The sequence below is a fragment of the Eschscholzia californica genome, unplaced genomic scaffold, assembly GCF_041429995.1.
Source record: "Eschscholzia californica isolate CP2 unplaced genomic scaffold, dmEscCali1.0.p SCAF_3, whole genome shotgun sequence".
In the NCBI taxonomy this organism is placed as follows: Eukaryota; Viridiplantae; Streptophyta; class Magnoliopsida; order Ranunculales; family Papaveraceae; genus Eschscholzia; species Eschscholzia californica.
The window spans coordinates 31,512,281-31,583,310 of record NW_028238420.1 but is presented as its reverse complement, the minus strand read 5'-3'; the positions used below and the strand labels follow the sequence as shown (position 1 = coordinate 31,583,310).

General features: G+C 37.0%; 6 protein-coding genes across 9 annotated transcripts in view; 3 read left to right on the top strand and 3 right to left on the bottom strand.

The window, feature by feature from the left end:
* LOC147549528 (phytepsin-like) overlaps positions 1-4,034 on the bottom strand; it is a 5,202-nt gene extending 1,168 nt beyond the window's left edge. Inside the window, exons 1-10 of one of the 2 annotated variants that reach the window (XM_086664973.1) lie at positions 3,433-4,034; positions 2,402-2,783; positions 2,246-2,306; positions 2,059-2,153; positions 1,878-1,990; positions 1,483-1,651; positions 1,340-1,379; positions 1,171-1,235; positions 663-776; positions 455-519 (exon numbers count right to left, since the gene is read on the bottom strand). In XM_086664973.1, the coding sequence (XP_086521099.1) occupies positions 455-519; positions 663-776; positions 1,171-1,235; positions 1,340-1,379; positions 1,483-1,651; positions 1,878-1,990; positions 2,059-2,153; positions 2,246-2,306; positions 2,402-2,773 (1,094 nt within the window). In that variant the 5' untranslated portion in view covers positions 2,774-2,783; positions 3,433-4,034. Of the gene's footprint in view, positions 1-454; positions 520-662; positions 777-1,170; positions 1,236-1,339; positions 1,380-1,482; positions 1,652-1,877; positions 1,991-2,058; positions 2,154-2,245; positions 2,307-2,401; positions 2,784-3,293 lie in introns of both variants that reach the window. The other variant, XM_086664974.1, reaches the window with a different exon arrangement.
* A 1,380-nt stretch (positions 4,035-5,414) lies between these two features.
* On the top strand, positions 5,415-6,332 carry LOC147549527 (uncharacterized). Its single transcript, XM_086668318.1, has one exon. It carries the CDS (start codon positions 5,415-5,417, stop codon positions 6,330-6,332), a length of 918 nt encoding a protein of 305 aa, XP_086524444.1.
* A 19,619-nt stretch (positions 6,333-25,951) lies between these two features.
* LOC147549526 (uncharacterized) lies at positions 25,952-29,240 on the top strand. Its single transcript, XM_086671799.1, has 2 exons — positions 25,952-26,442; positions 28,641-29,240. The coding sequence occupies exons 1-2, from the start codon at positions 26,181-26,183 to the stop codon at positions 28,952-28,954; spliced, it is 576 nt and encodes a 191-aa protein (XP_086527925.1). The 5' UTR covers positions 25,952-26,180; the 3' UTR covers positions 28,955-29,240.
* Positions 29,241-35,840: 6,600 nt separating this feature from the next.
* On the top strand, positions 35,841-37,721 carry LOC147549525 (peroxidase 29-like). The gene is made up of 3 exons (XM_086670068.1): positions 35,841-36,232; positions 36,646-37,006; positions 37,178-37,721. The coding sequence occupies exons 1-3, from the start codon at positions 35,900-35,902 to the stop codon at positions 37,588-37,590; spliced, it is 1,107 nt and encodes a 368-aa protein (XP_086526194.1). The 5' UTR covers positions 35,841-35,899; the 3' UTR covers positions 37,591-37,721.
* A 325-nt stretch (positions 37,722-38,046) lies between these two features.
* LOC147549524 (condensin complex subunit 2-like) lies at positions 38,047-46,294 on the bottom strand. Of its 2 annotated transcripts, none has more exons than XM_086666738.1 (13): positions 45,748-46,294; positions 45,563-45,664; positions 45,361-45,478; positions 44,306-44,388; positions 44,174-44,234; positions 43,886-44,086; positions 43,472-43,767; positions 43,196-43,340; positions 42,851-43,107; positions 42,267-42,297; positions 41,141-41,277; positions 40,423-40,530; positions 38,047-38,414 (listed from the first exon to the last, which is right to left on the bottom strand). In XM_086666738.1, the coding sequence occupies exons 1-13, from the start codon at positions 46,015-46,017 to the stop codon at positions 38,220-38,222; spliced, it is 2,004 nt and encodes a 667-aa protein (XP_086522864.1). In that variant the 5' UTR covers positions 46,018-46,294; the 3' UTR covers positions 38,047-38,219. The 2 variants fall into 2 exon arrangements, with proteins under 2 accessions (XP_086522864.1, XP_086522865.1); XM_086666739.1 differs by having other exon boundaries at positions 43,196-43,337; positions 45,748-46,206.
* A 3,467-nt stretch (positions 46,295-49,761) lies between these two features.
* LOC147549523 (glycosyltransferase BC10-like) lies at positions 49,762-57,136 on the bottom strand. 2 transcript variants are annotated; one of them, XM_086666741.1, is made up of 11 exons: positions 56,917-57,136; positions 56,572-56,839; positions 56,374-56,490; positions 56,110-56,210; positions 55,431-55,502; positions 55,204-55,285; positions 53,212-53,292; positions 52,908-52,949; positions 51,260-51,319; positions 50,894-51,028; positions 49,762-50,387 (listed from the first exon to the last, which is right to left on the bottom strand). In XM_086666741.1, exons 2-11 carry the CDS (start codon positions 56,821-56,823, stop codon positions 50,208-50,210), a joined length of 1,122 nt encoding a protein of 373 aa, XP_086522867.1. In that variant the 5' UTR covers positions 56,824-56,839; positions 56,917-57,136; the 3' UTR covers positions 49,762-50,207. The 2 variants fall into 2 exon arrangements, with proteins under 2 accessions (XP_086522867.1, XP_086522866.1); XM_086666740.1 differs by having other exon boundaries at positions 56,572-56,850; positions 56,917-57,113.
* Between the last annotated feature and the right edge of the window lie 13,894 nt (positions 57,137-71,030).

Sequence of the window (71,030 nt, the reverse complement as noted above, 5' to 3'; positions counted from 1 at the left end):
AAAGAGTCATTAGTTCTTGTTTTAAGTACAAGTTAGACGACTCCAAACAAATTTAGCGTTAAGTTTCTGGACATCCAACTCAACTAATTGACAATGAGTATTGAGACCCTGAATGTTACAATCTTGGTTATGAGAGTACCCTTTATCCATGTGAGATTATTCTCACAGGCCCCCTCATTTGTGGTATTATTTGAGCCTAAGATGTGTCATTTTGTTGGGTAATGTAGAATTGTAGATCCCACGTGGTTTAGCCCTGTCACGTGTGAACTAGCTTTGAATCATATTAAGTTTGTGGATATCCAATTCAAATCCAATTGGCAATGAATGGCGACGTCCTAGTTTTATGTTGTTGGTTATGAGACTTCCCTAGGTCCATGTGGGACTACTCTCACACTGACAACCGCCCTCAACATTCTAGTGTCAATATTATATCAACAAGATGGTCGATCCTAACCTGACTCCTCGTGTTCCATCAAAGGTACAGACCCCAATTGTTGAGCATATTTTCTTTGGTTGAGCCTGCAATTGGAAAACACAGAAATCATTTCTTTTACGGAGGCTCATTCACCCCATTTAGCCAAAATCGAGTACAAAACACAAGCTTTTCCAACAGGAAAGAAGGTAGATAGTATGTTGTCTGACTAAAGGGGTATAAAATTTACCTGTCCTATTAACATTTCCAACATCATTTCACCGTATTGTGAAACTATAGTTTTGCATTCCTGGCTAACAACCCCGGCAGCTCCAATTGCCTTATTGATTTCGGTAATGATGGCCTACAAATATACAATAGTTGAAGAATATCAATCAATGATACGCACTTGACCAAAACATTATGAAGGAACAAAACACTTACAACCATATTTAAAATAATGAGTAACCCATGGTATGTGTAAATAACACCTAATTGAGGTTGGTTTACTTGCAAAACAATCATAATACGTTGTCGGATCAACAACCATGGAATATGACAATTATCGACAAAAATATTATAACCTAAACAAAAAAATTGGTCTAAAAGCATTTAGGAAATATAAATTGCTGTACCACAAGTCCAATCACATGAGTTCCCCATTTCCAAAAGAACCATAAGAGATTCTTGAAGGAACGACAAAATAATACTAAAGATCCATAATTTTTTGGTAAATTTGATATCCTAATAATACATACCGTTGGACCCGCCAAAAGAGAAGTTCCTGAATCGGCAATTGCTGCACAACCATTAGCACAGAACCCTGAAACCACCAATACGCTAATCTCAGAACACAATAATGAGGACAGCTCCAGGATAGATCACAACAATGATAGGAACATATAGTTTCGATAACGCATAACTCACCAGTTGTCTTGCCACCGACAAGTACATCTCCCATATTGAACTGATGACAAGAAATTCATGTGCGGGATTAGAAAATGGCAATAAACATAAAACTGTTAGCATTTCCAACGTTATAGGAAGATCAGCATTTCAGGACAACCCACCTGCCAATAGCCTTTCTGAGTAACAGGAACATAGGTGTGTTGACCTTTGTAATGTTTAGGATCCATTCCTCCGAAAACAATTTCACCCCCTTCTTCTTCTCCTACTTTCCGGTTGAACCAAAATGAAAAGACAGGGTCCTTCACAAGTCCTTGCTTTACCATGTTATACCTGTCACAATTTTGAGTGTATTTTAGTTCATTTCCAATCAAAACTATATAATTGGAGTCACCGAAGAAATTTCAACAAATAGTACGCACTGGCAGCACATGATGAAAATAGATTTCAGATATAAGTGCATTTCCGATTTCTTTTATCTAATTTTGTTCTTTTGTTCATTCTTTCTTGGTTCGATAAGTATATAATTTTTCCAATCAACCAGTAACGAAGACCTTACCAGAGAGGAACAGCATTGCCAACCGAGATCTCTTGGAATCCAAGTCCAAGTATGCCATCAAACTTAGCCATCAGAAACGTAACACCAGGTTCTTTAGTTGCTTCAATAAACTCCTGAGAAGGTCGTCAGTATTAGTGACTTTCACCGCACACGATTTACTTAGTTAAGTCACGTAAATTACCTGATCTTTCACAACAAGGTCCCCAACTTTGACATTGTCCTCACTAAAGAAACCAGAAATTGCTCCGGTTCCATACTGAATAGCTGCAGATTTACCTGCAAGTATAATGTATTGACAAAGTTACTACTATTTATCTTATTGAAGAACAATAGGAATTCATATAACAGAATTAGGAATAGAAACAAACCGTTTTTCTTATAAGTAGTTGAATCGCTCGACTTATACTTTGAGTGGACATAGCAAGCAACCTGTATTCACATATAAACCTCATCTTATTCTCCGATTCAATGAAATAAAGTAAAATTTGAATGACCCATAAAGTTTTTTGTGTCAAGAGACTTACCGATAAATGACATTTTGAAGAAGGTACCCATAAGTTAGAACTGCCAGTGTCAAATATCACAGTGAACTTCTGAGGGGGAGTACCAATTGCAATCTCACCAAAATACTGAGCGTCCATGTAATTCTTCAAAGCAACTATATCTGCAGTGGCCGGATCTTCAAGGTTACCTTGAAGACTATACGTGCGAAGAGACTCAGGCAATTTCTCCCCTTCCCTTAATTCAATTTGGGCAGCAAGTCGGCTGCTTCTATCCAGAGTTCTCTTCTTCAATCCAATTCTTAGAAACCCATCACTTGAACTAGAAAAAACGGGCGAGAACAGAAGGAAAGAGAGGAAAATCGAGAGCACGAGAGCTTTGCATTTTGTTTCCATGTTTATCTTTCTGTTCATAACAAAGATATCTAAACAATTAGCTTAAACAGCAATCATGGTATACAGGTTTCATTTTGATTTCCTGTTTGTTAGAAACCCAAATTTTATCTTTAATTCAAACATTTAGGTAGTGTCTGTTATTTTCTAAGTCAGATCTGAAATCTCACTCGAGTTCTGAATCGACACGAGTCAATGTCTATCTAAGTATCTAATGATGTCTGACTGGTCAGAATGCTTTATTTTGGGCTGATCGTAGTCAATTCAAGTCAGATAAAACATATGAGTCAGGTGAGTCAGATTCAGATTTTTAGAAGAAAAAAGTACACCTTAGAGTAGACCAGTGAAGCATGTTATCGAAAACCTAGCTATAAGACACAAAAGCTTAATCATCTAAACTGAATCACATAAAACTTTTTCTTATAATTTAGAAATAATCACTAACTATATAGCACTCTAAAATGATACAAGCACATTATAGTAAAAAACAGAGTACAGATTGAAGAAAAATTTAAGGAAAAACCGGATCGAATTTCGCTGCGAATGAAATAGGATATTCCAATAAAATGAAGATCAAACACAAAAAAAGAGACAGAAATGTAAGCCCTGAACTCTATAGAACAATGTCTAAACAAGAGAGAGAAAGATCAAAGAAGACTTACAGATTTAATGAACTACTTGAATAAGTTTGAGAAGAAATGGAAGAGATTATATAGATGAAGAAACAAATTGAGAGAGAGAATATGAAAAGAAAAGGAAGAGAGAAAGAAGGAAGAAATGAAAATGAAAATGTAACTTCCAAGCTTCAACTTCACAAGTCATAACCTCAACTATCTCACATTTAGGTCAATTTTCTTGCTTAGTTGGCAACAACTTCTAACCTAAGCCATTAATTCCTATGACATGCTTAAATCTTAACCCTTTAACTATAACCGTCATAGTGGATAACATGTCACACTCTTTTATATGTCTCTCTCACGAGATTCTTATTTAGGTAAGCTAAGCCGCTTAAGTAAGAAGAAAAAACATTTCTAGTGTCCCTTGATTCCACACTTCGTCAAATATTATTGGAATAGTAGAGAGATATTGATGAACGACGTCTCAAATGTCTGCTAATTCGAAAGTTTTTAGATGGAGATATCTATGGACGAAACTATGTGGAGACCATCGGGAGATATAGCCTGAGCTGATCTCCTGTAATTTCACAGAACAAATACTAAACACATATAAATCACTCGAAGGCTATTGAATATATGAAAAATTCACTCTTGACTTATAGTATAGGAGTATTCATAGGGGTGGGAAAAAGATCCGGAAGACCGCTATCCGACCCATTCGACCGAGATAAAAAGTGTCCATGGACACCCGATGGTCATAACGGTCAGTGTCCGACCGGCCCGAAAGAATTGGCGGACGGTCACGGTCAAAATTCTATGTCGAAGGACCGACCGACCAATATAGACCGTCTAAATAACTGACCGGTACGAGTGACCGAATAGGTTGACCGACTAAACTGCCCTCATTTTTAGAAGTTGACCGTTGAATTTTATAGACAGATGAAAATATGATGGTCGTTGGCTATAGTCATACAGTCCTCTAGAAGACCAAACATTAGTACATGGCTTAATTATATCTAGTCAAATGATGATCAGCTGTGTTTTTTTCTTTTTTGTATATTTATTTTTGATTTCTTGGTTAAACATCTTCATTTGTAAGTAATTTTGTTTGTGGTAATAAAAATAAAGTTCTGAATTTAAGCAAATTTTATTGGAAAACCCGGACCGAGACCATCCGGTGTCCGACTGGCCCGGTAAAATAAACGGTCTTGGACGGTCAATGGACAAAGAATTCTTGAGAGTGACCGTTCGAATCCGCCCGATTAAATAGGCGGTCACCAACAGTTTATGTCTGAGTCGACCGGTTCGATGAAGTTAGAGTCCGATACCGACCTGTCCGGACCGATTCCCACCCCTAAGTATTCATGTGTAGTAAGTAGACATGTAATTCGTGGTCACTTTAGTCCGCCCTCTCCAAGTGAAAATCCATGTTTCCCCACTAAGGACATCCATTCGTCCTTTAACATACGAGGCATAAGATGTGGATATTGCATATTTTCTCAGATGTATGGGGTAAGAGATGTGGATTCTTCAATCTTAAAGGCATTGTACGAGGACATAATGTCTGGAGACACTTTTTTTAATTTAGTAGATATTTTGTTACCTTTCAATGTTTTTTAGCGTAACCTAGAGATAATGTTTTTCTAAAAATAAAGTCATTTATGGACATTTTAAGAGGAAGATAATAAGTCAACACTTCGTTGTTCAACATATATACTCTAAAAGTCCTGGGAGGTCTCGTGTTCGATCCCCAAAAAAGATGAAATATCTGAATTATTGAATTTGAGATTATTAGGGCATAAATAATATAGATGGGCTTTAGGCCATTAGTTAATTGGGCTTAAGGCCGTAGTTTAGTTGAGCTTTAGAGCAGTTCATGTTTGCTTTGGTAGTTACCGTATTTACCACATCTTTGATGTATCAACACCGTAATTTCTCGATGAGATGGACGCTGACAAAAACAGGTAATTTCTCGATACGATCAATGTACCATTTTATACGACAAAAAAAACCAAAACGACCAGGATATGGAGATGATAAAATGGAATTTCATCTGGGACCTTCAAACTATACCCAGAATTAAATTATTCTTATGGAAATGCTGCACAAATAGCTTACCGGTAAGAGATAGAATTGGGAAATATATAGGCAACATCACTACATGTACCTACTGTGATGAGGTAGAAACGTTAACTCACATTCTACTGAAGTGTGACTATGCTAGACAAATATGGGGCCAATTCCATGTTCACTCCGATAAGATTGACAACTTAGATGAATGGATAATACAATGGAAAGAATTAGAAGAAGAACAAATTATACTATTTGCGAAAATTATCTACTTTATCTGGAAGGCAAGATGCGAGAAAATTTTTGCAGGAAGGGACCAATCCCCATTACAGGTTGTAGCAGTGATAAAAAACACAGTAGCAATGATGAAGCCACTTCCAAACACAAAGTACAAGGTCATAGATCAGACAGAGACAGAACCGGAAGGTAATTATATGACAGTCAAAGTAGATGCATCTTTCACTACGACCCAGGAACCAGCAGGTTATGGGTGCGTATTGACCGAGGAATGTTCTAACTTAGTGATGGCTTTAGCGGACCATATTCGAGGACAGAATTCTGAGGAATGTGAATGCCTGGCCATACTCAAAGCAATTCAATGGACAGTACATCTTCGAGTAAAAAGGATTCTCATACAAAATGACAACCAGAACCTAATCAACATTCTTAATAGCAAACAAGCGACGATTCACTGGCAGTCTGAGAAGTATCTCGATGAAATTGGTAAGCTCAAAAATAATTTCGACTTCATAGCCTTCCGACACATCTCGAGAGACAATAACAAGGAGGCAGATAAGCTCGCAAAATGGGGTCGAAGGAAAATGGAAAGAACATCATGGTCGTCGATTACTTTGATGGAGCTGGCTCGGTTGTAATTTCGTTTTTTCCGTTTCTTTCTTGTTTTTCTCAACAAAAAAAAAAAAAAAACACCGTTGTAATGACTATCGTATATCGAAGTCAATTTAAAACATGTATCAAAAAGAAAAGGAAGATAATAACAAATTACAATAATAATAAATTATAATTTATTTATTTTATATATTGGCCGTTTTTATAGTTATTTATATGCAGAATATAAATATAAGTTGTCAGTGCTGGGAAGACAGTTAGAATTGATCACGGGTGGGATGTGGAAGAAGCTAAACATGAAAATGGTGTGTTTGGCCCCAGTTTGCGGAATGCTTGCACGCTACTTACCTTAGCTTCTGTTGGTGGTTAAAGCTCTGTTTGGAAGTTTTAAATTGAGTGGGCATTAACAAAACGTACAAGTCTTGGTAATTGGCATGATGGGCCACTAATGGCCTGTACTACCAAACAACTTTTATTTTTTTACATCTTTTTTAATTGTACCTATATAATATTAATGTTTGTTATTTCTAATAAACTTCTCAAACGAAACAAAAAGGATATAGTAAATTAATTAGAAGTTTAGAACTAAAGATTTTCTTTAGAGTTCCAGTTTCAAATAGACATTTTGATTCACGGTATAATGGTAATGCTATGTGCCAACCATCCGCTTGACCAGTTGGTTGTACATTCATTTCGAAAATCTTACATGTTCAATTTACGGTGGAGGTGGAATTCGTAATTTATTGGTTTGTGTTAAGGAGTATAATAAGTAACGGTAAGAATGGACTTTCACGCTCCTAAGATCAATGTCGCCTTAGCCCAAACCGAGCAAAGCCTTGCTTTCAACCACTAATTTTAGAGGCTACCCAACTTACATTTTATTTTGAGAACACATTTAAACGCACCATTTACTCAAGCCAATGAGCCACCAACCCAATTGTTGACGTCAAAATTTGTCAATCTAGTTTCAGTCAGAATAACTAATCCCTGATGTTGGATTCCCTTACGATTGATGAGACTGTTACGTTGAATCGCGCTACGATCAATCGTGTTCCCGTTCCTGCTCCTTTGAACTTGAGAAGAAAACCTGCTAGGAGCTTGCAAACCTCTCCGAAGCTAAAGACAAACAGATTACCCATGCAGTTAAAGAATTGAGTATTTAGTGAACTGTGGAGTTTGTACGTTGTTCAAGGTGATATGATGACCTTTTATAGGTTGCTTTGACCGACTGTTGTTAGGCGGCGGGATTGAAGCAGTTGAGATCCACCATGTTGGATTGAAACTACTATTTCGTAGTTTAGAAGACATTAGGTTTTCCCTTTAAGGTTATCTCGTATCTTGATATTTAAGAGTTCCTCCGTTTTACGATCCTTGATAGATATGTTTCCGAGTTGATAGATCTTCTAGGAGATGTTTTTTTTCCCTCGAAGACTCTTGAAGCCCAAGTTAGTTAAATACTTAAGATCTTCACCGACTGAGATCTTTGATTAGATTCACGATTAAGTCGGTAAGCCCGAGGCACCCTTTACCTCCCCATGTTTCGGGATTAAATTAGTATTGACCCTGCTTACGTGGACCCCATAGCCTTCTCGTAAATCATAGGGCAAACCTTGTAATATTTGAGTCAGAGCAGGCTTAAGGCGCTCAAGACAATTGTACCGACCCCCCAGTTCTGGGTTTGAGTGACAAACCTCCTTCGGATTCGGTCTCACTCTTGACTTGATGTGGCTTAACCCACAAGCTTTCGGTCTTAATTTTCTACTTTTTCAAATTAATTAGATCTTTGTTTTTAACTTTCTTACCTCTTCTTCCGTCAACTTCAAGATTCAAGAAGCCATTAGTTTTTTCTCAACAAACCCTAAAATAATTTTTTGATATTTTTCAAACCTTGTATCTTTTTAATATCTAAATCACTAGAACCGAACTCACTTTTCCCACTCAACATTCAACAAGCAATCAAGTAAGCAACATTTCTAAAAATCTTTTTTCTCATTCGACATTCAAAAATTAATTATTCAACATTATAAGATGTAATTAATAAGTACTCTCTTTGGGAGTTTGTCGTTTGGACCCCATTTCGTATAATTGACTTCTTGTTCGGACTCTTTTTTTCAAGTGTTGGACTTTGGACTATTTTTTTTCTAAAAAGTTAAATATAATAGTTATAAAATAGCAAGGACTATTTCACCCTTCTTCTTCATGGTGTTAGAGAGAGAAAGAGTTGTAGAGGAGTTTATGTTGGTGTTTATCATGGGCAATCAATTAAGACGATTATGGTATTGGTCACTTGGTCAGTTAGATGATGGTGATGAATCAGAGCCCATCTCTCTCTATTTGGTTAAAGAAGAAGGATCTAGTTGAAGGATATAGTCCTTCGGTCTGAAGGAGATGTCCTTCTGAAGGAGTGTCCTTCGACCAAGGTGGCAATGCGTACAATTTATCAGTTAGGATGATGATGACTTTATCCGAAAGATCATCTAGTCCGGTCCAATTAGGGATCGTAATACTTAGCTAGAAGTCGTTTACGATCGTCGGATCACTTCGGTAATCCGCGGCTAACATAGACCGGATCCTACAACGGGTTACACCAAAGAGTGGCTTGATAGGAGAGAGTTGACTCATGGGAGCTTGCCTATAGATGGATATGATCCAGTCTGATAGTGCTTAAAAGATAGAAAAGAATCGGGCTCGAAAGAGAAGTCCGAAAAGGCGAAAAGCATACTTTATGGGCCGGGAAGGGAATCCCTTTAAGCTGTTATGGCCGGCCACACTAAGGGGGAACCCTAATTAGGGTTTTTCCCTAATTAGGGAATCCTAGAGGAATTAAACTCCTTTTGTGCTTATCTTTTCTGAGAGACATTTTAGGATTCCTTATTTTAGTAGGACTCTACTAAGGTAATGCATATATAAGGACCAGTTCTAAGTTCAGAAAAGGTGTGGATTTTTCTGAAGAGAAAACATCATCTCTCTCACAATATACAGCTAGTGGAGAGAGAGGGTTTTAAAGAAAAAACTCCAAATCTATCTATGGAGTCAAAAGAAAAATAGTTCTTCTTCTCAACTTTCAATGGAGTTCTAGCAGACAACAAATAAGGGAGATCAAGTTATTAACTCGGGTGTCTCAAGTAGAGGAGCGACAATTGGAGCTCTCATCTTCTTCCGGATAAAGTTAAAGGAATCTAGTTCGTGGGAAAGCGAATTCAGTTTTTCTTCTTTCAGTTTCTAGTTCATTATTAGTTCATGCATAAGATCCTGGTTAATTAGTGTTAAACATATGATGTTTGAGATTCCGCTTGCAACACTAGTTATATGATTAGTATGTATTAGATACGTACCAAACCCAACACTAGTTCCCCACGTACTGGATTTGAAGATGAAGACAATGATCATATGAGTTTCTATGCTGTGGACTTTGTGATTGATCAAATAGATGGTGATGAAGATGATGATGATGATGACCATATTAATAACTATCAAGATCTTATCATCACAGAATCGCTGCCTTTCATCAGGGGCATAGGCACTACTATCTTTAACTCATCTGGATAGTTTTCTTAAACAAACTCTAAAGAACATCTTTCTTCTTTCACTACATCATAGGTTCATACTAGATGTAGATAGAGAATCATTTTTGAACAAAAGTAAGAACAAATTGATGATTTATTTTAGTAACTTAGGTAACTAATCTTACTCTAAAACTGAGTATAAGAGATTTAAAGAAGAAAGTTGAAGTAATCACTTTACTGTTCTTGAAGCTTCGAAGTCTCTTCGAGGTTTGAACTGAAACAAATGTATCGACAAATAGAGAAAGGCGATCCACTATTACTTTTCATTGAAAATCAGGTCGAGAAACAGGATCTGTACTACGAAATCAAAACTGAATTCATAAAACCTGATTCTGAGAAAGTTATATCATGATCATGAGATTAGACCTTTTAGAGATAGAGTAGAGAGAGATTATGTTTGGTTTTTGGTGAGGTTTTGGTCTAGTGAAAGCATTTGTTGTCGTTTTAGAAGAAGGGCCCAAATTGCAATATTATATAAGGGTAAACTGAGAATTATTTAAAGTATAACAATAGAGATGGAACATTCGTGGACAATTCCGTCAAAAGGGAGTCCAAAGTGCAACACTGAAAGAAGGGAGTCCAACCAACAAGTCAATTATATAAAAGGGGGTCCAAACGGCAAATCTCCCCACTCTGTTTCTATCTCCCCCTATCTTTATATCTATATAACAAAACACAATGTTTTGTGTTGACTATGACAAGTCGAAACACAAATCCGGCCGTTGGTTGTGATTTTGATAAGATCCACACCTTTTGATCTATTACCCACCCTAAAAATAAGAAATTTAATCACCCACTCATTGGAAGGTAAGAAAAGGATGAATCTGGACCGTCTAATCTGCTCTATCCTTCTTCTATTACTATATCCAGCCAACCATCGTACTTACGTTACCATATCTAAGCAGTCATCCTCCTGCCATTATCGTCTCTACGTCGATGCAGCTCGCTTTCCTGAACACCTAACGTCTTCTCAAATTTTCTTCAGTTTTAGAGTTTTAAAATCCTAAACCCAGACGTCTCCTTCTTAAATCTTCTTCGGTTACTATGTTCCGTTTCAGTGAACATTTATGTCCTCTTTCAACTGGAGAGACATGACTTTAAACTTTTCTCACTTTATTCCGGTCGACGAAATCAGATCTGGCCGAATCAAGCACACTCTACTGAAAATCAAAAAAGAAGGCAATGATCAAACTTCCTTAAAAGTAAGAGTTTTCGACATTCTTCTGTTTCTCTAGATTTTTTTTGTTTACGAGAAATTTTCATACTCATTATTGTTATTGTTTTTGAGTTATTCAGAACGGTGATTTCAATCAGATGCCTTCAATTGAAAAATCAAATTAATTCTTTTACTAACATTATTCGTACTGCTCCTTAGCGAGTAATTGATGATGAAATTTGGGGTTTGATGTTTATAGAATCACCTAAATTGTCTGATCAAATTGTATTAGAGAAAAGGTTCTCAAAAGTTCGTCTAGAGGTAAAACTTTCAGTAAATCACCAATGTCATCGCTGAATCAGGTATATCCCTCTTAATCTTACTTTTCAGATTACACTTAATGTTCAATCTCATTTTCAGATCTTTCTTTCTATAAGTTATAGATATGGTTTTGGTAAAGGTCCCCCTTTGGTCTCCCTCAATGCATTTGGGGTTTTTTCTGCTCGATTTCTAATATTTACCTCCAAATCACTTGAATCAGGTGTGTCCCTCTTAATCTCACTTTTATGGATGTAATTAATGTTTAATCTCATTTTTGGATAGTATTATCTGTAATTTGAAGATTTATTTTTGAAAAATTTATTTGAACCAGGTAATCTATTAATCTCTCTCCACCATAGGCTTCGGCTTTGAATTTTCTCATTTTTCTTTCAAAATTTGCTTGTATTTTGCACAGTTTCTCATATCTATATGCGGCTTTCTTTTCATATCAAAGCTAAAAATGTTGAAACCAGTTGCCTTTCGTAAAAGCAATGATAGTGAAAATGCCACCATCCATTTTACCTTTTATCCAACGAGATGTTGATTAATTTTAAATTTCAATAACATGCATCGTTATCAGTATAGGAGACCTTTTATGTAAAACTCAGATAAGTTGAAATGTTGTCTTTATTTCTTATGGTCCAACTACTGTAATAGAAATGGCACTGGTCTTAAAATTGAATTTCATGGTTCGCACGTCGATGCCCTTGGTGTCACAACTGCACTAAATATGTTGGGAGAAAAGTATCAGCGACGTTCATGTGCCAGACATGGATGAATTTAAACTTCTTGAGGTTGTAGGTTTCTTGTTATAGGTAAGTGTAACAATTCTTTTTCTTTGGTATTGAACCTTGTAATTATCAACTTCCTATCAAAACTTAATTTGGGTATTCTTTAATCTTGACCTGGTTCTTTGTTTGGTGTAAAATTCAGTTGTATTTGTCGTTTCAGGGTTCCCAAGTAATTATCTTCAGTTTCCAAGTAATATTTCAAGCTGTGCTTTATTGAAATGAAAATTTTTCTACATTCAAATCAGTTACGGCAGCTTGGTTAGTCTAGGTATTATGGTAGATTGAAGTACTAAATGGAAAATTGGATTCGAGTTTCAGTTAGAACTTTCACCTTAGTTTATGTTGTTATTCTTTTGCTTCTTCTTTTTTGTCGGGGTTTCCATGTACCTGAACCGCACGTATGTTGTTCGAGGAAATGTCCATAAATGTCTCAAGCCTTAAAAAAATATGTTGGGATTGTCACCTTTCTCTCTCACTTTTGAATGTTTGCACCATATCCTCTCTTGCACTTTTTTTTGAAGATTGATTTTCGTTGTTCATATTCAAGTTTTCTCATGTGCTTCTTTTGGTCATTTGATACCAAACCTTCTACAAGTAGTTAGTTCAGGGTATTTAAAAATCCTCACAACAAGTTTGGGACTTTTACATTGTTCATAAGCTCACTTTATTTTGATCTTTCATTGTAATTACTTTATTGTTTTCATTTAATTTGCAATACTCATTGTTACTCTCTTGGCCTTCATCAGGGGAATACGAAAATTGAAAGAGGCTGAGAATGAAGTATTCACTATGTATGTTGCTAAAGCTCCATGAATGAATCAACAAGTAGTGACAGTCTGCCTTTGAAGATCATTTCTAGAAAGGACACACAACCATGGATAAATGTCATGTTATGGATTGCGGCTCTTTAGAAGTTACCAACATTAGGGAACCTATACATAAGGTAAATTTATTAACCATTTGCTTACTACAAGCAACAACCCATGTGAGGTTTGGTTTACTTCCATAACTCGACCTGGCATTATGGCGTATCACAAAAATGATAACTTATATAATGACTCAGTGGAAAATGGTGATAGTACTGCCGACTAGAGCAAAAGCTTCGGAACCCTCAAGTTGCCTGACCTATTTGGAAGTTGAGAAATAATCATGTTTAAGGAAAAGAAAGTGGACAGGAGAGATTATTTTTCTCAGGGAAACTTATCTTTATAGTATGTCAAGAAGAACACCTTAGGTTGCAAATATTTTAGTTGATTGCATGTATGGTTGGGATGTGCCATTATGGCATTTGTGTAATGACAACATCTCAAATCATGTTGCAGGAGGCCAAGATAGCATTTTGTTTTACCAATTTTAATTTAGGTTTTATGTAAACCCACTTGGTCATTTGAATAAAACATTTATTTCCAGTCTTGAAAAACAAAATAAACATCTATTAGAGTTGCAACAACGCTAAGAATGGTTAATGTTATGACGCATCATTTGGTGCAAGTACTTATGTTTATGATCTCCAAAATTGGTTAAGCAACTCTACTCTTTGAGATGGTAATTGTTTAGGTCATAGACCTAAGTTCCACACTAGACTTCAAATATGCTAAGCGAAGTTATTCCGAGAAAATTTAGAAATGTCTTAAATTAGCCATTCATAATCCTCATATTTTAATTCACATATGTAAATATGTAATTAAAATGAAGATAAATGTTAGTACCTCTCTTAATTGATCATTTTTGGAGTAGCTACATGAAGTAACAAAGTTCGTTAGTATGAGTGAAAATAACTATTTTCTTTTGAAGGAAAAACTCCAAGACCTAAAGGCAAGGGAGAAGCTACAAGAAACTCGTTGCAAATAATGAATGCGCAAGACTTTCACACATTATAACTAAATAATGAGTTTAGCGAGTTTTGTCTGCCCAAGGCACAAGACTGGATCACTTTCACTTTAGCCTGGAACAGTTGCATCCTATGCACAACTTTATATATACGATCAGTTATTGTCTTTAAGTTTTCATACCCATATAAATGAGGATTTGGATGACTCAATTCTCCATGTTTCAGTTCACCGTGATAAAACACAATGCGTTTAATCCGAAATTATGATGAAAAGACCAAAATTTATGTGTCAATTTGGATTTTGAAGTGTCACTTTATTTAATGACTGTTTAAATTGCAAATTGCGCTGGATCAGACTCCACATAAATATATATCTTCGGGTCGTATTGGATTGAAAAACATGAATTTCATAGCATTGTATTCTTATCGTGTTCATTGAATTGTGTCGTGACGGAGGCACGGGCTATACCTAGTATATATATATATATATATATGTTTGATGTTTATAATAAATTACATATTGATGTATAATAAAGATTAACGAATCATACATAATATATATACATATGTAGACGGTCAAAAGTCTGACAGTCAACGGGTCAAAAGTCAGAAGTCTTCACGGGTCGGGTGAAATGTTGTAGGCACCGGTTACATGTCGAAAGGACTTTCAGACAAAATGAGATAGAAGATCGTGAAGTCACTGGTCACCGGGATGGTGCCAGCCTACGGGGCTTCGATAAGTCAGATACTTGGTAAAATAAGATAAAGAATGTCAAATTAAGCGATAAAGAGGCAACCATTATCAGACTACTTAAGTTTTTCGGCTCGTAGAGTTGTCAGAACAGATTCTTACAAAAATAATGTACTTACTGTATATTAGGGAGTGATAGAGGTGAGGAAGCTGATGATAATGATAATGTGTGATAACCTTCTGGTCCTAAGCATGTCTTCCAGCAAGGTTCTGGTCATTCGGAAGATCTCATAATAAGGGTCTGGTCGTAATCAGACCTAGCGATAAGATCCCAGTCGTAAGTAAATCACGCAAATAAAGATCTGGTCGTGAATAGATGATGTTTGTGTCGTCTAGTTCTTTACTGCTAGAAGTGAGATACGATAGATCCTATAAGGAGAAGGTGCGATAAGGTTCTACCCATAAGTAGAATGATCGTCGGGTAACCCTTTATCGACGAATACTGAAGCATCTAGCTTCTTCCAACAGATATCGAATCGTTTAACTCTTATCACCCGACTTCTAAGACGATAAGTCAGAGAGTTTGGAAGAATGAGAAGCTTATAGAGAAATGAATGTCAGAAGAGAGTAGATGAGTGTAGCTAGAATAATATTGTCGAATATTGGATGATTTGTTCGTAACAGTCTTCTTTATTTATAGTGTAAAAGGAAATTACGAATTGATGACGACTAGCTGGTTACTGAGGCCATTACTCTATACTCTATAGCGATAGTTATTAGGAAGTCATCGTGGGATAATGATCGTCGGGTTGATCTGTTTATGTGACATGTCGACCGTGTAAACGAACTAAATGATCGATTTGTAGATACGCGCTAACGTATTTCTGGAGACGGCTAGGATGATACCGCGTGTGTGTGTTAGGCTATTGGCTGGTAATGTAACTCTTTGCCGAGTAAATATGAGACACGTGATTCCTTGGCGGTTGCAGATCATGTGGTAACTTCTTAGTCGTAGGATGTCCCCGTACAGATATGTGGTATAGCATGGTACATGTCGGGCATGTCTTACATCTAGATGGGTATGGACTTAGCGGGTAGAGTTTTGGTGTGTGGGTAGTCACTTGGGCCATTATCGAGCCTTGTTATTGGCATTTCCGCCTATGGATACCCAGCCTATTGGCGTGCCGCGCAAATTTTATCCTTACAAAGCGATTGGACTTTTCTTTTAAGGGCATCTTGTTGGACGAATGTTTACCCATACAACACAAAATACAAATATAATTTCTATTTGGTTTGTATTTTAACTTTAGAAGAAGCGCTCATTATTTATTTGTGTTTCATACTTCAATATTACATAGTTATATATTGTACAATGTGTCTTACAATGTTAATCTGTTATCAATAATCTTAATCATATATTTGATGATTTAGAAAAATCTAATTTGGTTTTTTCCTTTTGTCTCACATCTTTGTTAATAATATATTTAGTTTTTAAACTTCAAAGTTGAAGGTTCAATTTATATATCAAAGAATTGGATTTTTAAGTTTTAACTATTAACAGTCTAACTGGTGTTAGGGTATGTGTACTCTCTATATTTTCGTTGTTTCTTCATTCAATTTTTTTGACATTGTTATATTTAGTGTATTATCGTCATCGCTGTTAGATTTGGGTATTTGATTATGCCTCCAACTAAAGTTAAAAAGCATGTACTCAGGTCGAAAAAAAAGGAAAAAAAACAGAGAAGACGAATTTGTTAAGTCTCAAGCCGGTGCACTTGATAAGTTTATAAATACACTAAAAACAAAATTAATGAAAATATAGAAAAGGATGATAACAACGTGAGTGAGAATGATATGAATGATAATCTCAACCAACCTATGCATAGTAATACACAATGGTGCATCCAGAATTTACATTTAGGAGGTCTAAAAAGTTATACGTCCCTTCCAAAAATTTACAATCACAAAAACATAAGCAAATAATAAATATTTTATTGATATAATTAATAGCCACAAATAATTGAGATTACTAAATTCAAAAATTTAATATTATAGACATATTTCATACTGATTAGGAAAATTCCGCCAATCTACCGACAATCAAGTTGCGTCTATCTAGTACACGGACTAAGGTATGCTATCTGACTTTCAACAAAATTAAGATAAAAGTGTATACAAGAGGACTCGAACTCGCAACCGCAAGGGCGAATACACAACTATTTAACCACTTAGCCAACATCAGCTAATGTTCAAAGTAGCAACATACAACTACTTATATTGTTGATATTTTTTTCATTAAATATCATATATTAAGTTGTGCAAATTGAAGGAGGCTATAGACCCCATACGCTCCACATGGATCTGACACCGGTAATACAAATGATGAAGACATTACTCATTAAGAAAATGAACCACTAAATGTTTTTAAGAAAGTAATTGGGATATCACAAATCAAAATTTGATAGACTTCTTGATTCAAAAAGGTCTCATAAAAATTATTGATTTTAAATTTCTTTGAGATGTACATGATAGGCGTTTCTCTCCCACATATTATAGTCGTACAACTATTTAATGGCGATAAATGTGATAAGGTGTGGCTTGTGTGATCAATGTGTAAAAACGAAGTCTATTACTTTGCTGCAAGTTGTTTAATACTTGTAGAAATAGTGGTAAATTAATGAAAGATTTCAAGATTGGAGAAATTTTACAAGAAAACTTCGAAGTCATGAAGGTAGTAATGACCCACTGTGAAGTTTTACTGATATCACATGAGTTAGAAGTGAGATTTAGAAGAGCTAAAACAATTGACAAACATTTACAAGAACAACTTAATAAATAAATTGAACATTGGAAAGAGGTTATGAAGAGGATAATTAGTCTTACAAAGGCTCTTGGTAGGATAATTTATACCTTTTGAGGAAATTATGAGATGATCGGTCAGAGTATAATTCAAAAGTTTTTTGGCGTAATTGAATAAGTTGTTGAATTTTATGAAGTACTAAAATTGCACCTTCTTCATATCCAACATGGTGAAATTCATCACCATTATCTTAGTCACAAAACTTAAGATGACCACTATTAATTTTGGTTTCTGAGACTAAAAGATTGATTGTAAAAGAAATTAAAGATGCTATGTACTTCTCAGTTATACTGATTTTACTCTAAAATAAGTTACAATGAATAAATGTCACTAGTCATAAAATGTGTGAATGTTGCAATAACTCTCATAAAAGTTGAAGAATATTTTCTTGGGTTCTTAAAATGTGGGAGATACATCGGCGTATGGTTTTTTTAGGTACATAAGAATAATTTGGATCATCTTGATGTAAATATTGAATATGTCAGAGGACAATGATATGACAACGAATCTAATATGAAAAGAAAACCTAAAGGTGTACAAAAAAGATTGTTTGAAAAAAATCCAAAAATATTTTGCACGTCATGTGGTTGTCATAATCTTAATTCTGTACTTTGTGATATGACATATTCTTGTCCTGAAGCGATTACTTTCTTTAGATCTATACAAAGTATTTATGTATTATTTCATCTTTACCTAAGCGTTGACAAATCTTGAAAGATTAAGTATAAGGCTTTGAAGATATCACAATTAAATCACTGTCATAAACTCGATGAGAAAGTCGTACGAAATTTTTTAAAACAATACAATACAAAATTTCGCAAATACGTGAAGCGTTAAAGGAATTGGTAGGAACAAGTAATGATCCAAAAACGGTTAATTATGCCGAAAACATCACAACACAAAACTTTGAAAATTTTGAGTTTTTGCTTAGCATGGTTGTTTGCCATGATATTTTGTTTGCAATAAATTTCGTTAGCAGACACTTCAGACAAAATATATAAATATTAATGTTGTAGTAGAGAAGTTGAAAGGACTTATTTGTTATCTTGAAAATATAGAATAGTGAGATTTCAAGAAGCTATGACTGAAGCTAACTCCTAAAAAGACGTATTATTCATAAAAAGAAACAGTTTGACGAGAACATAACTGAAAATACATCACTATCAGCTGAAGAATCATTTTGAGTTAATCACTTCTTATACATATTCCATCATGCCATTTCTTCTTTCAAGAGTAGGTTTGAACAATTTCTAAAGTACAAAGAGATTTTCGTTTTTTGGGTTTATTTGTATAAGTTAAACTCCAAAGATGATGTCGTTTGAGAGGTTCAAGTGTAAGCCTTGAAAATTTTCTAAGGTACAATGAGTCATGCGGTATAGAAGGATTAAAGTTATTTTCGGATCCGAAATTGTTGAGACGTCTTACACTAGAGGAGATAAGAAGACCAATTGAAGTGTTAATCATTTCAACGATATAAACGGGTGTTAACCGAATGCATGTGTTGCTTACAGAATTTTGTTAAATCATACATGTCACTGTTGCTTCTGCGGAAAAAAGTTTCTTTAAGTTGAAGTTGATTAAGTCTTATATTCAGTTTAATTTGTCATAAGAAAGGTTAATGGGTTGGATATTTTGTCTATTGAGAATGATATAGTCGACACATTTGATCATTCAACAATTATTAATGATTTTGCATCTAAAAAATGTTAGAAGAAAGATTTTCAATTGATCGTAATTATTACCACCTTGATTAAATACTTTATAAAATTAGAACGTATGATCACTTTGGATCATAATTATATGCTTATTAATGGTTGATTTTATTCTTAATGATTAGCATATTAAATAACCCAAACTTTCATGACGTTGTTATACATAATATTCATGTGGACTCGTATCCAACATGTAATTTAGAAAATTCAGCAACTATATACATTGGTAATAGTGAAGTAAATCATTTATTTAGCATGTCTAATGTGTATGACTCCCATAACTAGACCTCTCTTACTAGTTAACATGATTAGTGCATAAAATACCTAATTAGTTGATTAAACTTCAGCAACGTGAAGAGAATTCGATGATATTTTGGTTGCATAATTCATGATTTATTGTCAATATCTATTAAAGTAACAAATCCATTATATGTTATTGTTGAACATGAAAGCTATATTGGCATAGTATGATGATTGATTTGTGTGTAATGCGATGAGTTTGTGAGAAGTTGATGAGTTTAATGGTGGTTCGACCCTCTCTACCAATTATTTATTGTGACGGTCGATGGGTTCGTATGAAGAGGTATACAGATGTACAACCTTGGTATTGAGCATATAGGGTCGTGCTGACACAAGGTTTTCCTTGTGGGCTACACTCTCATGCAACGTGGATTATGGGAGGGTTCGGATGGTGAAATCGAATCGACTTGATAGATCTTCGAACATTTTAGGTTCTTCTTTCGGCTAAGCGTGAGACTGTTTTTGTGTGATGAGTAATTTATTTTTAGTTTCATATTCTTTCTTTCGTCGGATTTATAGACGGAGAAGGAGTTATCGGTAGGGATGTCTTAGTGCTCAAATCTAAGGACGTGATGCAGCGTGACGGGCAAGTCGAGGAGTCTCCACGGATGAAAGAGGATCTGTAGGAATTGTGGGTGCAATTGCCCAAACGCAGAGCAATGCACCTTCTGTTAAAATATGAATGGAGGGACGACTATTAACATTGACGTGGTGGAATTGCAAAGTCCGATTAACATTGTAATGGAGGCTGAAATGTGGAAACATGCTCATACGTAGAATCCAGTACATGAAACAAGAGCAACAACATAAACGCTGCCGCAACTTCCTGGTGAATTCGAAGCCACCAACTGAGATGACACAGATGCAGTATTATCACCATTTCAAAAAGATGAGACCACCAGTATTTGATGAAACTGGAGGGTTGTTAGGAGCATATCGGTGGTTAAAGAAGATGGATAAAGTTTATTTATAACTCTTCGAATGTTCAGAGATCTACAAGTAGAGACTGACAACATATCAGCTGGAAGGAAATGCAGCTTCTTGGTGAGGCACACAAACCTGGCTAGTGGATCCACTAACATTGACATGAGTACAGTTCAAGGAGTTCTTTATGGAAAATTTATTTCCTTATTCAGAATAACATACGATATCAAGAAAGTTTCAAAATTTGAAACGGGAAGAGAGTCAAATAGTTCTAGAGTATGAGCATGAGTTTTACCGGCTTTCATTGTTTGCGAGCCACTTGATCCCTACTGAACGTGATGTAGAGGAATAGGCCGGAAAATACATGGATGAGATCGAAGCGGCCAAATACAAGGGTGACAGACTAAAACGGCCAAAATCGAAGCTACGGGTGTCGGAACTGGACGAAATTTTGAGGGATGGTGCGAAATAGCGTTCCGGTCATTCGTTGTCGCTTTGCCACAACGGGCCCACTTTGAGGGGCAATTTCCATCGTTTAGGGCCTCAAAACGGACTTTTACTAGTTTTTTTCTATTTTTGGTAATTGTTTTCAGTTTAGGATTACTACTATTCTAGTATTTATTTTTTAGGAGTTTCTATTGGAGTTTGACCAAGATTAGGAAACCCTAAGTCTATATAATGAGGGCTTAGAAGTTGTTTCAGTCATTCATTCAATCAATAAAATTCAGTATTTTAGTATTCTTGTTATCAATTTCGGTTCAGTAGTCTTTAGACGGAGTTCTAAGGCTTTTATCAGTTTTTCCGCTGCGCTAGAACGTGATAAGATTGAGAGATTTGTGAATGGATTGCACTCTGCATTGCAAGACACATCATTGGTCAACCTAGCTTTGACACTTATCAGAATGTGGTGACATGTGCTAAGACATATGATGATCATATTCAAGAAATGAAGAAACAGAAGAATCCTAAAGGAGAGACGATGCATGATCAGAAATAGAGTAGTAACAACAACAAGAATGGCGGTAAGAATTGAAGTAATCGTTATCATGGGCAACTTGAAGCAAGAAGCCACGTGTAGATCGAGATGATAGAGCAATGGTAGCAACTGGTAAACAACCAGAACCACTGAATGCTGATTAAGGAGTACATAGATCGTTCTAAGGAAGTTACTATAACTGTCATGAGAAGGTTCGTAAAACATCTGATTGTCTTAAGAAGAATGAGGCTCAGACCAGAACCAAGGACGAGAACATAAACATAATCCCCAAAGAGGTCACAGGGACGTGACCAACAACTGTAACTGAACGTTCAAGTTCCTAGAGACGCTCGTGCACCAACTGACAGGGACAGACCCACCTTGAAGCTCGTGGGGGTACGTGTCCCCACAATCCAAGGTGGATTTCCTTTTATAGTGGTATAATTACCATTGTTCCTTAAAGGCTTCAAACCCAGTTCCTTACTTCTTTGATTACAAGCTCAGTAGACCACAACATGACAAAACCAATTCCAATAAAGTGCAAGTGTTGGACGAAACCTACTTTAGTTCATTGGATGTTCCTCCTTTAAGGAGTCCTTTAAGGAGGTTCAAGTTCCAATACAACTATATATTAGGGTTTATTAAGAAATTTGAAATCTAAACTCTTTTCATCTTCTTTTCGTCTAGGGAGAGTACTAAAGTTTTTTATTCAAGTTTCTTGTTGCATGCAAACAATTGGAGGTAATATACTTGGTTCTTTATTTATTCATTGTCTTTCTTTTCATGATTTTATTATTTCATCTTAACTAATTTGAGTTTAAACTAAACTATTATTTTTATGTATTGCAGTTATTAATATTCTATTTACCAATGGGATAGCCACATTGATTCATCAAACTAAGAACGATCACAAATGGTATGTGATGTAATCTTCAATGTTTTATTTCTTTTAGTTGTTAATTTGTGTCCATTACCCTAACTTTCGATCTTTTTGTGAATTATTATTTCATATTCATATTAAAATCTCATCAAAAAAAAAATATTCATATTAAAAATAAAAGGGTTATTTCCCGAATAGCCCCAACTTTGGACCGGCTTCCTGCCTAGCCCCCTACTTTATCAAAAATACCCAGATGACCCCCTTTTTCAGTTATCGTTATAACACCGTTAACTAGTCATCACCTCTCTCTCATCCAACTCATCGCCTCTCTCTGCCACCTCACCTTCTCGTCACCTCATCGTCATCACCGGCGAAGGTCGCCGGTCGGTCAATTTTCCGGTCGGCGACCTTCAAACATAAAAATAAAAATTTTCCTTATCTCTCCCTCTCTCTCTCTAAAAAACAATTTTTTTTTTAAATCTCTCCTCTCTCTCTCTCTCTAAAACTCCGGCGAAGGGAACCCCCTTCGTCGGAGGTGAGTCTGTTCAACGAACATACCTTCATCACGAACAGATTTGTTCGTGAACAGACCCTCCGTCGAAGGGGTTTCCCTTCGCCAGAGTTTTTAGAGAGAGAGAGGGGAGAGATTTAAAAAAAATTAGAAATAGAGAGGAGAGATAAACAAATATTTCTTTTTTATGTTTGAAGGTCGCCGACCGAAAAATTGATCGGTCAGCGATCTTCGCCGGTGAAGACGATAAGGTGGCGAGAAGGTGAGGTGGCAGAGAGAGGCGATGAGTTGGATGAGAGAAAGGTGATGACTAGTTAACGGAGTTATAACCGTAATTGAAAAAGAGGGTCATCTGGGTATTTTTGATAAAGTAGGGGGCTAGGCAGGAAGTCGGTCACAAAGTTGGGGGCTATTTGGGAAATAACCCAAAATAAAAATAGTAAAGTAGATATACTAAACTTCGAATTTGTATTCATTAGATTTTCAAAGGTAAAAGAGAGATATTTTAAAAGAACCGGTACCCTTAATGAGTCTTCAAATATTAAGATACTCAACCATAGTCCAATAGTAGGCTAAAGATGTCGAATCATTATCAGAGTCAACAATTTAGAAGAAAATCATGATAACATTGAATTGTCGTCACCAACGATAGAAAAACAAACAATTCAAAGAAATATAAATGACAAAATAAACTTGACTAACCTTCCTGCAGATACTAGAATGAGCACTCCAATTTTAAATTATTATCCCAATAGCCGAGATCAAGTTCGAAGAACATATCTACTAAAAGTTTCTTCTCGGCATCGAACCCGTACATTTGCTTTGACGCTTTTTGGAAAGAAAAAACAATAAGAATTAACCCCGTTTGGTTTAACGAACATGTTAATGGATTAAATATACTATAGCAAAAGATGTTATATTCTGTTTATATTGTTATCTATTTACTGAGAGATGTGATCCATTTGTGGTTGGAAGATTTCCAAAATGGAAGAAAAAGAAAGGTTACAAGTTCATATTGGAGGAACCAACAGTGTCCATAATAATGCTTTGAGAAACAGTGAATCATTGTTTCGACAAAAACAACATATTGAAACATTTTTGTGCAAATAATCTGATGAAGGTCGAAAATATTATCGAATTTATTGAAATGCATCAGTTGTTTGTGTTCGGTTTCTTCTTAAGTAAGGTCTTCCATTTCGGGGCACGACGAATCTGAATGCTCAAGCAATAGGAAAATTTAATAGAATTTTTACAATGGTTGAGAGATAAAAATGAGGGCATAAAAGTCGTCACAATGAAACAAGCTAATAGAAAACCTAAAATTAGTGTCACCTAAAATTCAAAATGATATTTCAAATGCTATTTCATTTAAAATTATCAACAAAGTTATTCGAGAATTTGGTGAAAGTACGTTTCCTATTCTTATTGATGAACCTCGTGATGTATCTATGAAATAGCAAATGGCTAGGGTATTACGATATGTGAATGAAATTCAAGTAATTGAGCGTTTTATTTGTATTCAACACGTAAGTAGTACGACATCGCTCGCACTTAAAACAACTACTGATGACTTATTTCCTAGAGATAGGTTAAGCATAGATAAATTGAGAGGACAAGGATGCGATGGAGCAAGTAATATGCAAGGTGTTCAATGGTCTAAATATACTTATTTTAAGAGAAAATGAATGTGCTTATTTTGTTCATTAGTTTGCTCATCAACTTCAATTAGTTGTTGTTGTTGTGACAAAGAATCATATAAAAAATAATGATTTATTTACTGTTAATGTCGTGAACATTGTTGAGGCATCTCCAAAATATCGTGATCTTCGAGAAAAGCATTCTGATGTGGTATTTGAAGTCCTAATAATAATGAGATTTCTAGTGGACAAAGACTAAATTAAGAAATAAGTCTCGCACGAGCTGGTGACACACGATGGGGACCACACCACAAGACTTTATTGAGTTTGATTAATATGTTTGCATACATAATAGATGTACTTGGGGTGTGGTGGTTAATGATAAAAAAATCCGACAAAATATTTGAAGCAAGGGTTTTGTTGAACTCTATTCAGTCATTCAATTATGTTTTTTCTCCCTTTGACAAAAAGTATATTGGGAACTACAAATGATTTGTCACAAGCATTACAAAAAAGAGATTAAGAGATTGTGAATGATATGAAATTAGTAACAATATGTAAGATACGACTACAAGAAATGAAAGATAATTGTTAGGATTCTTTGGTTAATGAAGTATCTTTTTTTTTGTGAAAAGCACAATATTGGTGTTCCTGATGTGGACGATATCCAAAGGGCCGGCTAGGAGTCCCATCTGGAAATTCTCAGGATTTCTGGCTATCTAACTACACTGTCAAAAGACAGAAAAGAGAATCAATTCCCAAGTTATCTATCTAGTCATAAGAGAACCAATTCTCATCTTCATTGCTCAAGTAAGTTCTATCTAACCAAAAAGGCAGGAGATCGAATCAATCCCTCGGGTGTCTCAAGTAGAGCAGCTGCATAAGTGGAGCTCTAGATCTTTTGTAAGAGACAATCAAGTTAGTACTAAGGAAAACAAACCTAGTCCGACAGAAAAGTGAATTCAGGTAATTCTCTAACTTCTAGTTCATTATTTGTTTTGGCATGAGTTCTAGGCAACCTAACGTTAGATGTATAAACATTGGAGATTTCGCTTATAACATTTGGTGACACCATAACCCAACAACGATTATCCTAGTTAATTTATAGGCAACGCATCTGAAGAGAGATGCTAGTATAATCCTCGTGACAACTAGGTAGTTGACACATTAGGGATTCAGGTACAGGCTGGCAATCGAACCTTAGATATACTACGTCCATTACTCCTCAATAGTTACTTTGGAAGCTTATGGACAACATGCGACGAGTCTTATAGCCCTTCGATGGACGTTCCACACAAGTTGAGTGACCGACCCTTGGATGCCTAAACGGATCATGCAAGCGGCCTGATCCGATGGGTTCGTAGCCCTTCGACGGACGCTGCACACGAGATGAGTGATCGACCCTTAGATGCCCAGATGGAGCTCGCGACCGACCTGACTTGATGGGGGAGTAGCCCACAGTCACCCATGTGACCCGACTCTCATCCCTGCCCAGTGTGACCCCCATTTATTTGCAGGCCGTATTGGGCGTTCTTAACTCGCGTCTTTCTTCTCTCGATCCCACGCCATTAATCCGAATAGTGGCACTAAAAAACCAGTTCAATCGACGAAAGGAAAACCAAAAAACAAACAACCCATTCAAGATCTCATCTTCAGATCTTCTTCACACTATATTTTTTTTTAGAGAGAGAAATACTTTGGAGTTTGTAGAGAGAAAAATGATGATAGATGTGCATAATCACCATTATCAGTCTGGTGGAGGTGGAAGCTCATGGAGGTCGGCGATGGTGAAGGGATCCTTGGCAACAATGGCAATGTGCTTGATCTGTTACATATTGGGTCCTCCCCTTTACTGGCATATAACTGAAGGAATTGCTGCCATTTCTCACTCTTCTGCTACTTGTCCTCCCTGCGTTTGCAACTGTGATTCTACCTCTTCTTCCCACGATTCGATACAATCCCTTCTCTCCATTCCAATTGGTGATCCCCCTTTCTTTCAATTTTATTACTAAATCCATTGACCCTCTTTTGTTTCCTTGATTGTTTTCATTAAGAGGTTATTTGGTAATAGGATCTCTTGATGTTATTTGTAAATTCAAATTTTGTTTCTTTTTCATTGATACCCATCTTGCATTTTGTACTGTTGGATCCATATTTTGACAATCTAATCAAATTACCCATCATTTTGATGTAATTAGGTTACTTGGTTTGTTCAATCACTAACAAGATCATATTCTTTGTGCTCAAATTTTTTCTCATCATTTTTCATAATAAGGTACTGAAATAGAATGCACTAGATAGCAATAGTAAGTGTATAAAAGATCTCTCTTTTGGTTAGGTTGAAGTTTCTCACATTGAAAATGCTATAGAATTTAGGTATAGTACTCTTAGTTAATGTTAAGTGTTGCCTCTTGATTGAGATGCATTTTCGATGATGAATTAGAATTCATGTTCTGATATACTGATCGAAAAGTGAAAAAGGATTCGTGGTTGGGAGTAGACAGTTAAATGATGATTGCTGGTGATGGTGTAGTGTGTTTGTAATAAATTTTGTTTCGCACTCAAACATTTCGGTCAATTTTTACAATATACACTCCGTCGAAGAATTTAAATTCTATTTCCATGGAACGCATTTTCAACTTTACTTCATCCACTAAATGTCCATAAGCTTCAATGTTGGTCTTGGCTCTTGGCCTACAGAACTCATCCAACATACTAGACAACACCATGATCTCCAATGTCGCTTATCCCAAAATCAACCTTTGTACCTTTGCACCTTCGTACTTCTAACATCTTCACCTTTTGTGGAGTAGCTCAAACTAGTCTTAGTATAAACCTTAGATTCAACAAATGAACCGTTCAGATAGAATGTGATTTTACAAATTGAAGTTCACTTATTGTATAAAGCTTAAACTTACATACAAGTAAAGCTTTATATACAGAAGTAGATGACCGACGGAAAAAAGAAATATAAAAGTTATAGGGAAAATTGGGTAAGCATGGTAAAGCAGTAAAGGGGCATCTTAAATTTTTATTTAATTCATTTAGTTTCGATAGCTCTACATACCTCAAGAACCTACAATATCAAGAAACCCCATGTGTTCTATATCACTATCAATAAGAATTTCATTTCCTTTTAGTTATGCACTTAAGCGAAGGAGTTCAATAGGAAAAACAGCTACACACACATCTCTGCTAAATTATTGGCATGAGATGGTTGTTAGTGGATTTGCTTTCATAAAGGAACAAAACAATTCTATTATGTTAGTTTTCAAACAAAACAATTCTATTATGTTGTAGTATGCTCGTATAGTTCTGATATTTCTTTTTGTCTACTTTGAATTGGTTAGAGGTTTTATATGTTACAACTTATAAGAGATATAAACTTTTTGGGGTGCAGACAAAGAAGTAAGGTATTATGAACTTATTTAGGAACTGAAGAAGCATTGAAAATCGTATAGAATATGAGTATATTGTATATTGGGATGTTTTCTCTTTCCCTTCTTTAATCCATAGAACATCAGCACTCTGTTCAGGACATACTAACCATAGTATGATATACAAAAGTGTCTTCTTTTTCTCATATTGGTGCATGTATAATATAGTTATGGGTATATTTATGAGCAAAAATTACAAGGTAATAACTTTCAGAATTACGTTCTGAGAATAAGGCAAATATCATCTCGGAAATTGCCGACAAGATTTAACATTTCTAGGACGGTAGGACCTCACTATTACATAGTAAGAATTGTATTTATTGTGGGGGAACTGTGAAACATTTGACATGCATCCTTTGGTTAAAGATAAACTAACAAGTTGCACTTCTCACTACATACTTTATACCTAGTCAAGACAGGATTTTCTTATCCGTGAAATGTTGAGATTGAAAAAACAGGATTCTTCATCTGATTAGCAGCCAGTTTAGATTATTTTCACATTTCTTTACCAGTTCATGTCACTATTTAGTTCTATTACGTGCACACACATATATGTGTCCGATTTCAAATTTCAGCATGGGTATTCTTAGTCCTCTGATTTCATGATATAACTTTCTCCTGTGAAGTTCCTTTTGAAGATATTGATAATATACAACCAGTTTGTTAATCAAATGAAGGAGAGAGAAAAAAGACCATTTGCATTTAATTGTTAAGTGATTGTTTTATTTGGCAACCTTGCAGATTGTGTGAAGCACGATCCCACAAGTAGTGAGGACACGGATAGAAACTTCACAGAACTCCTCTCAGAGGAAATAAAGCAACAAGAAGCTGTCGCTTTAGAAAACCAGAGACGAGCTGATATGGCTTTGCTCGAGGCAAAGAAAGCCGCATCACAATATCAAAAGGAGGCTGACAAGTGTAATTCAGGAATGGGAACATGTGAAGAGGCAAGAGAGAAAGCAGAAGCTGCACTAATAACCCAGAAAAGATTGAGTGAGATGTGGGAACTTAGGGCTCGGCAAAGAGGATGGCAAGAAGGTGCTGCTGATATATAAAGGTCATGGCCTTCTATATTCCACTCCAACCGGTACAAGTATCAAGTGATTCTTTATTCATTTTTCCTTTTTTTTAGTTATCTATTAGTGAGAAATTTTGAGACGAAACTTTTTGGTAACTACTAACATCGTGGTAGTGTTGTGTCTACTGAGTCAGTCGTTTTCTTCATATTCTTTAGCAATCAAGTGGTTCATCAATTTTTTTCATTGGTTCACCATTATTTTCTGTCATATAGAATCACATGTATTTGAAGTTCGGATAGTTAGAATTCTAACGCATTTCCTTGATTAGTCCTTAGCATTTCTTTGTCTAGAAGAAGATTCTACTACTTACGATTACCAAACCCATCAAACCTATGGTTCTCGATGATCTTCTCGGTCTCTTGTTTAGTTAGTAAGAAACATAAAGAGATTGACCTGTTCATGCCTATTAGCTCCTGTTTGTGTGTCTGTTTATATTCAGGTAACAAAAGAACCCTATCTCACACTTTTTCTTTATGGCATTCAATTATTTCTCAGCTGCAACAGCAAGGTTGCAGCTATTTAGTGTCTAAACCCTAACCATAACCTTGGGTGTGAAAAATAATTCGAACGGATTGTTTTTGTTGATGTATCATAGTTGGTTTCTTCGAAAAGCCTTCATCTATTTTAAAGAAATAAGTTGCTTCGAAGATCATATTTTTTTGTTTAAGAGATCAAATTGGTGAATAGCGATCCACGTCAAACTAATGTTTCTACTATGGTTTGATACCTCTCAATTCTGAATCAGTCACAATTGATTCAAACAAACCCTAGAATAATTTAGCAAATAACTGAGAAACCAGCAGAGCAATGATCATCTTGCAAGTTTATAACCAGCAGATTATCATCTAGAGATTTGAACAACTGCTACGCAGAAGCCATGAAAAATATAGTTTATGATAATATATATATATATATATATATATATATATATTGAAAATATCTAGGAGTAATTCCTTTTTGCCCTCAATTGGTGACCAACTGGTCGGTTTTGACCTCCACAAGTGTCCGATTTGATCCCTTGTGTGATAGTTCGATTCGGCCCCCAATTGTTTCAAACTTTCCATTTCTATCAACATTTTTGTAATTATCATTTTTTCCCACATCGGATCTCTTTCTCTCTTCCACTTCACTCTCGCTCCCAGCCCTCTCTTTTACATCACATTTTTTTCTCCTTCAACCTAGAATATCGATGGCCATCCTGCTCACTGCGGCCACTTCTATTTCCTTCTTCCACCACCAACACCTATTCTCTCTCTCTCTCTCTCTCTCTCTCTCTCTCTCTCTCTCTCTCTCTCTCTCTCCTCCCTCCCTCCCTCTGTTGCGGCGAAGAGGTTCTCCCCTTCATCGGAACTTCCAGATCCCAACAAAGAGAGGTTCCTCTTCCTTTGGAGAACCACTATCTAGATGTTATTCTATTTAGTGATCCACCTCCAATTATAGATATAAATGAATAAAAGAAAGAGGCCCTAATAATTCTATATACCATCCCTCTGGCATTACAACAACTCCATGCCATCCAACTGACTGATGGCCCATATCTTTGTAATAACATCTTTCAGTCTTCTTCCATTACTCAAACCCTCCCAATAAAATCTCTCTATCTTTGGATTTACTTGAAAAGAACAACTACAGTACTTGTATTTGTCCCTCGTCACTATGACACTATCTATGTAGAACTTCTCTCATCTCTTCTTGGAGCACAAGTGCATAACAAAGTAAAGAAGAAGAAATACTTCATTCAGCAAGCTATTCCTTATGTCTTTCAACAAAAAAAAACTATTCCTTATGCCATATGGTGGTCCGTGTGCATAGAAGCAACGACCGCTAAATTATGGGGCGGCGCGGTCGCTTTGGGCCCCAAGTCAATTAAGGGTCTCATATTTTGAACTGTGTGTGTCGTTTTTGAAATAATAATTGTACTTTGAACAGAAGTATGATATGATTTAAATTGTAGTCTCGTGGTTAAGACTTAGGAAATCGTGTCAGAGATCAATGATCAAATCCTCTTGAATGCCCATTAGAAATTTTATTTACTTTTTGTAATTAAAAATATATGGTGCATTTGGTTGCATACCAAAAATGAGATTTTGGTAGGACTCAAGGTCTATTTTGACTACCACGACTCGTGAATCCCAAGGATTCCTAAATCCAAAATTTGTACTGGACCAGAATCTCACCCTACCACCTAAGATTTGCTAGGATTTTTGAATAATAAATCCAAATTTCATACTTCAAATCAAAAAAAAAAATTCCTTATGAACATATTCTTATACAAAATAATTATTAAATTTTTTTTTTCAAAAAACTGCTTTTTCCAGAAAACTGATTTTTTTTCTTCCAAACACTCTTATTTCCCGAAAATCGTTTTTTATTTCCGAAACTGTTTTTTCCCAAAATCCGATTTTTTCGACAATTGTTTTTTCTCCGATAACCGATTTTTTTTCGCAAATAATATCTTTTCCGAATCCCCCCAAAATCGATTTTTTTCCCAAAACTATTATTTTCCCAATCAATCGTTTTTTTTTCGAAACTGATTTTACATGAAAATCATTTTTTTTCTCATAAACTTTTTGCCTCAGTTTTTTTTCTTTAACCAAAATTTTTTGAAAACTGTATATTCATAAAAATCGTTTTCCCCAAAACCTTTTTTTCGATGTTTTTTTTGTAGGAAAAAACGGTTTTCGGAAAAAATAAAAACAAATTTCATGAAAAAAATATTTTTCAGAAAATTTTGGTTTTCGAAAAAAAATGTGTTTGGGAAAAAGGGTTTCCGAAAAAGCATTTTCTGGAAAGAAAAAAAAAAGTTTCCGAAAAGATTGGAAAAACAGTTTCAAAAAAATTAGTTTTGAGAAAATAGTTTCTGTAATTTTTTACAAAAACATTAAGAAAAACAAATAATAATAATAAATCTTAAGATTCTTATTAGTTAGAAGGGAGAATTTGACATACACCCCCACTATTATATGAATATTAGGACTACACCCCCACTTTTTGAAAACTTTTGACATACACCCCCACTTGGACGGAAACCGTCAACTCAGAGTTAAGTTGGGTGTGTGCGAAACACACGCGCCAACCATGACGATTTTACCCTTTTGTAGTTGTTTAAATATTTTGAGCGATTTTGACACACACCCCCACTATTATATGAATTTTTAGACTACGCCCCCATTTTTTGAAAAAAACAAAATTTTTCAATTTGCGCTCCAACGATAATCTTTTACCTTTTGTCTTATAAACTTATTAATCTTAGACAAGCTAAAAGATCAAAGCGAAAGAACTAAGGTGTTGAAGGCAAAAGGTAAAAGCCATATGCTCACTTTTAGCTGAACTAAGTTGAACTAAGTTGACTTATGCTGATAAGGTAAAAGCTAAAAGATGATAAGGTAAAACCCTTAGTTCAACTTAGTTCAACGTGGCATCTTAAACAAAATTTTTCAATTTGCCCCATCTCACTCTGAAAGCCATCTCTTGGAATCATGCTCTCAACGCAGCTCTTCATACACACTCCAGTATACTTGATGCATTCAAGATGATATGGTCTCTGAAGCTATGGTGCAAGATGGGGCCTTTGTCGAAGGATGCATGGTGCAGAAGGCGACGAGAGTTCCGACGGAAGGAGTAGGCCGTGTGCACGGATGCTACGGTGGTAGCTATACTTGGGTCTATGTTCCTTCGAGCAAGAAGGACATATGCTAGATACGAGATGGAACCGTATTGACACAAGGAGTCATATGCAAGCTCAGTGGCAAGAGTTCAGTGTGACTTGGTGTACAAGAAGGTACCATATATACTTGAGTCCTTTGGAGGTAAGGACAAGTGCAGAGATAAGATGAACCAAGAGTGGCACGGTAAGTCGTGTGCGAGCTTAGTGCAGTAATGCTCAGTACGATTTGGTGCGCATTGGGTACATCATATGTTAGAGTCCTTGGAGTGGACAACAAGCTTGGTATGAAGTGTACCAAGATGGCAAGTAGAGTCAGGCTGAGAGCTTGTGGCAAGCTAGTCTGAGTAAGCTTGTTGGATTGGCATCCTAGAGGGGAGCTATGTTGATCCGAGTGATACTTGAGCGTTAGAGCAGGGTATGGCAACAAGGTGTTGAAGGATACTCTCTTATGCTTAAGCCGAAGGTAGCATCGAGTGACTGGTGATGTTGTGAGTTCAAGCTACTTACAGAAGACAGAGGTCGAGAGTAAGATAGATGGACAGAGTACATCGTTGGGCAAGTTGGTGCTAGATCAAGTTGTGCTTATGTGGTATGGTGCACGATAGAGTTCGGCACGGTGTAGTGTAAGCGCATTTGAGTTCCAAAGAGAATGGACTCACTTGAGATGAGACATGGATATGCTAGCACGTTTGTGTGTGGTATGTCGCATGAGTGCTATAAGCCGAAACCAACATTGAAGCTTATGGACATATTGGTGTGAAGTCTATGGAGACAGATTCACGAGACCAAGTGAAGTACTGATGGTAGTTGGAACCGAGTTCAAGCCGTCAAGTAATATGAGGGTCGTTGTATCTGAAGTCGATCGGCCCATGTTTGAGTTATGCATTGGAGGTAAGTTGGAACCGAGTTCAAGCCTACAGTGTGCAATGAGTACGTGGTGACTGAGAAGAGATCAGCTCACGTTATGGGATTTCAGGATGGTGTGTCGTGGTGACATTAAGCATCGTCCAATTCTGTTGATAGTTGGAACCAAGTTCAGATCGTCAGAGACATATGACAACGTCGAGTGTGACAGTGTGTAGTAAGCCGTATGGTGCTGCATGAGATGTGTTGGAACTTATGCGGTGGTACGTCTGGATGTGTTCAAGAGGGACACGAGCCTACCAAGATGCTCGGGTTAAGGAGCATCGCCAATGATTAAATGGCAAGTGTGTGTCTGGATGTAGTCAGAGAGGACGTTCCCAAGAGTATGCCAGTGGTGGATGGTTTGGTACCATGTAGTTCTCGCGGAGAGAAAGCTACCATGCTCGTTTAGTGGACATCGAAGGCAACACAACAATTTCCCGAGGAAGGGATGGCATGGAGGATGCCGAGCGCACGAGGCGCAGGCGCGGAGGCGCATACGAGGCAAGGGTCGTCAAGAGAGGGGCGACATTGCGATACGCATGGCAAGATTGGTCACGAAAGCAGAGGCGTAAGGTGACAATTGAGATGCCAACTCGAGGTGAAGCCAAGGAGGTGAGGTACCTGAGTTTGAGGAGCGGCGGAGGCTGCAACGGAGAGGCGAACCAGAGGGGGAGCCGACATTTGAGGCCAGAGGGCGACATTGAGCATGGATGAATGGTAGAGAAGACCATTATCCTAACGCATCGGAGGATGCATTGCAGAAGATTGAGTGAACCCGGAGGGGGAACCTACGCGACGAGACTGCGTAGTTGAGTTCGCACGGAGGTGCGGTCTGCCGAAGGCATGAAGGTGCAGTGGTAGCATCGGAGTAGAGGCAGAAGATTGAAGTACTCCAAACTTAGTCGACGAGGACGTCGACATTACAAGTGGGGGAGTATGTCACGTGCATATTGTTAAGCGTGCATATGACGTGACGAGTGCTAGGAGAGCACGTACGAGCATATAGGCCGTAGGGCCGAATACGAGGTCGAAGTAGGGCAAGAGTGCCAGCAAGCTTCCTTAGGCCATGCACGGGGACATCCGTGGCATTCAAGACTTTGTCAAGGATACGAAGGGTCATTTGGACGAGAGTATGCCTGGTTAAAAGGATTGATGTTTCCTTGTGGAAATAGGCAAAACAAGAAGTTTGCACCTTAGGAGGGGGTGGTCTCCCTTCCTCATATGCATCCAGCATATGTCAAGACCTCGTGGATGGGAGCTCGCCCATCTTAGCATGGTATGCACGAAAGTGAGCATCCTCGTGGCGCAACCCTTAGTTCAACTTAATTTTGTTTATAAGATTAATAAGTCAAATTTTTGCCTTATTAATCTTAGTTCAACCATTAGTTCAGCATATGTCAAATTAATCTTATCATCTTTTAGCTTGTCTAAGATTAATAAGTTTATAAGACAAAAGGTAAAAGATGATCGTTGGAGGGCAAATTGAAAAATTTTGTTTTTTCAAAAAATGGGAGTGTAGTCCAAAAATTCATATAATAGTGGGGGTGTATGTCAAAATCGCTCAAAATATTTCAACAACTACAAAAGGGTAAAATCGTCATGGTTGGCGCGTGTGTTTCGCACACACCCAACTTAACTCTGAGTTGACGGTTTCCGTCCAGGTGGGGGTGTATATCAAAAAATTTCAAAAAGTGGGGGTGTAGTCCTAATATTCATATAATAGTGGGGGTGTACGTCAAATTCTCCCTAGTTAGAAAACAAACTAACAAATATTAGTTGGACTCTTGAATCCACGGATTCATGATTCTGATATCCAAACACACCATTACTCTTTTCTAACATGCCCTATAAAGGGCTCTAAATTCTACTCTACTCTCCCAATATTTGGATTCATGATTCTGATATCCAAACACACCATTACTCTTTTCTAACATGCCCTGTAAAGGGCTCTAAATTCTACTCTACTCTCCCAATATTTGGGCCGGCCCTCCCACTTATTCTTGATAGTGACCAATGGAGATCTCCTGTGAAAAGTAAATAAGAACTTTCTCTTCAATTTTTGTCACCTACTCAAACCCTCCCATAGAAAGACTTGAAGAAACTCTCTCTCTCTCTCTCTCTCTCTCTCTCTCTCTCTACTTAATATGTTGGATGATGCCCCTCTCTCTCTCTCTCTACTTAATATGTTGGATGATGCCCCAAATCCTAGCTAACATATTCACAATGACTCCATCCCCCAACGGCCAACCTATCCTCTCATATGTGTATTTGTCAGACTCATGCATTTGCATTCCAATAAAAGCTTTACATCATTCAACATATAAATACTATCACACTCAGTCACTCACATGCCCTCACCACCTTCTCTCCATCACTCTCTACATATACATACACCTCTCACACCCATCTCTACCTCAAACCTAGACAGACAGAGAGAGATAGATAGCTTCAAGGGTTCTGTAATGTTTCTTCTCCTCCATCAGCTCATCATAGTGCTAGTTTCTATTGTACTACTTGTATGTCTTTTAGTAAGGACCAATAGTCTATCTTATAATTACTATGAGAATTCATGTCCAAATGTTGAAATCATAGTTAAAAACACAATATTACCCATTTTCTTGACTGATCTTACTGCTCCTGCTGCTCTCCTTAGGCTCTTGTTTCATGACTGTCAAGTTCAGGTAACTTTTGCTAACTAATTAAGGGTAACCAAGTAGTAGTATAATGCAACCTTCAGATCCACTTATGTGAGGATTAGAATCCCCTATTTCTCCTTATCAGCTGTCAGTTAGTACATACAACTCTCTCACATGAGAAGGCCATGGGCAGGTTGTTAACAGACTCAACCGGCCCATCTCAGGTGAGAGATCTGTATGTATAGACCAGCTACCCGTCTATACATTCAGAATTTTTCCATCCCATATATATATATATAGAGGAGAGGGTTTCGATTTCATCAAGACCCACATCTCTCTTTCCTTGAGCTGTCTTACTATTGCCGCTAGTAGTGCAGTCTGTTCACTAGTTTAATGAACTTTATTAAAACTTTATTATATAGATCACAAACATCACTTTTTTTTTAATCTAAGTACAGGGTTGTGACGCATCGATACTCCTTGATTTTGAAACTCTGGAAGACAAGTCGGAGATGTTTTCTCCAAAAAACTTTATGATAAGACATCAAAAATCAATTGAAGAGATAAAATCGGTTCTAGAATCGGTTTGTCCGGGACAAGTATCTTGTGCAGATATTATTGCTTTAGCTGCAAAGGAATCAGTAGCCTTTTCTGGAGGACCCCAAATTCAGATACCTCTTGGTAGGAAAGACTCCACAACTAAATCCAGTTACAGAGATGCTGACATTAGCCTACCTTCATCAAAAATCAGTGTTGATGAAATGCTTCAGATTTTCAAATCTAAAGGAATGAATCTTGTGGAATCGGTCGCCATCTTGGGTAAGTCACCATTTACTAACTCAGTATTTTTCTCGTACAGTTGATTCTTATGTCTATAAAATGCTGGTACTGAACGTTTAGATGATCAGACGGTCGTGTAGGATGTCGAGTAGTGATATCTGCTTTTTCTTAAATTCGAACAATACAATCGTCATTTTCTTATGCTTGCAGGAGCGCATACATTAGGGGTCGGCCACTGCATGAATATTGTAGACCGATTATACAGTCAGAAAGGCAACGACAACAGCTTTGCCAACGTACAGGAAAAAGCTTACGAGGTTCTATTGAGGCTGAAATGTCCAACCAAAGTTCCTCTGACAAACCTAACATTTGTGAGTAATGATCTAACACCAGTAGTATTTGATAATCAATACTATCAAGATATACTTAATGGAAGAGGATTATTTAGTATCGATTCCAACATTGCAAGGGATCCTCGGACTGCAACTGTCGTTAGAACTTTTGCCGAAGATAGAAGCTATTTCTTCCAAGTATTTTCTTCTGCATTCGTTAAGCTTTCCTTGAGTAACATCCTTACAGGTCAGAAGGGTCAGATTAGGAGGGATTGTACTAGAGTAAACTGAACTCGAATTATTACATGATGTAAAAGATATTTTTTATTTTTGAGATACATCAGAATATGTGGTTGGCCGTTGGTGTGATCTTGTATCTTGAAAATGTTATATAAGAGATACCCTTGTTTGCTATCTATAAAGAAGCAAGTACTTAAGTTTCCAGGTAAAATTGTTCAACAAAAAAAAAAGTTTCCAGGTAAAATTTATTTTTGAACACTTTTTTTAACAAGAAATTACCGTCACGATGGTATAATAGGTCACGTTCACATTTTCCGTTAGGAGGGACTAGAGTTCAAATCTTACTGTAAGAAACATAAGGTATTAAATAGGCTCAGGCGTTATAGGAAGCATTTCTTGCAAGTAATAAGGGAAATATTCATGGCACAATTCTTACAACAAAACTTATCAAAAAATGGGAATCAAAAACCAGAAACAGAGATCAATAGTGTTTGAGTTTCGATCCAATGAAGAAACAACACAACTTTATTTAACTGTTGTCTATGTCAGATGACCACAACCTTAAGAAACTATCATGCACACATTACAACAAAAAGTGAAGGAACCCGACTAACTTACAACGAAATGTAACTTATCATGTTTACTACTGTGATGGTAATACAATGACCTCAATAAGAACTTCAGGAGGCAGGGAAATGTACTTGGAGATCGTCCATATTGGGGTTGTCATGAATGCGTAACCCATGCTCGTTAGCCAAATGCAAGAGACATATGAAACAGAGATGAGGGGAAATATCTTCTGGTGCAGCTGCTTGGCAATTGTCCGGAAAGCTAGATAAGATATCCTTGAACGATACCACAGTCTCCTCACGCTCCTAAAGTCAGCGAAAGTCACAAAGCATTAGGAACTAATAATGTTTCCGTGGTTAAATCAATAAAATGAACTGTCAAATAGACAAGGTCTGAAACCTAGTATGGAAAGTGAGTTCCTGAAATTTCATAAGCATAAGTTAATTGGCAATAAATTTTAGTGACTTACTGAAGTGAACATGTTTAAGTATGCATAAATCAAAATAATTTAGTGACAGATATGGGAAGAGACCCAAGACAAAAGGCAGAGATTACTAGAAACTACATTAGCAGGTAGGAACAAGAATAGTATAGTTTGGCTTATATATAAAATTGAGCTAATATAATGGGTTAACTCTGTTTTGGCCCCCAATTTGTGACCAACTCACAGTTTTGGTGTTGAGAAAAACAACCACTCTAAATAGGTGACCAGTTTAGTTAGAGTTTTTCTCTAATGCAGAAAACCAGGATCTTAGGATGCAATGGTGAATAAATAGAACATAACCACGAAGCAAATAAAAAATAACGACACACAAGATTTATAGAGGTTCGGAGCAAGTCCTACGTCCTCTTTCAGCCGCACCATGCTAATCCGCTACGAACTTGAAGTTGCAACATACCTAAGTTACCGTACACAAAGTCTAGTGCACTCCTCGGTTACAAAATATCACTACAACTCTCTCATCCTCACACTTACACAACTCTCTTGATCCTATGTAGTTGGCCTCGGTCTCAGTCCGGTCGAAGGCCGAGACAGAGATGAGACCGAGACGGACCGAGAAACTCGACCGAGACAACATGTATAGCTAATAAGTACTAAGTAATAAGTTTAACTACCTGACTCTTCGTTACCTCGTAACTCTAGACTTTAAACATAAATATACTTCAATCATTCATAATAAACAAAATCTTATCATGATAAATATACTATATTTTAATCTACTAGAATTTTCAAAGTTTCTATAGAATTTTCGAAGGTTGTACAAGGCAAAAGACCTAAGTATCTATATAATAGTATTGCTACTTATCTTAGATTGATTGGGAACATAATAAGTACTTAAGAACGTAATAAATAATACTATACAATTAGAATTTAAAGTTTCCAAAAAAAGTTCCAAGAAATTAAAAGATATTTTTTCGTTCTCGGTATGTCTCGGCCGAGATACTCGAGATTCTCGGCCAAACCCTAACTCGGTGTGTCGGCCGAGTCTCGTCTCGGGAGAGGGCCGAGACTGAGTCGAGACCCGAGATTCTCGGCCGAGACCAACCACATAGTCTTGATCAACACTCTCTCTTACTCTTTCACTCTAATTTACAGAAGAGAACTTGAGAATTAAATTGGTTGCCCAATTTATAGCACTCCATTATCCGGATGAGAAAGAGAGAACTAAATTGGTTGCCCAATTTTATTCCCATCCATTTAATGCCAAGCTACATTTTCTTCCACAAGACAAGTTCTGTGAGTTTGCCACAAAAGTCATTCCTCCACCATACTTCATTTAAAGAAGTTATGGTCTCTTTTTGACAAATTCACATCTAGGTAGTAAATAGTGCTTAGGCTTTGGACTTTTTTTTACTCCGACCATTAAATAACATTTTACCCCATCATATAACATTTGGCCCCCATAAGTGTCTGGCCGTTCGATTTGGCCCCCCCAAGGGTAGTTCCGGAAAAAATGGAAATTATTTTTGCCCTTGGGGGCCAAATCGAACAGTTGGACACTTATGGGGGGCCAAAACGTTGAGTTGGTCACAAATTGGGGGCCAAAACAAAATTAACCCTAATATAATTGAGATCCAGGACATAAACTCGAGCTTTTATATTTCGACTTGTTTTAAGTGACAATAAGAAATCCACCTTCACATATCTTTGGAGAAGTTTAGAATAGAGAGCATAAAAACATGGACCTCAATATTGTTTTGCTAATTAATTTCCAGGACTAAATGTACACAGCTACGCCTTTTTAACATTTGAAAGTAGATAAATCTGTACAGAAATCCTTTTTGGAGACTCTTGGGAAAGGTTTGACTTACAGTTTCAGGTTCAATTGATTCTTGCATGTGGTTCCAAATCGTTCCCTTTAACACGTGAACATCAACTTGCTTTGAGGTTTTATCATATTGAACTTCGATCTTGTTTACCTAGATGGTTATGAAAAGAAAATGAGCATTATCAAACTGTCAAGGACTTCAATATTTTTAAGTAGATTTAGATAGATATTCATCATGAGTTCATGACATTACAAAAAAAAAAAAGTCCGCCACCAACTGTGATTGTCAAATTTCAATTACGCAGCCAAATGAGTAAATACTGTTAACTTGGAAACCTAGACTGCAATTTTCTGCACTGGGTTAACTATATACATACACACATGGACACACACTCACACATGTATAGAGAGATGGGTAGGAGGCGGATACATGCCTACTGTGACATGTACATGATTTTTGTAGTGTTCATACAGAAATGGTAGGAAGACTGATAGTAGGTTATCTTAACCACCATTTGAATCATTTGCAAGGGAATCTGAAGTTCACAACTTAAACTGTCGAAGGCCACTAGAAATCGGTGTATTTCCTGGTCTTCAAAATTTTCCAAGGATAAAAAAAAGTTAATAAAATTGAAGCCCTCAAACAAAGTGATTTACGTGATACCAGTACGTTAGTACGCACAGCTTTTGATCCAAAGACCACCCCGCCCTCGCCATCCCCCCAAAAAGCCTAAACGAAAGGTTACGAAAGTAAGACAAACCTGGCGAGGCTGAGAAACAAGTATGCTCGAGTCTTCTGTGTCACTGTGAAAATCTCCATCGTCAACTTGCCCATCAAATACACTTCCATTGTCCCACGATTGCTGTGGTTCAAAATCATCATTGAACCTCGGTTTATCTGGATAACAGTAAAGCTTTACATCAAGATCTTGAAATAAATTACATGTTAGGGTATCAAAAGTGAAACTAATTCCAGGTAATGTATGAAATGAGCAAAAACTTACAAATAAATTGTCGTACTAAAAAACAAAAATTAATACAAGAAATTGAAGTGTACATGATAGACATGCTGATCCAACGTGAAATGAAAAAAACTGATCAGCATACTGAATAACAGAAATAGTAAAGTATTGAACTGTCATACATATCCAGTTATATTGAAGTACATATATGCTGATTTTCATTGACAACATTGAAACAGTAAAGATAATCATAAAATTCCGTAGGAATTCTCCTTGTTGACAATTAATCACCCTTAAATCATTTGAATCATTAAAGGTGCCATAATGCCATAGTTAGCAACTTAGCTTCTTTAGGAGTTCATAGACAAGATAAAATAAAGTACAATAGAAAATACAGACTGACACTGTATGCCCAGAAGTTATTTCTTTTAGAAAATAAACCACGACTTACATAAAGACAATTATCAAGAAATATGACCACAAACTAAAAGTACTGAGAAGGAAAATATTACTCCCTCCGTCCCATTTTGTTTGTAGTTTTGGGGAATTCAACTTATTAAGGAGACCTTATTTATTGTTGACAAAAAGAAACACTTCCCTAAACTACCCTCATTTAACTTAAAGTATTTCATTAAATAAAACATTGGTAGAACCGTAGAAGTGTAGAACCAATTAGAACTTTTTATTGGTATTGAAACTAAAGGGTAGTTTTGGAAGTGCCATCATTTTAATATTTGAATGAATGTTATAAAAAGAAAGTGACCAAACATTTTGGGACATCCATAAAAGGAATAACAACCAAACAAAATGGGACGGAGGGAGTATGATACAACAACATATAAGGGCAAGCTATCGATTTTCTGCAAGCTACACTCTATACTCCAAAAAAGCCAAATGAGTACCATGTAGAGGGGTATAATTTTACCTGAAAGTTGTCTTGCTCTTTTTCCAAGGCACTACAAACAAAATATTGATCAGCATATGCAAAACCAGTCACCAGAGATATTAAACAATAGAAGTTACCAATAAAGACTTTCAAGCATATACTTGCAGTATTACAGTTTTCAGCCGTGGGCAGTTGATTTGAGAAGCTCTCTAAAACACTCTCATAACAGATGTACCATTTTCACAGAAGGGCCAAGAAAAACGAAAGGTTGAATCATATTACAAAATGTTCTTCATTTTCTATATTAAGGTCTAAGTACAAACAAAAATCTTATTCATTTATGTTGTAAACATCAAATGAATTTAAAATTACCCCATTTCTTAATTTGGAAGTAAATTTTAAGAAAAAAGATTAGAGTTCCGGAACAATAGAAAGTTAGTCACTCACTTTTTGTTCGACATTATTTCTTTAACAATAGCAGCACTATTTAAGGGCCTTAAACAGTTCATGAATTCACGCCATATATTACTCGTATAATCTTTCAAATAGGCTGTTATACTAGTTAAAATATTTTCTTTAATATGTAAACGATCTAGACATACTTCACAGTATCAAAATCTTACCATAACATTAGGAAGAAGAAACAACTTCACAAGATCCTCTGGTTGATAATGGCAATCTTCTGGGAGTACGGTATTACAACGCACTCTGTTTGCAGGGAGTTGTAGCGACTTAGGATTTTTGGGGGGAGCAAATATATCAGGCATTTCATTGTCCAGGGATTTCGTGAAATCAATGTCAGATTCTGCCTGTTTTTTGCTTCTTGGTCTTTTTGTTGTTACTACTGATTCATTTTCTGTAACAGAATCTTCTTGGGTACCTGCAAATAAGTAAACTCTAGGCATCAGAACGACATACAGTCGAAGTATGTAAACTAATACATTAAAGCCCTCCCTTCCAATCCTGACCTTTAGTCTTCCGGAACTTCCAATGATCAGGACCTGCCCAAGCATTCTGGTTTGATGCAAAGCCCAACCCAAACAACATAATTTCAGTAATTTTCTCTGATCTGTCAGTCGTATCCATTTCATTGAATGTGAACGAATCATACTGCTGCAAAAGTAAGCACTAAGTAAATCCAAGTGAAGAGCTCAGCAAATGACCTTTATATTTACAGAAAGAGACTTATTTACTGATGAAGTAGTGTACTACTAACAGTAAATACCACTGGATTATAGAAGTACCTCTTCATGACTTGGGAAAATTGGATCTGTGTTACTAGAGTTCTCATCAATTAGGCTTGAGGGCTCGTCGTGATCAACACTCCAAGACTCACAATGCCCAAACGCATCACCATCCAAATCATCTTGGTTATCACCAATTACGTCATTTGGTTCAGCTTGTTCCGTTGTACCAAGGTGAGCAGAAAATGTATCAGATGGCCTCTGATTATATTCATCAAACTGACCCACAATATTTCTTAGGCTTGGAGATATCTCATTCTTGACAGACATGTCGATTGCCATCTGGTCAATGTATTCTATGAATGAAACAAGGAAAAATGAAGTGAATGTAAATAGTGTTATTATGAAATGCTCTGGCCTTCCGATGATATTTTGCCTTTTGTCAAAAGAAATATAGTATTAAATGTACCATACCTTTTGCAAAAGATATGTCAATTGTATCTGATGTAGCAGATTGAGGTGCACATGACGTACATCTACCGGGTGCTTCCAGCGAATCAAAAACCACCCGACAGTCATCATATACCCCAAGATTATTCAATAGGAGACCTTTAGCCCCACCTTCATCAAATTGTGCAGATGTTTGATGATACAAGGGATCAACTGCAAATGCAACTATAATGCAAAACAAGCCCATTGTAAGTCCACAGACAGATAACCTCTTACAGGTTGCAAGTGAAAAGAAAGAGAATGCAAAGTTACCGTCAAACTTCTTAACATTGAGCGACTCAAAAGATGATTCCAAGGTTGATGTAGGTGACATCTGCAAATGTTGGAAGCTGTCAGATATGCTTAAGAAATGAATACCTTCTAAGAAATCAGAAACTATCAAACCTTCCTATCCAACTCTTTCTTCGTACGGCCTTCGTCTTGTGACTCTTGTCCATCTTTGTTGCACTCACCATCCAAATTAGTTTCTGTGATGTGAAACACAATTTACTGACTGTCAATAACATGAACACAACAAAATCTCAATGCGCATCAAGAAACCGAACTTCATGGGTACCTAATTTGTAGTTGCAAACTTGACACAGGCAGGACCAAGGGATAGCAAGTGGAATATACACAAATGAAAGATTCTAGTTGAACTTCATGACTAGATAGTGAGAAAAGCATATGATTCTAGTGTTTGAGTTAAAATTGCTGATGGGTTTAAGGTTGAAAGCAATCCAACTCTTTACCTAAACAACAATGAAAATTGAAAGAGACGGATTGAAGAAACCCCACAGATAATTCACAGTTGATATATGTACCCGTTTTTAATGAGAAGAATAGAAATGCACTCTTCTTGCATACAAGTCGATTTTGGGTAACTAGTGCAGAATTCTGCATGCGATGTGAGCACATGAAGTAAACTAACATTCACTTCAAAAAGCTTTAAACTAGTTTATGCATTTTACTATCTATTAAATCGGTGTCTGCATCTATTTTTCCCCTATGGATTACGTGGAAAATGTAATGGTCAGACATCAAGTAAATAGGAAAGGTTTGAACTTTGATACCAAGAAATCTATAAATCATTTAGCAAACTAATAAGGTTGCCAAGATGAGGAAGGAAAGAAAAAGGACTTGGTGACCTTAGCTAGTAGTTTCTTGAGGATGCTTTATTGAACTAGGGCATTTTATAAACAATCAAAAATTAAATAAACTGAATCAGTTGGACTGAAAGTAACGTAGTTTATGATGTTTAAGTTAATGAACAAAATACGAGCTGGACGGCCACGATTCAACCTGAACCAAGGTTCAAATTATGATTGTTATGATAGTGATACTAGAGGGTAATGACCATTTCTACTTGAACCCAAAATTCAAACTATGAATATGAATGTTATGTTAGAAAAATTGAACAGATTAAGCTCTGAATGTCAAGGGGTACAAAAAGACATAACCTTGTTCATCTTCTCGACCAGCCCGATTGATCCCACCAAGTACCTTATAGGCCTCTGAATGTACAGAATCCACTCTCAATGCATAAATCTTCACCCCTGCTTCCAGAGTACAACTTGCCTAGAGAGAAAAACAAATTTTAAACAACAAACACTCCTAGTATTTCTTTGGAATGATGAATTGTGCAAAGATATCAGCTCATACCTTTTGGAAATTGGTTTCGTCATCATCTTTTTCTTCAACTTTAACAAGTTCACTTAGATGGTCAATTAGGGTTAGCTCCCAAGTGTTCTTTTGATTGATTTTCTACAAAAACAAATCAAGTTAGGTTTTTAAAGTTCCATAAGAAAAACAGACATTTAAGAATGAAATGAGAGGGAATTACTAACATTCTCGCTTGCGAGCTTGATACAATTCTTCAAAAGGTCGGAAATCTGTTGTTTACTGAAACAAGGATCATCGGGAGGAGAAGAAGGAGGAACGACGATTGATTTCCGACGAACTGCAGCGGCTCGTGCTGCGCGCGCCTGTGCCCGCTCTAATTGATCGTCGTTAGATCCTAAGAAGAACGGGCTTGTTGGAGACTGGAGTAGACGAGAAGCAATTGGAGCTCTCTGTTTTGTCCCCATTGATGGATTAGGGCTTAGGAAATCCGCCATGGTTTCTTACTTCCCCTACAGTAACTGGTCGGATTAGGTTTTATATGTGAATCTTTCTCTCAGGCTACGGAGAGGTAGAGAGAGAGAGAGAGAGAGTTTCGTTTTTCAATTTTTAAGCATTTCCCCCCACATTTGAATCTTTATATTAGAAGAAGAAGTACAAAAGGGATTATTTCCATCTAGCCCCTCACATATAACCAACTGGCTATTGAGAACCCCTAAATTGTCCAACACGTCTTTTTATTCCTTCAACAATTTTTTAGAAGTTAACTCCTTTTCTCCTCCTTCCACCTTTCTTTTCTATTTATGTCTTCATTTTCCTTTTTGTTTCTCTTGTTCTTCTTTTCTTTCATCTCCTCACTCTTCTATTGAAGAGCTCCATCACCTTGGAAAATAGAATTATTAGATAAACTTCACGAAAAGGCAAAACTCTTTCACTAGAGACCATTCTCGGTGAAGAGGTTTTTTCTCTTCGCAAATAAAGCAACAATCTCACTCATGAACGACAAAAACCCTTCACGGTGAAAGGCTTTTTAATCGGTAGAGGAGAAGAAACATTTGCAAAGAAGAGACATTTGGTAGTTAGAACTGCCACGGTTGGTTTCAACATTAAAAGAGAGAAATGAGAGAGAAATATGTGGACGGCGTTGACCCTCCATCTGGCATCTCCCTGGTAAAAGAGTTTGTTTTGAACGAATACGACCACCTAAATATGTTATTAGACTACAATCATATTCTTCAAATATTGGCCTCTCAGACTGGTTGTCCAATACGGGGACAACACCCCCCCCCCCCCCCCCCCCCCCTCTCCCCCACATGGGCCTAACTTTAGATAGTAAAAGAGGGAATGCAAATATTCGTACCACTAGTTTTTTTAACTGCGTCTGGTTTGATCATGGTACAAACTACAAATTAGGATTTTTAACATCAACATTAGCGGTAACATTTGGACCACATCTTATTTTAACTATCAAAATTCGTCCACCAGCCTTACGTGCAACGGTTGAACAACCCCTCTTAAGCCATAAAGTTGTGGGATCGAGTATCGGTGGAAGCACTTTGTTATCAAAATTTTATCCCATGTAATTTAGACTACAAATAATGTAATAAATATATCGGGTTTTAGGCTCTTTCTTTCATCGTTTAAATTAGGCAGTTAACTTGCTTATCACATCTCATCAAATTACGTGGCACAAACGGTTATCCCATGTAATTTAGACTATAAATAATGTAATAAATATGTCGGGTTTTAGGCTCTTTCTTTCATGGTTAAAATTAGGCAGTTAACTTGCTTATCACATCTCATCAAATTACGTGGCACAAACGGCTATTGGCACATGCCATGCCATCCATGACTAAAGTATGGAGGTACCTCTCATCACAGAGAATAAATTTTTAGATCCAATAATTCAATTCTCAAGACTTTCCCAACGATCTCATCTCCAAGTTCTTTGTCATCATCGCCTTAATAACATCAAAAAACCACCCTAAAGTTTTTTGATTTATTTCAACCAAGTTTTTTATTTATTTCAACAGGAGTGATAGTGTGTGTAAACTCTCCACCCAGTTTCTAGAAAAGGACAAGTTTGAGCAATAAACACACAATATAAAGAGAGAAGCTCTATTCTGTTGCATGCAGCAAAACCAAACCCAGGTTGGTTAAAACTCAAGAAATAGGCTAATTGGAGCTATTATAGAAATTCGCATAGGATACGTTCCAATTGTGTAACATCCCAAAATTTTAAGTTAGACGAGGGACCATTCTAAACTCAAGCCAAGTTAAACACTGGACTAAATGTGCAATCAGGTCAGAATCAGGGGGTATTTTGCAATTAGTACAAACCCAGGGACTAAAGTCAAAGTTCGTTTGTTTTAGGGGACAATATCGGCAACTGTTAAGGCTTGGGGCGTTACAAAGTGGTATCAGAGCCGAGGACGACTCTTCGCTGAGGGTGGGGGATTGTAATAGTCTCACATTGCTCACAAGAGTGTCCAGAGACTGGGCTATATGTGTAAGCTCAAGCTTAGTAAGTAGCGAGGCCTTTTGGGGGAGTCTGTGGTGCTCTCGCCAAGAACAAAACCTCCTACCATCCGTGCGAGGGTGGTGCTGAAAGGGAGGACAATATCGTTAACTGCTGGGCTTGGGGCGTCACAAATGAGCTGATTTGAATCGAATATGAGAATATTGGTTTTGATATACAAATGAGCTGATAATGAATCGAATGAGAATATTGGTTTTGATATACAAATGAACTGATTTGAATCGAATATGAGAACGTGGTTTTGATATACGAATGAAACTGATTTTGATAGATCGCATTAGATGCATGGGATGACAAACTGGATTAGTCAGACAGGGTTAGTCAGTGGATTTTCTCAGAAACTTTTGGACTAGTAAATCGCACCTGGGTCGGGGAAAGACCAAATACGGGCAAATGGCAATCATCAAGTGAATTTGGTGCATGGTGGTATGAAAGGTGATAGAGTTAGCTAGAAGGAAATGGAAAACAGAGAAAGAATCTTTGTAACGCCCCAAGCCTTAGCAGTTGCCGATATTGTCCCCTAAAACAAACGAACTTTGACTTTAGTCCCTGGGTTTGTACTAATTGCAAAATACCCCCTGATTCTGACCTGATTGCACATTTAGTCTAGTGTTTAACTTGGCCTGAGTTTAGAATGGTCCCTCGTCTAACTTAAAATTTTGGGATGTTACAATCTTCCCCCCTTAAAAGAAATTTCGTCCTCTAAATTTGGGTCAACTCGCTTCTTTTCTGCTCAAGATCACTTTAGTGCCTCATTTTCCTTTCATTCACAAATAAATCACACCACAAGTCTTGTTTATCACTCCACACTACCATCATCACCTTTTAACTGTATTGACAGGTCCTCGAAGAGATTCTCTTGTTGTAATACTTATGAGCTTATTCATTTCATTTTCTCTTTGAAAACCCGAGTTGTTACAATCCTCCGCACTTACAGGAATTTCATTGTCGAAATTAAACTAGACCCCTACGTTGATCCGTGAAGAATTCTGGATGTTCTCGCATTTCTGTCACCTTCTCTCATGTTGATTCTTCGATGGTGTTGTGCCTCCATACAACTCTCACCAACGGAATTTCCTTGTTCCTTGGTATCTTTAGCTGTTTGTCTGAAATCATGATTGGCGTAACCTCGTTGGTCACATCTTCATCAATCTCAAACTCGTCCCCACTAATCACATTAGATGAGTCTAGTTGATACTTCCTTAGTTCTGAGACTTGAAATATATTCTGAGCTTTCACTAACCATGGTGGAAACTTCATATACCTTCACATATTTTGATATGTCTCTTTTCATTCTTGGCCACCCACAACTTCGTTTCCACTCCTTGTACCTCTTTGTAGTCCTGGGGTGTACTGTATGTCGAGTCTTATGAGTTGTCTCACCTCTTTTCCAATATTCCTTTCAGTCGGTACCCATGGTCTTCCTTTAAATCTCAAACTACCATTCTTTTGTATTTGTCGATCCATTTCCTCACTATATTCGGCTCTTTGTAGCGCCCCAAGCCTTAGCAGTTGCCGATATTGTCCCCTAAAACAAACGAACTTTGACTTTAGTCCCTGGGTTTGTACTAATTGCAAAATACCCCCTGATTCTGACCTGATTGCACATTTAGTCCAGTGTTTAACTTGGCCTGAGTTTAGAATGGTCCCTCGTCTAACTTAAAATTTTGGGATGTTACAAATTGTGATTCATCATTCATGGTCGCATAACCCTGATTTTATTTCAATTCACATTTCAATCATTCTAAGCATTACGAACTTTCAGAATGCATATTCAACCCATAAATACAAAATACATGTTCTGGCAACAAATTTGCAGGCCATGCAAGAAATAAAAAAAAAATGAAATATGAATCAACAATTTCATGTAAATGTATACATCAGAGAAAGAATAAAAACCCTAAACCACAACTATTTTATTTCATCATCTTTAGCACAAACTACCTATTTGTTAGACATACAATAAGTATTTTGGTCAGATTGTGTTCCAATCTACTCTGAGGTATATCAGTCGTCCTACACTAAACACCTACGACTAGCCGCCTAATCTTGCTCAAATTCGTATGGTATTCTCCCTTTTCTGGTTTCAAATAACAGATATTGCGAGGGGAGAGAGAAAGTGACAGGGAAACACCGAAATAATAATAATCATGACTGTAAATCCACTGCTGCTGTAGGGTTGAAGTTACCCAAGATCCCCTCACTCAACAGGCGCATTGCTGCACTCCGTGAAAATTTCCTTGCGAACAGGAAGCAATTAACAAAAGTGGAGTTGTTTCGGCACCACTCAGTTCGGTACTCAGATTCGTAGTACACGTGGTTGATGTCCTGATAGATTGAACAGAGCACGAAGTAGTTATTAAACAATGTGGCAGCATAGGAATCATAACTAGCAGTAATCAAGCACTTGTAGTTTCCATGTGGGGTTAAACAGAAACAACTTAAGATGAGATGACGTTGTAATACTTTTACGATGTTCTTCTGCAGAGGGGTATTAGGTGTCTAGTCGAACGGCTATGTAACACCGGACTCGGCTCAGGATGCCATTAGCCGGAAGAAGAAGTATTTGTGAACTTTAAATTTCATTATACGAAAGTCTGAGTTATCCCTATTAGCCATTCCAGAGAGCCGCACCTCAGGCTTGTGCTACTCTAGGTAAGACCGAGTCCTAGTCTTACTACTTAAAATGGGGTTTTCATGGATTTGCCTTCCTAGGTCTGTTTTTTTTTTGACAATTTCACATTTCGTAGTGTAGAATTCATCCGGACTATAAGTCTTCTAATGCAAACAAAAATCATCTGCTCCACAGGGTAATAAATTCAGAGGAAGTGTACCTGTATTTCTTTGATTTGTTTACGACCCGCGCTGGAGTAACCAAAAGTGAACGGATGCCAAGCTTTCGTTGTCGACTGATTCCACAAACTGTAGGTCAAAGTTCTTCTTTCTAGTTCTCCTTCAAGGTCACTCATCTGATGATAATAAGTATATGAATACATCATGATGCGAGAGAACTTTCGTGTTACCATTTGAAACAAGAATTGAAAATATACTCATAATCAAAGTTAATTAACAAACAATGACAACACAAGTATAGTGGCAGCACTTGTACAAAACGGAAATTAATAAAATATCAGAAAACTCATTAGGAAAATCCAGCATTCCAGACCAAATAAAATATCTACTAAATAGTAATCACTTACGGCAAATAATGTAGGTACATAGTGTTCATCTGGTATACAGTTATGCTGCTTCTGAAGCTTCTGCAAGTGATTGAGATGCAAATATTCATCAACTGAACTGATTATAGATTATGAAAATGTGGTGAGGCAGAAGGCCACCATTAAAGATGAACTTATAAGCATTAAACTACCCTACGTTTGTGGTTAACATCAAAGTGTACCCTTCATATTTGTATTACCCGAGCACATCAAAGTGATATCAGGAATAGTAACAGTTGCCTTCAGCAAACTCCTCGCTACTTTTTTGTGTACAAGTAATTAGGCTTGAACTGGCCTTGGTATATGTACAATTCCTAGGGAGTTGCATGAGAAGAACCACCATTTATAACATGAGGACAATAAACGAGAGTGATTGACCTAACATGTTATGCTTATTTCCACACCAGCATCCATCACTTGGAATTGGAAATAATATTCCTGTTGTGGCTTTCAAGTCCATGTCAATCGACACTTTTAAGTGAAAACCTGAGCAAAACTCCAACCATTTCAGATCTAGTTCCTTTCTGGGTGTTTTACTAACCTACACCTTTTGTGTCATAAGAGTAACCTTGAAAGCGAAGAGCTGTAACTGAAACCATTTCATCAACTAGGAGAATTCAAGAAGTACATTGCTAAAGAGGAGTGAAGATGGTATTCGAACTTCAATAAATTCTCGGAACAATTCTTCAAATGCTAAAAGTTGAATCCTACGCATGTCATCCAAGATTACCCATTCAAGGCGCTTGATTATGGCTAATAGATATTATGTAAAACAGCTGAGCTGAAATCCAAGGATTCCCAGTCAGTGCATTGTCCTCGGGGTTAGAAATGTGCTACGGCAGTATGGCTTCACCATTGTAAGTGGTTGTAGTTTCTACCCAGTTTCTTTAGGCTTGTTTTGTGATTATTGAGACTTCTGACTCTTTCAGAAATGGGAGTGCTGAAAACACTGATTAGGGGAACATAGTTTAAGGCAGAAAAGGTCGATAAAGAAGACTGTTCTACAAGTAAAAGGATTGCTATATTTCAGAAGGATGTGTAGCGCAATCAATTAGTTTTAGACGGATTTTGTCATGTTTTCCTAACATCGGGTGGGGTTTTACTTTTGTGAGCCATTTTTTTCTTCTATTTTATGAACCTCCTTTCTATGCCATTATCTTTTCTCTAATACAAAATTCAGTACCTTTCAGAGTAACAGGGTAATGATAAGTACCACACAGATGTGAAAAGAAATTCATGTTTCCATTAATCAAAGGTGATATTTATATTAGAGCAAACGTCATACACAATCGAAGTCTTGCAATCCTATAATGTTAATCGAAGTCTTGCAATCCTATAATGTTACTACAGTGTGTACACCAAACATATATGTTATAATTCCAAGAGGAACACTCGAGGCGTAAGAAATAGATTAGAAATATGAACCATAATGCCAAAAATTCCTGGGAGATGAACCCTTCTTCAGAAAACTTCATTTCAATTTAAAAAAGATGAACAAGCAAAGGAGCAATCTTATTCCGGAATCATTGGTTTGATACTTTGATCAAGAAAAAGAGCTCAGTAACGACTCTGAATAACTCAAATTAGAAGCTAATGGTGTTTTACTAACAAGAGACAGTAGATAACTTACAATGTTCTGCTTTCCCTTACTAGGATCTACGGGGGGTCGCCGCTGCAGAGGGAAAGCAAAGGGTATTATTAATCATTCAACCACAACAAATGGCATGTCTGCTGAATATACAAATAAACTCTCTCCTGATACGTGTGTCCTGCACTAGTTGCAACATGATTTTGGATGTGTACATTATTTATATAAGGAACTTCAATATCTACATGAAGTATCCCACCTCACATGGAAATAAAGTACTACGGGGTTTTTGCAAAAATTAATAATCTAACATATGATCATATACAAATGCTAAAGTAATGCACACCTTACAGTGTCTCTTGAAGGAAGGGAGGATAACACCGTCATTAACAATCACCTTTGCATGTTTGCGAACTAATGTAATCCACTGAAAATACCAAATCATTATCAAGCAAAACTTTAGAAAAGGTTCCACAGTTCTAATATGTTCCAGTCAGACAGTCCTAAAATGATCTCAAACATGTATGTCATATCCTGCACAGCCGAACACAAGAGGATAGTAGGTGCAGTGACACACTAGCAATTTACGAAGTTGGGATTCCACATGCCACGAGTACGTAGACTCTATTTTTTTCGTAAAAGAAGAAGGCCCAATTACATATCGAGAACACTCCTTCCAAATATATCTCATTGGATATTGTGTAGGTTCAATGTGCATGCAACACAGTTTGGTGATTAAAACTCTGCTGCATTATAACATATTGTTTTCAGCTGTTACTTGCTTTACGTGTACAACCAGACTAACCAGTAACAGATTCATAAGCATTTTGCCAACTGGACTATTATGAAAATATTTGAAAAGTTAATGCCTCAATTTCTCAATCACATACATGTCTCCGCAAAAGTACCAGTTTACTGTTAATCAGAACTAGCAGTAAATTTTTGTTTAAAAGGAAATCATGGGATTTTAACCCAAGAAGCCGAGACCCATGCATTAATTGAGATTGGGTTATTTAGTAATCGACCCCCTCTTATTTAGCGACATTAGGACTACACCCCAAAATGAAAATATGTATGGCGTATTGGCGTTGACCCCCATTCTCGATTTTTCCGTTAAATGTCAGTTAAGTAGTTCTCGTGTCAACCACATGTGTGACTTATGACAAAAATACACTTCATGAAATATTTAGGTTATTTAGACATTGACCCCAATTATTTAACAAATTTAGGACCACACCCCCTAAATAAAAATATGTCTGGGGTTGACTCTCATTCTTGATTTTCCCGTCAAAAATCAGTAAAGTGTGTCGCTTGCCATCCACATGCATAAGTTTTATTATATTACAAGTAACAAGTCTAAGACTAACTAAGACTAGACTTTGTATCTAACAATTATATATCTGAGACATTTTCTAATCTCTCTAGTCAACCAGACTTAGTACGAGGACGACCAGCCACTAGGGTAACCCTTTCTTATATGTTTCCCATCGGTAGTCCATCCAATATATCTAGCCAGATGGTCGAACCCGTCTCGGACTTCGAATAGCATATTTTCCTTACTATTTCTGGTTTATTTGGATTGGGCTCTCGGATAACTTTGCGTTCGCGGACTAATCATAAAAACTGTCTCTGAGAACCTATAGAAATAAGAGGAATTTGAAATCATACGCGAACTATTTAAGTGTTATTTGACGAAAAAATCGAGAATGAGATTTAACCCTAAGCATTTTTGTTTTGGGGGTGTAGTCCTAATATCAGTAAATAGTTGGGGCGGACAATGTCTAAATAACCTAAATATTTCATGAAGGGTATTTTTGTCATAAGTCACACATGTCGTTGGCACCCGAACCACTTAACTGATATTTAACGGAAAAATCGAGAATGGGGGTCAACGTCATACATATTTTCATTTTGGGGGTGTAGTCCTAATATCGCTAAATGACTATGGGCCAATGTCTAAATAACCCATTGAGATTTGTTATTCAATTGTCTGCCAAGTTCTTATTGCTTGAAATGTGCAATCCTATTCATACACTTGAACTGTTCAAAGAGAGTTTTTATTCAAAAAAGAATATATTATGCGACTAGAGTCCAAGACCGACTAGTCTAACTGTGATAGTCTCAACCAATTCAGCTGGCTATACATTGTGACTCATTCACTTATAATAACAAGAATTATCCTTCACTTGAGGTAAGCAACTTTTATCTGTACTTTTCTCATACATTACATATATTTATTAAAGTCAAAAGGATAATAATGGACAATAGCACCCACACCTACATAGATTGGCCACTGCTTGAAGCAATAACTATAATAGATTGGAAAAGAAGAAATCACCTGGGACCCTTTTCGCCATTTGCCCTTTGGTATGACAGGTGACATTTTTGGATTGTAACGACCTTCCTTCACATCAAGAAAGCTAGAAGACAGAAACAACTACAGGTTAACATAGATAGAGTACATTGCAACTCAGCTTAATATGTTCCAATGATAGTGAACCATGTCTAGGAAAATCAGTAGTTCACTAGTTCTTACTATTCCAAGAATTATGGTCATATATTTACCTGTCGACAAAGCTTTTTGGAGAAGCCATTAAATAGTTGTAAATGTGGCTGAAGTTATACAAAGGAACACAGCTGCAGAATCAATAATTTTTAAGAAATCAAATCTGGATTCGAGGAACTATATCTAAAGTACTTAAATAACTTCTACGTTCCTAAAAGAGAAAAAAGCAGTCAATCATATGATGATATTAGGCTATTTATATCAAGGATAGAAATACAATGTGATAATTAACAGTAGGATTCTTATTTGTACCTAAATTTGTATCTCCAAAAAGAAGGATTACCTAAACTATTTGACAAGACGTCATCAGGAGGAAAAGAAGAATCATAAATAGCAGACCACCTCCAAAGGTTTGAAGAAACTGTGAGTTAAAAAAGATTTCCTTGTTGAGTGAAGTCCTAAGAGTTTAAGTCAGTTGTGACTAATAGGGAAAAAAAAAACTACACAAATAACAAAGATAATAGAAAATGGTCATTTGAAAGCTCAAACCAGTAGCATGCCCTAAATAAGATACTTATTACCTACCTACAAGTCATAGATAACCATAACACATGACTTTTACTCTACAAAATTGCAAATTTCATTCTTTTTTTCTTTACAACAAATAAATTGATTTCATACCAGCAACCATTTCGAGTAAGTCGGGGTCATCAGTTAAGAAAATAGGGCAAACCCTACCTTTCAGATAGAAGAACAAATCTGTGGTTAGCTGGATCTTCAAGTGCTTCTTCAAGGAGCAATCTTTCCGCTTCAATCATACTCGCTTCTCCCCAAAGAACCTGCAATAAAACTATGACATTCAATCGAATCATCCAAACAAAACATAAAAATTCGGTGATATCACCACAAGAACAACACAGACGTGCAAAACAAGAGACAACCCCCAAAATTACAGAGATGAAGTAACAAAATTCAATTTTTTTCACCCAAATCAGTTAATACCTGAATGCTCTTACGCAATTGCCGACCATAAAAGAATTCCGACTTAGTTGTAGATTCATCAAACACAAAACCTGGCTTTGAATGAACATAAATTGAGAAATTTCTAGCATCTACATTCTGCAAAATTCCCAAATTAAAACATCAGATAAACCACCAACCAAAAAAGTTCTGATAAGTGTACGGAGAGGAAATAAACACCTGAAAGAAGCTTCCCCATAAAAAATCAAGAGGGAGATTTTTACGAGCTAAAAAAAGAAAAGCGATCTTAGGCGGTCCTTCAAAATGTTCATCTTCTAAACTAAAAGATCTATGGACGGAATATTGAAGCTTGGATTGAGAGTGTATTCTGAGAAGAGAATAGATACAAAGGATAGCAGATAGACCGATTACAAGCTTCGACCCAAACCAAATAAAATTACGAAGAATTAATGAAGGTTTCTTCTTAGTCATGCTTCTCCGAATCCTCCTGCATGAACCCTAAAAAATTAAATTACCAGACACGAATCACGAAGAGAGAGAGAGAGAGAAAGAGAGGGGTTTTACCTTGAGAAATGAAATAGAAGAACGAGAAAGAAGAAGAAGCATTTAGAAGGATTGACTGGTGTTAAATTAATAAACCAAAAACTGCGTGACTTCTCTTTACTAGTTTTCGATCTAGAGAGAGAGAAAGTTTTAGAGAGAGAAAATCAGGAAGTCTGTAATGGAAGAAATGAGGACAGTCGTCGACGTTTCAGTTTGGCGGGGGTTCAGTTTTGTGTGATTTTTTAATAGAAAACGCGTGTGCGATTTTATCAGCATAACACCGACAGATCCTAGCCTTTATTTTCTGTAGATAAGTATCTAACGGTTTATAAGCGCCCAGCACCATGTGCAGTAATTCTATTTTGGTTAGTTGTAAGAGCAAGTCCAATCCCAGCCTGTCTTAGGCCGAAAAAACCACTTTTTCACCTAAAATTATTGGCCTCAGCTCAGCCTCTAAAATTCAGCTCCAGCCCCAGCCTCAGCCTCTCTTGAGGCCGAAAATTTGTTCATGTGAGAAACGCGTGTGTGCACTTTTAGTTGGTGTGCGAAAATCGTGTGTGATTTTATGTATATATAAAATACGTGTTTGAACTATTTTTCGAAAAAAAATATATTCGGGGGCCGACATTTGGTGGGATGTATTTTAATTACTAATATTTATGTTTTTCTAGAATTTAAAAAAAAAAAATTAAAACTAATTAGAATTACAAAAAATGTATTTTGATTTTTAAGTTATTTATAATTTTTTAATTATTTTTAATTATTTAATTTTTTTTTTTTTAAATAAAAAAACAAACAGATCTGGCCGTTGGATAAACCAACGGCCAGATCTGTCCCCAATGTGACCGTTGGGGTCCCCAACGGTCACATGGGGACCCTCTTCAGTCGCCCCTAATGTTAGGGGCGACTGAAGATCGAGCCCCAACCTCCGCTCCAAGCGGCTGGGCTTGGAGCGGGTGGCTGAGGCCATAAATTTGAATTTATGGCCTCAGCCGGCTGGGGCTGGACATGCTCTAAAGTTGTAAGAGGAGAATTTTATAATAAGCCCACCTTGTAGGCGCCCGCTCTATGTGAATGATAAAGATTTAGAGAGAAAAACTAAACACTTTCTCTCTAAATCTTGTCTAGCAAGGTAATCTTGTCGGAACTAGGCAACCCGAAAAAGATAAGATCACTTTTGTTTATAATTGGCGTATCCAGTATTTAATGAGACCAAAGTAAAAATTCTCAACTTAACTTCTTAGACTGAGTCTTTCATCAAAAAAAAAAGTGGACTTTCATCAAAAAAAAAAAAACTTCTTAGACTGAGCTGCATTTGATAGAGGTTTTTACAATTTTCCATGAAGGTAGATAATTAGTTTATGCTTAGACTTTACGATCTAGTGTTGATATCACTTGTATGGTTCAAAAATAAGCCTTGTAACAAAAAGAAAAGTTCGAAAAATCGACTCAAGGTCATACAGATAGAAATAATATTCTCAATCACTTCCAACATACTATTACTCCCGACCAAAACACAGAACTCACTAGGATCCCTGAGCAGGAAGAAATCGACATTGCTATTAGCAGCCTTAAAAAGGAAGCGGCTCCGGGCCCTGACGGATACCCCCCCTTTTTCTTCCAATCTAATTGGGAGACAGTTAGCCCCAATATCTACAATCTGGTGCAAGATTTCTTTGAGACGGCGGTACTCCCAGAAGAAACTAATCATACCCACATTTGTCTTATCCCGAAAACCACAACACCCCAATCACCTTCAGACTACAGACCTATTAGCCTTCTTAACACAACCAATAAAATTATTACGAAGATCATGGCTAATAGGTTTAAACACTCGCTTCACAACATCATCTCTCCTTTCCAAGCAGCGTACGTCCCAGGGAGACAAATCTCTGATAATATTATTATAGGACAGGAAATCATCCACTCCCTCAAAACAATGAAAGGAGCAACCGGCTACTTTGGACTCAAGCTAGACATGTCCAAAGCTTTCGACAGGATAGAATGGAGTTATATCACTGATATCCTGTCTAGATTGGGTTACTCTGATCAATGGATAAAAATGATTACCCAATGCATCACAACCTCCTCAATGGCGGTCCTAATTAATGGTCGTCCGGGACCCATCTTCCACCCCTCTAGAGGAGTTAGACAAGGAGACCCCCTCTCCCCGTTTCTATTTACCATAGCGATGGAAGGGCTTAGTCGTCTCCTTAAAGAAGAACAGGATAGAAATAGATTCACAGGATTCCCCACAAAAAACCCCAATCTCTCCATCTCTCATCTGCTTTTTGCGGATGATTGCATTATATTCGGTCGCAACTCGCTAGACAATATCCACACTCTCAAGCACATCCTTAATACATTTTGCAACGCTTCTGGACAAATGATTAATTATGCTAAATCTAATATTTTCTACTCCAAAAACTCGCACCCTAAATTTAAACGTATGATTATGCGTACACTTAAAGTGAAATATGCCTCGACATCGGAAAAATATTTAGGTACCCAGCTTTTTATAGGTGCTAACAAAAAGCAGATCTTCAACGATATCCTTCAGAAAATAAAAGTGAAACTAGAGAAATGGAATAATAGTTTTCTTTCTCAAGCGGGCCGAACAATAGTCATCTCGACTATTGCTGCGGCCGTACCCCGATACCAAATGCAATGCTTCGCCCTTCCTAAGGGCATATGCAAAAGCATCACGACTTTGCAAAAGTCGTTCTGGTGGGGTAAGTCAAAAAACATATGCACTAAATCTTGGGCAGCTATATGCCTCCCTAAACACATGGGGGGCTTGGGAATCCACCCCCCTGAGTTGGATAACCAAGCCATGTTAAGTAAATTAGCTTGGAGAATCAAATCGGAACCAGACGCGATATGGGTTAAATTCCTGAAAACCAAATATTTTGAGAAGACAGAAAACCCAGGACCGGCGAAACCTCATCATTCCTGGATTTGGAAGAATATAAATAAACACCTCAAACTAATAGAGAACCACACGATTTGGGAAGTGAATAATGGTAAAAGTATAAACATTTGGACTGACAATTGGATCCCAACACTCTCAGCAATCCCTCATAACCAGAACACTAACCTTCAAAAGGTTTCACAACTAATACATCATGGAAACTGGAACGAAACCATCCTCAATAATGAGTTCGATAACGAAACAAAAAATTTAATTTTAGCCATCCCCATAGATTCTGATAGAGACGATCAAAGGAAATGGACCCTAACCAAATCAGGAAAATTTAGTGTGAAATCGATGTACCAACACCTAAGTTTAAGTAATAACTCTCCCCAACCCCAGAACCCTAACTGGAACTTCCTCTGGTCACTCCCAGTCGTCCCCAGGGTCAAACTGTTTCTTTGGAAAATTTGTACTCAAGCACTTCCAGTTAGAGACAGGATCGGCAAATACATCGATAACAACAGAAGATGCCCGAATTGCAATGAAATTGAAACCATAAAACATGCTATTTTGCACTGCCCCATAGCTAAAAACATATGGTTCTATTTTAACATCATTTCTGAAAATATTCCATCTGCATGTGAGTGGATCTTCTCTTGGGAGATTAAGAATCAAAATGAATACACTAATAACAACATCCATTACGCTACTATTATGTGGAACATTTGGAAATTTAGATGTGACCACTGTTTTCAATATGAAATCAACAAAATCGACACGATGATCTCCATTATAAGGTCATTCCCACAAATCAACACAGTAAACGAGACAAAAACAAAACTTATGCAGGAAAAATGGACCCCCCCTGAATCATCCTTCTTAAAAATAAATGTAGATGCATCTTTTATAAATACCCAGAATATAACTGGAATCAGCATCCTGGTACATGATAACGAATCTAAACTGATCGAAGCAGTAGCTTACACGGTAAGATGTAGAAATGCAGAGGAAGGTGAAGCTATTGCCATCCTCAAAGGAATACAATGGGCAGAATCGAATGAATACAAAAAAATCATTATCGAAAGTGACAATATAAATATCATAAAATACCTCCAGAAAGGTAAGAATAATATACAGTGGCAATCCTTTTCTCATATTAAATCTATCAAAGACATAAAGAAGAGACTAGAAACAGTGAAATTCTCGCACACAAACAGGAAATTCAATCAAGCAGCGGACAAAGTGGCGAAATGGGCTAGAAAGAATAACAGATCGAAGATTTGGAAACATGTCCCTTATTTTCTATGTAAATTATATTGTAATAATACTCTTATTTCTATTTAATATATATCTCCTTCAACAAAAAAAAAAAAGCCAACTTGTGGTAGATTAGCTAACAAGGAAGTTGATATATAAGATCCTTTGAGATGGAAACCAAACTTTTTTTGTTGTTGAGATATGGAAACCAAACTTGGTTTGCTTGGTTAGAGAGACACTCAACCTAACTTTCAAGTGAAAAGGATATTTCTCAAAAAAAAATAAAAAAGTAAAATAAGTGAAAGGGATTTGAAAATGGAATGAGATGGGGAAAAAGACAAAGAAGCTTGAATTTGAGCACGATTTCCCCCCAACAATCACATTTTTTGGAATGTCATTACAGACTTATAGGATTACTTTATTATTAGATTATCTCAAATATTAATCTCAGTTAACATATCATTAAATGGAAAATTTACATGTCTTTTAGGTCTTCATTATCAACTAATACTACTTGAGTTTCTTTCCACCTAAACTCTGATTCCGAACCTCGAATGATTTATATTATAGAATGGTCGAGTTTTTGAGTCAAAGTCACAACTTAAAAACAACAGAGATAAAGCCTAGACAAACAAGACGTACCCAAGTGTATGGGCGGATCCACAAAATTCGAATTTAGCGGGTCGGGTGGGTTGAGAGTAAGTCATTACGATCTGTAAAGTGATCTACGTCTCTCATCTGAATCATGCATGACTTATGAATAATAACAAACTAGCGACAATTCGGTGTCTCAAGTAGAGGAGCTCCACTTGAAGCTCTTTATCTTCCGAATACTGGTCGGAATTTAGTTCGTGGGAAAGCAATTAAAGGTATTCTTCTTCCTTCTAGTTCATAGTTAATTCATGTATAGATCCTGGATAACTTAGTGTTAAACATTAGATGTTTGAAATTCCGCTACCAACACTAGTTAGATATGTATTAGATACATGTAAAATCCTACATTGGCATCACGAGCCGTTTGCATGAAACTATCTTTGGCTAGAACGAATTAGATTCGAACTTAAGATTGATATATAGAATTGTTTGAATAGAGATACGGACAAAACTTTGATTAGTTTGAAAAAGTTTTAAACACAATCAAACATGTATTTGAAAGGGTTTCAATGCATATAATCGTTAAAATTTTATGTTTTTGAAAAGGGTTTTCGAAACGGATCTAACGGATCAAAAATTTTGAAAAACGAATTTCAAAATCATGGACTGTGGGTGTTGAATATGAGAAAGGCAGTAGTTTTTCCATGAAAAAGCAATAGGAAGAAGAAGGTAAAAGTCGGTTGGAGGGAGGAATTTTGAAAAATCAAAAGAACTCATAGGTTCGGACCTGCCAGGACGCGTCCGGACCGGCCAGCAGGTCCCGAGACAGAGTCCCGAGACCATAAAACACGGGACAGGAAGTCCCCATCCGTCTAGGACGGGGATTCTTAATCCTGGACGGACTAGGAGTCCGAGATGTTCTCATCTCGGACATCCCAGACGCGTCTAGGACGCGCCTGGGAAGTCCCAGTCCGAGTTAGACTAGGACGGTCCGAGAAGTTCGCATCTCGGACGTCCCAGACGCGTCTGGGATTCCCAGTTGGTCTCGGTCCAGGCACTCTCGAACTAGGAGTCCGAGACAGTCTTCATGTCCAGCCCGCTTGATGGGTCATGAAAATGTCCCATCTAAGTCGTTTAATTTAGTCGAGTTAGTTCGTTTCGGGTCTTTATTATAATAAAATGGTTGATTTTCTTGATTAGGTGTGTTTTGTGGAGTTAGGTGTAAAAAACGGTTAAAAACGAGGAAAAGACGCATGAAGGATATTTTGGTCATTTGGAGAGAAGGAAATTCTGGTAATTTGGCCAAGGTCAGTGCGTGGTTGAAAAGTAGAGGTCGAGACGAGTCCGTAGGAGAAAACGGAAGTCAAATCGGAGTCCGGATGGAGAAATAAATCAAGGTCAAAGTTGGGTCAAATACTGTTGACCAGGTGGGACACCTTCGGGCAAGTTTCTGGCCGCGGTATGCTTGCGGAACACGTGGCGCGCAATGGAGGACGGTATATGTAATTCCCGTGTTTGCGCTTAACATTGAAATGGCCCCTATAGGCCTGATCTGGTGTAGCGCGCTGCAAGTTAGGACGGTGGTCCCAACCGCACTTTCTAATCGTGGCCGTTACCCTCCGCGTCCTCAACATCCAACGGTTCCTGTGCATCTGCACTTTTCGGCTTGATTCAATGTTTCCGTCGCAACTTAACTCCATAGTCCCGCTCCCCCATTTTAATCTTGATCGTTCACTTCCGCGTCATGAAGATCCGACGGTTACTGAGCGTACTCAATCTAATGCTCCCGTGTGAACCGTAGCAACTTAATCCGGTAGTCCCGTGGCCACGTTTTAATCGTGACCGTGACCTTCCGTGTTTTATAGATCGCACGGCTGCGGTGTGTCCCTTGCTTTTATCATTATCCCGTGCACCCGAAGCAGCCTAAATCCCGTACTCCCAGACGCGTGGCTCTCTCCTGTTCCTCCAGATCCGCGCGCTTCAAGATCGAACGGTTGCTGTTTTGTCCCATCTTATTATCTCACAACCGGCTACACCAAATAATCTGAAATTGAAAACCTTATTACCCAGCCGCCGACCAGACTTGGTTATTTAGGGTTTTTGTGCATTTTAACCCTTTTATTCCCAAAATAACCCTTCCTTTTATCTTTTCTACCATTTAACCCACCAAAAACCAAAACCCACCTATAAATAAGTCCATTTCTCCTCCATTAGAGGTAGACTTCAATAACCCTCTCAAATAATGGCTTCCTTACCTAATTTCTAAGCCACTTCTCTTTCTATCTTCTAACCCTAATCCCCCATTCTTTTCTTCTTCTCATCTATTTCTTTCTCTCTTTTCTACTACTAAATCTATCTTCTCCATTCTTTTTCTATCTTCTCTACTAATACTACTACTTCTTCTCTACCACTTTCTTTTCTACCATTAATAGTCATCTCCTTCTTTCTTCCATATTCTTCTACCATTTCTATTTCTCTTCATCTCTTCTTTCCAACTTCTTACTAGATCTAATTTCTTCCTTCTCCTTCTTTTTCTTATTTGGGTTGCAATAAAATAGCTATTACTTGGATTCCTTGGAGTAACATTCTTGAGCATAAATGGAGCAAATCTTGGACAAATTGGAGATACATGGGGATATGGAATTTGAGCATCCTTGGTGATTTCTTTCCATTAATTTCTTAGTATTTTCATTTATTTTACAATGTCAATGAATGTTATTCTAGATTCCATGTATAGTTAATTTAGCAATCTAAGGTTGTGAATGAAACCCATTTTGGATCTTTATAATACTTGTTCTTGATTAATTAAATCCTTTGATGTGCTTCAATGCATATTGATTGTCATTTCATGTTGATTCTATAACCTTATTATCATTCATGTATTATAATTAGATATTTCATGCTTTTATTGATTTATTAGATGAGATATGCCTTTTAGATCTTGAATGATAGTGTAGGAAATTAGTTTTATATGGTAGTCAATCATACATTCTCAATTATAAAATTGTTTTATCTAGAATATCATCCGGAATCCAAATAGTTCATTATATTGGATCCCGAGTAAATACAAAAGAGATTTAAGTGATTAAGTGTTTGTTTTACAAAGTGAAATTATGTGGTGGATTTTATAACCTTAGATATCTTCTTACCTCTCTCTTAGTTAGTTTATTTCGTTCATTTGTTTTCTTATTTCTTACATGCAAATCAAATCAAATTTAGATGGGGTGTGTGAGTGTGTTAGTCTAAGTTAGCTATTGACATTTTAATTATTGGGCTAAACTCGCCTTTAATATCTGAAGTTACCTACCTATCCCTTGGGACGATACTCGATCTTATTTTCAATACTGTAACTTGACCCCGTATACTTGCGGGAATAGACCTAATTTTAGGCCCATCACCGCTCCAACCAAGCATGGCCATGTCGTGCTAGACCAAGTTTGACTTGAGTCTTTTCGAGTTTGACTTGGGCCATTGGGCCTTGACTCGAGTGGGAGATTTTCTGACTTTTTCTTCCGATTCCTAAACATTATTTTTTCGACATTGACCCGGGCTATCCGAAAGCCCCAAACGGAATTTTTCCGAGTTTAATTTTAGAAATCATAAAGGAAGAAACTAAATGGGCCATTAGTCCGAATTTTACGAAAATAGAATTAGAAAGCCCATTAGACATAAATTTGTCACAGTATCCCACAATTAGCTGTATGGAACATAGCACAACCTAGAAACGAATCTAGGTCACATACTTTATTTATGATTGTCATATATTTTGTATGTATATGTGAATGCGTAGTATAGTATTGCCTTTAGTTAAGTAAAAGATTCATGTTTCTAAGCACATACGAGTATGTACCCGAATAATACTTAGAGTATAGGGTCTAGAAAAGCCGTTGATGAATCGAATGATGAGAACATGGTTCGAGTGGGAGTAATCAATGGTGGTTCGAGGATGAAATCCAAAAGAACCATTAGGCGAACAAGAATAAACTAAAAGATAAAAATCTTTTAGGACGCTCTACTAAGGTTTTAGATAAAACTTTACGAGAATTCACATAAAAACTTACGTATAAAAGTCACGAATGGTTACGATAGAGTTCACAATAACACAAACCTGATAAAATACGTAATAATCCCTAAAAGAATTTTGAGTATAAGCCTACCAAGAAATAAGACACATGTTGATCCCTTGTTCGATGGTGGTCTGCCTCCGCAGAGTGCCAACTTTTACCTCGGGACAATTCGGGTAGATCTATAAAGAGGTATACGCGTCTAAACTAGTTTTACTCAACGAGAAAGGGTTTTGGATTTCGAGGCAAAGGATTAAGTTTGACACTCAATGTGAAACTAATCAACCAAAAATCATAGGAGTATGATCAGTAAAGATGTTACTCACCCAGGACGACGAAGTTAAGGGCAGTGCCCTAGTACGCTTAACTTCGAAGAATTGGGATCTTGGAATCGTATTATTCAAACCAGGGATAAGAATTTTGAAGGGTTATTTCCCTAATGGCCCCCTACTTTGTGACCAGCTTCCTGCCTGGCCCCCCACTTTACGAGAAATACCCATATGGCCCCCTTCCGTTATAACACCGTCACTCTCTCTCCTCCATCATGTTTTCTCTCTCTGCCAACTCACGCCACATCATCTGTTACGCCACCTCATCACCTTCTCCGGCAGAGGTCGCCGGCCGGCCAAATTTCCGGCCGGCGACCTTCAAACTAAATTTTTTTTTTTCTTCTCTCTTCCTCTCTCTCTCTCTCTAAAATTACTCCGGCGAAGGGAGACCTTCGCCGGAGTGGTCTGTTCTTGAAGAAGAACAGATCTCGGTTTGTTCTTCAAGGAACAGACCAGGTCTGTTCAGTGAAGAACAGATCTCGGTCTGTTCTTCACTGAACAGACCGAGTATGTTCTTGAAGAACAGACCCGAGTCTGTTCAGTGAAGAACAGACCCGAGTCTGTTAAGTGAAGAACATACCACTCCGGCGAAGGTCTCCCTTCGCCGGAGAAATTTTAGAAAGAGAGAGAGAGGAAGAGAGAAAAAAGAAAAAAAAAATTCTTTTTAGTTTGAAGGTCGCCGGCCGGAAATTTGGCCGGCCGGCGACCTCTGCCGGAGAAGGTGATGAGGTGGCGTAACAGATGATGTGGCGTGAGTTGGCAGAGAGAGAAAACATGATGGAGGAGAGAGGGTGACGGTGTTATAACGGAAGGGGGCCATATGGGTATTTCTCATAAAGTGGGGGGCCAGGCAGGAAGCCGGTCACAAAGTAGGGGGCCATTAGGGAAATAACCCAATTTTGAATGATATGGCAAAATTAGATTTTTGATAAGATAACAAGTTTAAGTCACTTTGTATTCTTTACATGTAGTTTTATTATGACATTCGACGATATCTTCAACCTCTACATGGTGATGGAAAAATTGAACGTCTTGAATTACGTTCAATGGGAAAGAAATCTGAGAAAGGTTCTAGGAAGAAGAGCAGAAGTATTAGACACACCTATCCCGGTACTTACAGAAACCTCTTCTAAAGAAGATCGTGAGCAAGCTGGAATTATCATCACAAAGTCAGCTCCAGTGACTGGACTGATGCTAGTATCCATGGAAAAGGAATATCGAAATACTTTCATTGACATGGATGCATATAACATCATTCACCAACTGAGAATTATGTTCAAAACACAGTGTTAGATGGAAAGATTCAAGATTTTCTCATACATACTTGATAAACGCCAGAAAGAAGGGGGACCAGTCCGACTTCATGTCTTAAGCATGATGGACCATCTGAATGACTTGAAGTGGTTGGGATCCCCTATGGAAGTTTATATGGCAATTGACACAATCTTGTTGTCCCTACATGATGGATTTAAGGAAGTAAGAAACAATTTTGAACAGAAATTTGGATTAGTATCACTGGAAAGATTGCTTGCAATTCTGGAAGTTGTTGAAAGTAGATTCAGTGTACCTGAAAATAAAGAAGAAATTCTTATTGTTCAAGAAGTTACGGACTCGAGAACCGAAGGTGTTAGGAGAAGGAAACGCTCTAGGATAAGAAGAGGTAGACGAGTCCGAAAACCTAGAACCATCCTTCCTAACAACAGTTGTTTGTTCTTTGATAGCGAATCTCATATATGGATAAGAGATTGTCCACGCTACCAGAAAAAGCTGACAACGGAGCAGGAAACTCCGGGCAAGGTAAAAATGTTAAAAGTTGATTCAATTAAATACACTTCCCTTAAAGGTATTGGATACCTAACGCTCATTTCATTATGAATGACAGAAGCAAGTTGGAGCTAGAGTATTTAACTGAAAGGAGACGAACCCATCAAGAGCAGAGGAAGCAATGGTTGTTGAGAAGGCTCATGAATGATTCTAGTCTCCTATAGGCATTACTTTTATTAGATATTAGTAATTTTTCCTTTTAAACATCTCTCTGAAATTGGATTTATGAGAAATAAAGTATTTGGTTTTGATATATTATGATGTTCTAAGAAAGGTGCCCATTTCAACTTACAAACATTAACACCGAACGATTCAATTAGTTATTCTAATCTAGTCAGACAACTAAGATGAACATGAAATTCGGAAGAATAACATGTCTCGAACTAACTAGTCTGACAAGATCTCTTATGACAAAAGAGAGGTCAATTAATCACTAAGACTTATGTAAGACATAAGATTATGATTAATGTGACTAGAATCAACTAAAGTACTCGAATTTAGAAAGTTTTGGTAACTTAACCTAAATCCAGTAATGAAATCGAAATGACTGAAAATATTGATGAGATCAATAGTCTCAGTCATAACAAGACTTCCGAAACGATAGTGTCTAAATACAAGTTGCATACCCACAAGTAACCCTAAACTGCTAGAGAAAATAAAAGGATTTCATACAAGTATGGATTTTAGAAGAATTCTAAAACAAGTCCTTCAATTAAAGTCTGAGAATGTCAGACATAGTTTTTCTTCAAAGGGAAGAAACATGAGGTGTTTTTCCTCACAAAACATCGAAACAAAATTGGATTGTTGCTCTCGATGGTGTCTTCTTTAAAAAGAGTTCTTCAAGAAGACAAGTGGGAGAAAATATTCGAACCTGATTCGAACCGAGCAACAAAAGAACACAATGGGAGTACGAGAAACTCACCTAACTTCTTAAGAAGAGTTAAGAAGGTTTTACAATATTGTTCAGAAACCCCATTGAGTCTTCAGAAGACTCGCATAAACTATAGCAGAACCAGACTCTGAAAATTGGCTGAAAGTCAATATGACCAAAAGTAAGAGTTAGTATCTAAACATTCATGAAAGAAATTCAAGAGTTGATTTTCTGAAAAGAATGATTAGATTCTTGTTCGACAAGAGGGTAAGTGGAAGTGAAACAAGTTAGTTTCACGTCCTGTATGTGAGACATACTAGAATTGAAAAACAGTTAAGGAACTGACTCAATAAGAGACACCTGACGAGGGTAAATAAATAAATAAATAAATAAATAAATTGGGCATCGAAATCTGTAGAGTTACAGATTAACAGATGATAAGACTCGTTCAAAAGAAGTTTTGAAAATTTTAACTAGAAATACTCTTAGAGAGAGATTCTACCCATCTCTCATGGGTCACTGCTAAGCAAGAAATCAGAATTTGGAAGTCCTGATAAGCAAAAGCACACATGAGGAAAATACTAATGCCGCGAGACATGAGATCGATTATGAAGATGATCGATGTTTACCCGCACATCTAGAAATACATCAGTATTTGATGTCGTCACCCATAAAAAACAGAGAAGTTCCTAGGATACTTGGAGTATTGATGTGGTGTGAATTCACCACATTTATGTCACTTAATTTAAATGAGTTAGTCCATTTTATACTTTTATTTTGATTAGTTATAAACTTCTCTTGATTAGGTACGATCTATGGAGTTGAACAAGAAAAATGGGTAAAAATGGAAGAAAGACGCTCGAAGAGTAATTTGGTCATTTGGACTAGGGTGATTCAGTAACTTTGTCTAAAAGTCAGTGTACCAATGAAAAGTAGAGCCAACGATGAGTACAACGGTGAAGACGAGAATCGAATCGGAGTTCGGATGAAAAAGTTGTGATAGAAAGAAGTCGATGAATATTTCGGTCTTTGTTGAAAAGTTAGAAGATGTAGAGACAAAGTTACATGCACTCCCTTTAAATCTAAGTGAGAAGCCCGAGAATTCAAGAGAGAAGAGAGAAGTATAAATTTTATGAGCACTCTTTGAGAGTTGGCCCAAGTCAAATGAGGACCAAGTCAAATTCCACTAGGGTTTCTTGGGGTCTTTTGGAAAAGAGGATCGGCTTCTCAAGAAAAGGAGGGGGGACTGTGCTGAGGAAAAGAAAAACGAAGGAGGGAAGGAGGCAAAGTTTGGGTGGTTTGGACTGGTTATTGCGGGAGGTGGTCAGGATTCGGTGGGAGTTTTAGAAAAGAGCGGTTTGAGGAAAGTTAAAAGGCTGGTTTTCTAGTTTGGCTGGTTTCTTAGTTTTGAGAATTTTGGAGGTAGTTTTGGTTGATTTAAATAGGCGGTTTTAGGAATTTAAGGGTAGTTTTGTTGGCTGGATTTGGAGGGAAGGTGGGAGTCTGTTTGGACAGTGGAGATGGCTAGAAAATCAACTTGAGCAAGGGAGCGTTTGGAAACCCGTGGAGACCAAATCTCAGGTGGAAAAATCCATGTTCTATTATTACTTTCTCTCTTGTTCTTCCATTTTTTCTACTTATTTTTCATCTTGTTCAAGTACTCCAAAAGCATATTAACTTGTGTTAGGTTACTTTTGTCAACTCATTTGTGATTCTTAATATTTCAAATTATAAAATCATGTGTGGTTTCTTCTTTAACTTTGAATCTCGATATTTGCTTGAACATGAGTAGCTAATCAATTTGTTGAGGTCTAGGGATGAAATCTTGATGAATTTGTGATTGTGTTTGTGATAATTTAATGTGTTTGATAATAAATTGATGTTCTCTTATTTCGATTACTTGTTTCAATCGTTTTTCATGTGTCTTATCAAGTACTTCGCATAGTTAATCAATTAGGCAATGTGATCGATGATTCGGTTTTATTCGTTTAGGAAGTTTATTTGACTAAGTATTATCTCCGGACATACGTAGTGCTTATGAACATCCACCTTAGGAATCGAGACTAGGTTTGTATCAATCCATTCGATTAGACCGTACATAGTTGTAAGTTCACCACATCGGATTCCCGGACCTCGACACTTCTCTCACTTGTTGTTCCCGACTCTTGTTCCTCCGAACTCTTCTCTCAAATCTCTCTCGCCCTCTTACATTGATATTTTAGTTTGTTTTACTTACTTTATTTTCTTATTGCTTATTCGATTATAAACCTCACATTATCTTC

What these genes read in the sequence shown, in the direction of transcription:
- LOC147549527 (XM_086668318.1), top strand. Translation starts at nt 5,415, where the DNA reads ATGGAGATGATAAAATGGAATTTCATCTGGGACCTTCAAACTATACCC.
- LOC147549526 (XM_086671799.1), top strand. Translation starts at nt 26,181, where the DNA reads ATGATGATAGATGTGCATAATCACCATTATCAGTCTGGTGGAGGTGGA. An exon ending in CCTTCTCTCCATTCCAATTG is followed by an intron (nt 26,443 to 28,640) that starts GTGATCCCCCTT and finishes GCAACCTTGCAG; the next exon opens with ATTGTGTGAAGCACGATCCC.
- LOC147549525 (XM_086670068.1), top strand. Translation starts at nt 35,900, where the DNA reads ATGCCCTCACCACCTTCTCTCCATCACTCTCTACATATACATACACCT. An exon ending in TTCATGACTGTCAAGTTCAG is followed by an intron (nt 36,233 to 36,645) that starts GTAACTTTTGCT and finishes ATCTAAGTACAG; the next exon opens with GGTTGTGACGCATCGATACT. An exon ending in GGAATCGGTCGCCATCTTGG is followed by an intron (nt 37,007 to 37,177) that starts GTAAGTCACCAT and finishes TTATGCTTGCAG; the next exon opens with GAGCGCATACATTAGGGGTC.
- LOC147549524 (XM_086666738.1), bottom strand. Translation starts at nt 46,017, where the DNA reads ATGGCGGATTTCCTAAGCCCTAATCCATCAATGGGGACAAAACAGAGA. An exon ending in AGAAAGAGTTGGATAGGAAG is followed by an intron (nt 44,235 to 44,305) that starts GTTTGATAGTTT and finishes CAACATTTGCAG; the next exon opens with ATGTCACCTACATCAACCTT. An exon ending in TGACATATCTTTTGCAAAAG is followed by an intron (nt 43,768 to 43,885) that starts GTATGGTACATT and finishes TTTCATTCATAG; the next exon opens with AATACATTGACCAGATGGCA.
- LOC147549523 (XM_086666740.1), bottom strand. Translation starts at nt 56,958, where the DNA reads ATGCTTCTTCTTCTTTCTCGTTCTTCTATTTCATTTCTCAAG. An exon ending in AATGGCGAAAAGGGTCCCAG is followed by an intron (nt 53,293 to 55,203) that starts GTGATTTCTTCT and finishes TGGTATTTTCAG; the next exon opens with TGGATTACATTAGTTCGCAA. An exon ending in ATGTACCTACATTATTTGCC is followed by an intron (nt 51,029 to 51,259) that starts GTAAGTGATTAC and finishes TATTATCATCAG; the next exon opens with ATGAGTGACCTTGAAGGAGA.